Source organism: Lygodium microphyllum, chromosome 23 (genome assembly GCF_053477565.2).
Source record: "Lygodium microphyllum isolate KBCC chromosome 23, Lygodium_microphyllum_v1.1.10, whole genome shotgun sequence".
Classification (NCBI taxonomy): Eukaryota; Viridiplantae; Streptophyta; class Polypodiopsida; order Schizaeales; family Lygodiaceae; genus Lygodium; species Lygodium microphyllum.
The window spans coordinates 137,396,434-137,468,522 of NC_141157.1; the positions used below are offsets into that span (position 1 = coordinate 137,396,434).

At 41.3% G+C, this 72,089-nt stretch overlaps 1 protein-coding gene across 3 annotated transcripts; it reads left to right on the plus strand.

Moving 5' to 3' along the window:
* Window positions 1–9,615: 9,615 nt before the first annotated feature.
* Window positions 9,616–41,901, plus strand: LOC148016793 (polygalacturonate 4-alpha-galacturonosyltransferase-like). Of its 3 annotated transcripts, none has more exons than XM_087664444.1 (11): window positions 9,616–10,392; window positions 10,511–10,545; window positions 10,660–10,713; window positions 10,846–10,953; window positions 11,050–11,140; window positions 11,221–11,270; window positions 11,467–11,705; window positions 38,263–38,620; window positions 38,710–39,297; window positions 39,425–39,696; window positions 40,667–41,901. In XM_087664444.1, exons 1-11 carry the CDS (start codon window positions 10,206–10,208, stop codon window positions 40,830–40,832), a joined length of 2,148 nt encoding a protein of 715 aa, XP_087520570.1. In that variant the 5' UTR covers window positions 9,616–10,205; the 3' UTR covers window positions 40,833–41,901. The 3 variants fall into 3 exon arrangements, with proteins under 3 accessions (XP_087520570.1, XP_087520571.1, XP_087520572.1); XM_087664445.1 differs by having other exon boundaries at window positions 11,056–11,140; window positions 40,667–41,900; XM_087664446.1 differs by lacking the exon at window positions 40,667–41,901 and adding an exon at window positions 39,791–40,623.
* Window positions 41,902–72,089: the final 30,188 nt, after the last annotated feature.

Here is a 72,089-nt window from a genome sequence, read left to right on the forward strand (position 1 = left end):
GGAAAGAAGTGGATTGTTTGTGTCTGGCTACCCATATGGTGTAGGCTATTATGGAGTTGATTTAGTGTTGCTTTTGAGTGTGGAAATCCTAATTTTCTTGTGGGATAGAAGAGAGGTGGTTTTTACATGTATCTAAAGTGATTTTTCATGGGCTGTTGGGTTATTATTACAACAAAGAGTGAGTTCTCTTGTTTGTGGGTTTAGAGGATTTTTTTGTTGATATTGGAGAGGTGAAAGATTTTTTATCTATCTATTGGTTGTGATCATAAGGTAGTATTTTTCATCAAACTTGAAGGCTCAAAGATTCATAGAAGATGAGCTATTGGTTTGAACACTAAGTTGACCTACAAGTTGAGATGCACGGCTTCTTGAACTTCTCCTTGGGTTTTTGTGTATGTGCTTGAGGTCAACTTCAAGTCCCTCCAAACGTCGACATAATTCCCTCTTGTAATATCTATGTGTTGTTATTATCTTATTGAATCTCTTGACAGATGCTCCTTTAAATATTTGTGAGCCCTGGCTTAAGTGCAATTTGTCTATCAAGATTATAATGAAGGAGCTCCCTTTTGGAGGAGGAAGCTTCAGTTGTGTATAGTGGGATTGATGGCTTGATCTATGATGGATCTTACTCATGGAGTCAAAGGAATGACTTTCCTTAGGGAGTTGTAGCTATTATATACAGGCTTGCTCATATACATTGAGTCCCTTGTCCCTATATATTGAAAGAGCTATAGAAATGTAAGAGCAATACTTTGTATTAGGACATTGTAATATGGTCATCACCTAGATTTGTTCTTAGCATCTTGAGTTGTGTTGTTGTATACCATAGCCTTCATTACAATCTTGATAGACAAATTGCACTCGGTAAGCCATGGCTCACAAATATTTAAAAGGAGCATCTTCAAAGCATATGTCAAGAAATTCAATAAGATAAGAACAACACATAGATATTACAAGAGGGAATTATGTTGAACTTTGGAGGGACTTGAAGTTGACCTCAAGCACATACATGAAAACCCAAGGAGAAGTTCAGGAAGCCTTGCATCTCAACTTGTAAGTCAACTTAGTGTTCAAACCAATAGCTCATCTTCTATGAATCTTTGAGCCTTCAAGTTTGATGAAAAATACTACTTTATGATCACAACCAATAGATAGCTACAAAATCTTTCACCTCTCCAATATCAATCAATAGAACAATACTTTGTATTAGGAATTGTTATATGGTCATCACCTAGATTTGTTCTTAGCATGTTTTGGATCCCCCTTCTAAGGATCTTCTTTCATAGCTTGAGATGTCGAGCTCTACATGAGCTGGCATCCACTACGTACCTTAATGATGTGTTTGGATATTATTCACTGGCGTGTTAAGTGACAGGATACGCTAGTGATTTTGTAGTTGGGGACTACACCCACATAGTCCGTCCTTGGTTATGGCACATTCATTGTGCCACCTCTTCATTTCTTAGTGGGTTTGCGTTTGGTGACCACATGTACATATGTTGTGATACTTTTCATATTAGTCTTTTATCGTGTTGTAGACTTAGTTATGTTTTTTCTGTGAAGAAGAAGAACCAAATTCCAGTCCTATCTTTCTGTGTTCTCAAGTCTCCACCATCACTTTTGTGTGTGTGTGTGTGCTCTTGATTGCTTCACCTCTCTCCCCTCTTGTATATTTTCAAGGGCAATCTGATACGGGTGGAAGAAACTACTATGGCTTCTGTCAAGAGGGAAAGGAAGGAAGAAGAAGAATCTAGCCAAAGACCTCAAAGAGGTCAAGAAACTAAGGAAAGAAACCAATAAGGAAATTTGAGGTCCCAAGCTTTAAACTGCATGGAAAAGGTTGGTAAACTCTAGTAGATTTGAACCCAAAAGAGGTAAGGCATGGTTGCATAGCATTGATCAAATTTTGGATATTTTTCTTGTAGTGGATGCATGGCATCTATCTAATACTATGGGTGAAGATTATATACATAGTAGGGCCCAAGCTTTTGTAAAATCACACAAGCATGTGTCAAGAGTCTTGGACTTGAAATAACAAGCGTTTCCAGCTTTGGGATGTAATTTACAAATCAAGCAAAGATCCACTATCTTGGTATGCTATATAATTTGGTAATAAAAGTTTTTCTCCTTCTAGTATAAATTGTAATATTACGCTATAGGATTGGGAGCTTTTTTGGTAATACTTGGAAGACCCTAGTTAGAGATGGTAAAAGTCATCTGAGATTGGGTAAGAGGTACTATCACCCTTTATGATAAAAAGGGGATGCATCAAAGATTTGACATGACCACTAGAAGACCTTTGGAAGAAAGAAGTGAACAAGAAAAGGAGGAAAGCTTATGTGAGGTGTCCCAAGCTATAGGATAGGCACATGGGGTCTTAATGTGACCTTGGGTGAGAAAGACAGAAATCATTGTTATGACAACATGCTCAAGAGATGGGACCTGGTGGAAACCAATCCTAACCTAATAGAGTGTTCATGTTAAAGAGTCCATGACACTCAATCAAGGGGTGCCTTATATATATGTGCTTGTGGTGTTTAGTTACCAAGTCTCTTGGGTAACTCCTTTGCTTGGAGTTTTGGGACTAGGTAATTAGAAGAGAAGTATAGAAACATAGCAAATTCTAGTGTGCTTAAGAGAGTATTGAGAGAGTGAGTATCAATCACTCATGGCCATAGTGTCATGGTGTGTTGAGTCCTAATAGCACTTGATTATGAGAGAGCTACTATCGAGTCTAGTATAGGTCCCAACAGGTAATGTGTTTTTTGGGAGCCCATTAGGATTTCCATTTGGGCCTAGACTCGGATCTTGTATGCATACCCTTTGCTTGGAAGTGGAGAGATAATATTTCAACAAGAACGAGAGTGTAAATCCAAGATCTCTCTTATCTAGCAAGATAAGTGAGAGGATTTGCTATAATGAACTAAAGTATTCCATAAGTAATTCTTACATTGCAGTACTCCTATTACACTAAACATTAAGGGTCTTACTATCCCTTGTACCAATAAATATCCTAATATTCTTATCTCTATCACTGATAGCTAGGTGTACTACTCCTCCCAATCCCACTCTTAGTGGTGGATTGACTCCACCTAGCAATCCTTCAAGTTCTTGCAAACCTATTTCTATAGTGATGTTGCAACATCCTCCATTAATCCCTACCCAAGCAATTTAAATCACAAGAGGGACAATGGCTTTACCCACTTTAGGGTATCTCTTGTGCTAAATTTTAATGGTGGGCTTAATGAAGATGCTGAAATGTACATTTTACACTTTCGAAAACTAATGTTCAACTATTATATTAATGATGAGGAAGTGCATCGTATGATTTTCTTCAACATAACATCGAAAGGTAACACAACCAAGCAGTACTGTCCTCTTGTGGCAAAGTCAATCACTAATATGCAAGGTTTCTATGTTTCTATTTGTCCCAAATTTCCCCCTTAAAAGGACAAGAAATATTGGATATGTGTACTTAATGAGACACATCAAGGATTTAATGAAATCTTGAGGGAGTATGCTAAAAAGCTAAGACAAGTATTTTATTGTCTAGATGCATCCATCCTATTACCTCCTGCTGTGCTGCTAAGGTTTTTCTTGAGGGGGTTGGATTTTATGATCCAAATTCTCTTAACTAATATCACCCTAAGTGATCTAGATGATGATGCTATTACTACTGCAGAAGGAATGGAGTAAAAGTTTTAAGCAACTTATGCAATGAGAGATAAACCCTCTCAATTCGTGGTATAATGCATGATGCAATGTTGACACATTATAACTCGTTGCAAGTGTTATCTACTAGTAGTTGCAAGACATGGACCCTCAAATCAAGGGTTTTCCCAAGTACTTACTCATGGGATGCCTAAAGTGAAGAAATTCAACCAAGCGCGGGTAAACGGCGGGAGTAACTATGACTCTCTTAAGGTAGCCAAATGCCTCGTCATCTAATTAGTGACGTGCATGAATGGATTAACGAGATTCCCACTGTCCCTATCTACTATCTAACGAAACCATAGCTAAGGGAACAGGCTTGGAAGAATCAGCGGGGAAACAAGACCCTGTTGAGCTTGAGATTCACAAGTAATGGATAGGTTCCCATGCGGGGGCAATTGCTAAAGCAAGTGGAAATGTGTCTTTTACATTAAATATTGTAGAAGAAGTAAAAGACACGATGAAGTACGATGCCCATATGATCATAGAACAATAATGTCAAACCACAATGGATATGAATTTCCTTAAATGTCAATAGAACTCGACGGGAGCTAGAAAACCTGATGAAGGGGCCCCATCAAGATTTAGGCTCTGGCGTGGCACATATTGCCTTCATTCGATCATTGCGTTCACACGTGTGTTGGTGCTGACTTGGCTGGCTCAATGTTTAGACGTGTCGCCGCTGATCTGCCCTCTGACTGCGTTGACTTGCTGCGGCCATGCCAATGCCATGATCCATGTCAGAGGGCACCGTGCTAGCGATCTGACATGGCGACTTGTTGCGCATCACCTGTATAGCCACGTTGATCTGTGCCACAACGATTTTGTGGATTGCCTCGCATCCTTGTGTCCCGACGTTTTATTACGAGCTATTTTTGACTCTTTAAGCCTTTGTTCCCATGTGCAATGCCTTTTTGTGGTCGTTCATATGAGTATTACTGTACACTTTCAATGTTGCAATGCTAACCAATGCTTTTTAGTAAGCGTGTTGGATTGCTCCAGTCTTCGGAGGAATCTCTCCTTCTATCCCAATGTGGTGGAGTGGCAATCATGCATATGAAGGTGAAGACATAGCATGGTGTGGTGTAGTGTCACATTTGAAGAGAAGGAAGATACAAAAGACATGTTGCTACTTTGTGTCTTGAACTGGTGTGTCTAACACCAAGTTCATGCTAGGATGAGTGACATGATATGTTCATGTGGTCTCTCATGAGGCGACCCGAAGGGCATGTTGATGCTCTAGTGGAGCAATCTTGGTGTCATGGCGAGCTATCCATGGAGCTTGTGTGACTACAGGAGGTGCAAGGTGGCTAGCTTGACTACTTTACCTTCAGCAAGGGATTATGGCATTTGAACTTCTTCTTCAGGGTGCTTTCTTACCAAGGTGCATCCAACAGAGTGCACATTGCTAGAGTTTCCATGGTGCATCCTTGGCATTCTTCTTCATTGTTTGTCCACCTATGCTCTAAGAGAGGGTGTCAGAAGAAGTGGTCATATTACATGTTCATGTGCGCCCACAACCTTACTTATGGGCACTCTCTTTATTCTTTATTTGGTGATTGGCCAACCTATAATTTTATAGTAGGACAACTCCTTTATTTTTGTTTATAAAAGGAGGGAGTGTGGCCATAGTCCATTATCCATTCATGTACTTGTAAGTACATGTTGTGGAGAGAGGAAGCTTGTGGAGTGTGTGAGCTAATGCTTAACCATTATACTCTTGTCATAGTGGATTTCTATTCTCGGTCACGTTTTGCACCTTGTCTCACTCATCAATATTGAGTTTTTCGTTATTCCATTGAGTGTTTTGCTCTTCTAGCACTTTATTGTTTATCCCTCTTTCTCTCTCTATTTTTTGTGATAAATTAATTTATAACAAAACGTAGAGAGAGAAAGAGCGATAAACACGAAATCAATATTATCTCTCTATTTTTTGTTATAAATTAATATATATTGTATATTTAATCCTAACTCTTAAAGCAATATTTGATTTCATTTTTTACTACTTATATATGCTTTAACAATAAAAATTTATAATGACATATAGGTTGATGTACTTAGCATATGCTCAATGAAAAGATCAAAGTCTAAGGTCTATTAATATGGCCTATAAATGCATGTAATCTCCCTCCAATAGTTATGCTCTAGAAATAATAAATACAGTGATAAAGCTAATTGCTTTTTTACCTCAAGCATCTCTCTCTCTCTCTCTCTCTCTCTCTCTCTCTCTCTCTCTCTCTCAAAAACCAAGAATGCAAGTAAAAATGATAAAATCAACGTTAGCCATGGTTATTTTCTTTCTTATGTGTGAAGAGGGGGTGTGGAAAAGGATGTATTGCAAGAGAAGCAATAAAAGAATACACAAAATGTATGAAAATAGAGTGATGAAGCTCTTATCTCATATAAATTATGGCTTTGAGTTGCATGCATTGTAGTTCCAAAATGAGCAAAGAAATGGAAAGGTTCTTTGACCCGTAGGTATTTTTACTAATGTCGAAAATGCGTGTTAGAATTCTATTTAGTATCTGTGTTGAAATGTGTGTTAACATATATTGATGATCACTCTAATGTACATTCTAAAGTAAATATTAGAGTGAGGTTGTAGAACACAAATCAAGGAGCACATTGCAATTGGTGGTGAAACCCTTCCTCCTCCTGTGGCTTATGACCAAGGCATACTTGCTAGTGAGGCTACAAGGGCTTCATTAGAAGAGTTGGGCATATGCAAGAATCAACCATGTGCTTGAAGGATAAACTTCCCTCAAGGTCACCCATCCTAGTACTTTCTTCACCCAAGCTACTTGATTACAAGGTATTTGACCGCCAAGCTAAGCCTTGTTGTTGCTACCACAAAAAAAGTTTTCAAAAGCTAGTTTTGGACAACCTTAAACAAGATCCATAGCCATTGGAGTTATGCTACTCCAAGAGAGTAGAACTTTGGCTTTTGAAAGTACAAAGCTACATAGGGCTCAATGAAATCATTCTACTTATGAATGTGAGCTCTATGCAATTATCTATGCTTTGAAGAAGGGGCACCATTATTTGTTTAGTGCAATGGTTGAGATAGTATTTGATCAAGAGAGTATCAATGGTTTACTACCCATAAGGATTGGAAGGAAAGAAAGACTCAATGTTGTGAACTCCTCCACGATTTTGATTGCATGCTATGCTATCATAAGGGTTGATACAATGTTGTAGCTCGTGCTCTTCCTAGAATGGTTGAGATTCCATCTCTCTTATTTCAAGTGTTGCAAAGCGCTCTATTAGAATCTCTACAAGGAAATGTGAGCATGATTAGACTTATGCGAATGCATTGAACTTGATGAAAAGAAGGGATCTCTCACCAATCCATGCACAAGACATATATTTCAACACTACAACACATACAAAGGGTACTTTAGTGAAATCTTTGACAAAAATACACATAAAAATATTTAAAGCAACAAGCCCCACCATCAAAATGCTCCTTGAAGAAATCTTTAGAATCGGTATATTGATATACACAATGAAAATAGCATTAGAAAGCATGCTAATAAAGTCATTGGAATATACAAAGGACTTTATTGGCACATATATTGACATGTGTAGAAAATCATACCAATGCATAGATCCATTATTGCAAGAAAAAGTATTTTTAGCAGGGATTTAGCATCCGAAGAGGCTAGATCCCTACTATCCATGTATGCTATCTTATTAGACATGGAATGATATTCAAATTTGTATAAAAACCCTGCAAGACATGCAAATGAAAGTTGTACTTATTATAAAAATTCAAACAACTTAAAGTTTGTATAAACCAACTAATATAGTACTAAGTTTTGAATGAAAGTATGTATTATGAAGTGGTATAACAACACAATTTGAATATATATAAATGGGACAATATATATCTTTATATAGAGTACAAGCTATTGAGATTCTTGATCGGAGATCTTATCCTTCGATATTGGCTCCTTGCAACAATTCTATAACAAGAAAGAGACATGCATTTAGGATTTCTTGAATTGAACAAAAAATGCAAGCATATAGAAGTTTGCTGTGGTCCATTATCTCTCCTGCCCATTACCATAGCTACTACATGTAAGTTTAGTCCATGCCACCCCACATACTTCCTCTCTAGCCTCATCACTACAATGACCAATAGATCCATACTAAACAAAGAGTACACACATAAGAATAATACCTATAAAGTCCAAATTGGAAAATAGAAATCAAGCAAATTGGAGAATAGTATACTTAACAAATTCATCTTCAAGGAGGCCCAACCATTGCTCCCAAAATACGATATTGAGCCAGATATCCTAGCCCATTGAAGGCTTCACATCCTTAGAATAAAGGTGGGCTAGGTGTCTCTTAATACATGTCCACATGTAATCATTGAAAAATCTATTAATTGCAAATGGTCACGTGGAAACTTTGAACAAAGAGTGCTTATGATATTGTATCAGGGTCATGTTCTCTCCATCTCTTTGCTTTGTTGTGCTTATATGACTAGTATAACTAGCTTGTGCAACCTTGTGATGACTCTCTTTGTTGTTCATGACTACATGACATATATGATCATTGATCAAGTATGACATGTCGGGAGGAGTCATGGGTGTCATGAGCCTTTGGGGTGTAGAAGTCTTAGACTGGAAGGGGTGATTGCTAGTGGTTGGGCTCTCTAAGGTGCTAAATGCACTTGATTAGTGAACTGTGGTATCAATGGCTATGAGAGCAATGGCTTGGTTAGGAGTGGGGGAGTAAGAGGTTGATCGAGGGTAGTATCAAGACATCATCTTGGAAGAAGGTCCCCAATGGATGGAGGAACCAAATGATGCACAATGAGCTATCCTCTTTGAGATGATGGGGGAAGGGACTCCATTGAGGTTGCAATGGCAAGATAGCATTGTCACTTCACAAGGGTTGTAGCCACCATGACTGTGAGAACCTGAGGAGTGACAAGACCATGAGTGTGTAAGCTTTATTCAATATGAGTTGAGTGCTTTGACTTTGCACATGATGTCAATCATGACAAGAACCACTTCATTGTGTCGAGGAATTGTTGGGTGGCATCAATGTCCATGCCCTCCACGAAGCTCTATATCTCCTTTTTTATAAGTATAAATAGTCAATGGCTCATTATGGCAAGTGTAGTCACAACTTGTAAAAATAAATAATCAACATATTCACTGTACTTCCTCTTAGCCTCTCTATCTCTCTCCCCTCAGTCTCTTCCTCTTCATTAGGTTTGTTGAGAGCATTATTCCTTTATCCATATGACAAAGTTGGTCAATTGAGATGTTTGGGACATCTCTTCACTTTTTTCTTAATTCGATATGATAAAGTTGGCTAATTGAGATGTTTGGGACATCTCTTCACTTTTGTCTTAATTCGCCTCAACGAGTCTTCATCTCAAATTGCCTAGCTTACCAATGACAAAATTCTATTCATAGCTTGGGGACGAGAATTCACTATTTCAAAACTTCATTGTGCTAAAGGCTATTAATAGCTCGGGGACTAGAAGTTCACTAGTTCAAAACTTCATCTCACCATAGACTTGGATTGTCTGACTTGGGTGGGAATCAAGTTTTGGCTTTTCCCTAGATGTGCCGCATCCGTGATATATCCATGTACTCCTTGTCTAGCAAAGTGTGAATACAGCCATGAGAACCATGGACAAAGTGGGGCAGTGTTCATGAAAACTAAGGTTTAATGTATAATGAATTGTAAAATTTTTGAAAACTCCAAAATTTAAAGAAAGGTTTAAAACCTCAAACTTCCCAAAAAATTTAAGCATAAAAATAGCAAATAAATGTAAAAAATCCTCCATAATTTTTGAATTAAAGCTTTTTGAATTTGTTACCGAAAATGATTTTTGTGAATACTGGGGTGGGGTTTGATTCTGGAGATGTCCTCTTTGCCTCGTAGGTAGGTATGCCAAAGAGGAAAACAAAGATTCTGGAGACATGTAGCTGTTTGACTGTTGTCGTGCGAAACGGCACGTGAGCCTTTTCTGCTCGCCTAGTGCAGGCAGGCTCATACATATGGCAGAGATTACTGCCATTGCATGTGAAGCTCCAGCTTTCAGAAATTCTCATGGCGATCACACAAACCACAGTGTTTCTCTTACCGTCCGGCAAGATTAAGCGGTCGTATGGCCTCTGAAGAAGCAGGCTCTCACACGATCGTCTTGAGTCAACGAAGGCCATGCTCTGAGAGAGAGAGAGAGAGAGAGAGAGAGAGAGAGGGAGAGAGAGAGAACATCCAGTTCTATCCTTGGAGTGCTTAAGGTGTTATCTACCCTCGTATGAAGATGTCTCTCTGACACTGCAGCGAGAGGCAATATAGGCTTGGCCTATTAACGGCGAGGAGTGAGCTTTCTCTCCGTCATGTAATTGAAAAACACAAGCTGCAACTGAATTAGTATTGATCTCTTCATTGTGAGGAGGGAGGGATCTTTCTCTCAGTTATGTAGAGGGAAAAACAAGCTGCAAACTGGAATTATATAATTGATGTTGCGAGTCATCATGGGCACTAGCCTGCTAGCCTTCTTCCAGCAACAGCAAATGCCACGGTATAGACCCTCAAAGGCCCGGCCACCTGTTCTGCCTCCTTGGGCTCTCATTGGGCTTCTCATTGTTTCGAGTTTGACCCCTCTGCTCCTTCTTGTTGGGTGTTGCGCGCATATGGCGCCACCTTGTGAGTATTCTGCATGCAATAATGCATTGGTCTTGCATAGAGGATGTGAATGGGCAACTATAGTTGTTTGACCTGTTAGGTCGGAAGTGCTTATCGGTCATCTGCCTCTGCCTTGCAGGTCCAAAAGCGTTCATCGACAGCTCTGCCAACATTGTAAGCCTGTCATTTGCTTGGGGGTTTTATCCTTTTGAACGAGCTCCATGCAGTGAACTAGATATTCTGTGAACCGTGTTAGGTGGTTCTGATGCATCTCTTGTGAATGCACAGAGTGGGGACTATATGAAGCTGGCTTTCTTACAAGACAGGTTGTTTTCCAAGGAGGTATTTTTTGTTCATTATACACGTTGGCAAGCACACATTCTGCATATGGTCAAAACTTACGGAATTTAAAGTTTTTGGATGCGAACCTAAGTCTGATCACACGACTTCACTTGGACGAGTTTGTGGTGCTAGGTGCTTGATGTTACTGGAGTTCGCCCAGACAAAATTAAAGGCATATCATCATCACAGGTTTTGGAGAATCGAGATGCAGCCTTCATTAAAAGTATTGATCCATTTCAGGTGGTTAAAATGGTTTTACAAAACTGGAAGTAATTGTGGTTGAGCTTTTGAAAGCTTTGAAATATCTGACAAGTTCATGACAAACCATTGCCAAAGAATCAGTTTCAGAAAAGGAAAGCATTGGAAGCTCTTGATCATTCTATTTTTGGAAAAGTGGACGTGTTGAATCAAGATCAAAGTCTAACAGGTAAGTTGTGCTGGTGGTGGTTGCAATGCCAATGTGTGCACAACTTCAATATGACACTGATATTTGCTTGTCTGTTTCAGATAGTGAGGCTTGTAGAGCTGGTGCTGATGCTTCTGCATTTTCTAGGCGTGTGGGTGCTTCAATGTTCTGAGTATTGTTGTTATGAATTCTGATTTTGCGTTCTGTGCTGTAGTTTCTGACTCCCAATCAATACTTTTGGGTTGATTGCCAGTTGAAATTCTTTGATAAGCGATCATTGTCTAAACATTGTCAGTCAATGTGGGATAGGAGGATAGCATTTCATGTACTGCTGTTTCATTTTGCAGCAAGTTAGGATACACATTGGTAGATCTGCTTTCAAGAAATACAACCTATGGAGAAAGGAAAAACATGAACAAGATGCTTTGGTTAAACTCCTGCATGATCAGATAATCATGGGAAGAGTTTATATGACTTTAGCTAGTTCCCAGGATGATATTGATCTTCTCCATGACTTGAATTCACGGATAAAAGAGAATCAGCGTGTTTTGGGAGAGTCAAGCATTGATGCAGACCTGCCACGTAGGTAAGGCTTTGTTTTCTCCTTGCTATGTTTCTATGGTTGTTCTTTTGTTACTTGGGGGGGGTTTGTGAAAAGGGTGGACCACATCTTTTTGGTTGGGTTGCCTTAATCTTTCAACATAGAAGCCTAATATACAAGTTTTCGTGTAATTTTTGGTGGGCTGCCAAAGCTGGTTGGAGCTATTGACATCTAAAAATTAAATTGTGTGCATGGTAGGTGTTAATCCACTATTCTAGTCAGTCTTAAGTGTCAAAATAGTGTGACGGGATGGTATGCACTAATACCATATTAGAGAGACAATAGGGTTTGTGGGGAGAGAATGATGTGTATGGAAAACACTAAAAGAACAAGAAACTTAGAGAAAACACAAAGGAGGGAGAAGATGAATGATGAATCACTGAATCATGCTAAGTGAATCAAGCTGATATAGCAGAGCCGAAGCTTTGAAGATGACTGCATTGTTTTGTGTGATCAGATGGCAGCACCTGAAGGGAGTTTGCATAGTGAAGGGAGCGAAACATAGTCCTGAAACATAGTCCTTGACTCCTTTGATAGTAGGAAATTGAAGTAAATACTAAAGATGAAAGACATCTATTGAGGGAGCGAACCATAGTCCTCTAAGGCCATTAGAGTCAAGGAAGAAGATCACCGGCTACTTACATGTACTTTGGAGGGTAAAGAAGGATAGGATGGCCTGCCAAATGCTTAAACACATCCTTAGAAGGGCTAGATGCTGCAAAACACAGCCTATAAAGATTGTCAAGTGCTTGCCGCGGAGCTGTCCCAGATGCTAGGAAGGATACTAGACTGCCAAACACAGCTTGACGGCTGACGCTTGGATGGAGAGGAAAATTTCCAGATGAAGGAGGAGTCACTAGACTGCGAAATGCAGCAGTGATGATGATGCCAGGTAGAGAGAGACTAATTGCAAACACAACCTTGAAGATGATGCAAGGTGGAGAGAGATTGACGCGTGATGGAGAAGAGCCTCCTTGACTACAAACTGTTAGCGAGATCAGGCAGTCTTCTACACTTCTGTACGCAGGTTCCAGGCTGGAGATACGTGCAGATTCCCTCTCTGTTCGCAGATTTCAGGTAGGAGATCGTGCAGACTGCAGCGGACTTCGAGGTGAACAGCAGGTTGCATCGTTGAGGTGGAGACGCGCAGTCCAGCGCACTGCGCCCGTGTATATATTTGCATATCTTTGTATACAGCACACTTATACAGTAGATCTTCATCTTCCACTGTCTCTCTCCTCTCTCTGCGATCTCTCTCTTTCAGCCTTACGCTTCCGCACCGCTGCACTCTGACATGGTATCAGAGCAGTGTAGAAGGGCTGGTTGAGTGAAGAACCAACTTGAAGAAGAGTTTCCATCGCGACACAAGGCTGCGTTTTCAGCGTTTGAGGGCGAGCGGGAGGGTTGCACCTCGAAACAGGGCTGAAGCGAGTGTGGGCGCGCGGGAAAGGAGTCTAGTTGGTGGATTTGCTGCTGTTTGCTGCTGTTTGAAGAGGAGGAAGGTTGAGTTTTCAGTCTTCAAGTGCAGGTTTTGCTTTTTCATCGCCTCCGGCGGGTGAAGAAGGTTCGGGACGCGGAAGAAAGAGCCCTAGTAGGCTGAGTTTTCACAGTCAGAGGGGGATGCTTTTGCGTTTGTGAATGCATTACAGGTGAAGATGTCTACAGAGATTGACTTGGAGTTCCAGACGATAATGGACCGGAAGGTGCCTGTCTTACTGGCTCTTCCCGCAGATCAAAAGCTCAATGGCGACAACTACCGCATCTGGCGCGTGATGATGTTGGCCATTCTTGAGTCCTACGATTTGGCGAAGCTTGTACAGGAGATCGACCGGCCCTCGGTGAGAGATGAGTTCAAACTCTCTTCCGATACTCGTGCGGAGTTGGCCAAGGCACAGTCTCACTGGGACAAACTGAATGCCCGGATTCATTCTTTTCTTTTTCTGTCTTGTACTACAGCCGTGATAGCCCATATTGAGCACTTGACGGTGGCTTGGGAGATATGGCTGGAGCTTGATCAGATGTATAACCGGATGACCCTTATGAAGCGGGTTTCTTTGGAGGTGCAGATGCAGACCTTGTCGGTGAACAAGTCTTCTTCGTTGCGGGAGCACATCAACAAGCTTCGACAACTTCAGATGCAGGTTCAAAATGCGGGGAAGCCGATTTTCTCCGAAGACATGGCAATCACACTTTTGTCCCAGTTGCCGCTACGATTCGGTGCTTTCTACTCCACCCTTATTGCTTTGGGGCGTGAGTCTGCTTTTTTGTGGGAAGAGCTGGTTCCTATGGTCTTGGACCAAGAGGAACAATTGAAGGGATAGCATGCTTCCAAGTCGGAAGCCTTGATAGGTCAAGCCTCTCAGAAGAAGGGGAAGGACCAAAAGAATTAGGAGGACAACAAGTCAAAGAATGACAAGGACAAAGAATCCATATGCCATCTTTGTGGAAAGACTGGCCATTGGAAGAAGGATTGCCTTGACAAAGACAAGAAGGACACCAACAAGGACACGAAAGATTTTGGAGCGGTGGCTGCACCCTCATCAGCTGCGTTTCTTCATCTAGCTGTCATTGAGGACTCTACACTGAATGCTTCTGATGCTGCGATGACAGCTCCCCAGGCTCGAGAGTGGATCGGTGACAGTGGTGCCTCTCGGCACACGACTCCTTCACCAGTTGGTGTTGTCTAGTTGCGACCGTCGCGTAGGCAGATTCTCATTGGAGATAGCTCTTCGGTGTCTATTGCAGGACGGGGTGAGATGCTGTCTACCAGTTGGATGTGAAGTCGGCCTTCCTCAATGGGGATTTGAAGGAGGAGATCTATGTAGAGCAGCCTCTCGGTTTTGGATCTTCAGATGGGAAAGTCTACAGGTTGAAGAAGGCCTTATATGGCCTCAAGCAGGCTCCGCGTGCATGGAACGAGAAGATTGATTCGTTCCTTCAGTCACAGCTGGGATATCGGCGTTCCAAGGCCGATCCGCAGCTTTATGTCCACACTTCCGAGGCTGGTTGTGTGCTTTTTGTGTTGTATGTTGATGATTTGATTGTCACACGTGATCATGCATAGAAGGTCAAAGAGACGAAGGTAGCCTTACATCAGACGTTCGAGATGATGGATTTGGGTCTACTCCATTTCTTTTTGGGCCATGAGATTTATCAGTCTCAGAGGGGGATTTTCATCTCTCAGCAGAGATATGTACAGGAGCTCTTGGTTTCTTTTGCGATGGAGGATTGTCGGACCATTTCTACTCTTATGGATCCGAACTGGAAGGCCACTTCCCATTCAGCTTCTCCCATGGCGGATGCTTCCCGTTATCGTCAGTTGATTGGATCATTGATTTGGCTTCTCAACACTCGTGTTGATCTTTGTTTTGCTGTTGGTCTCTTGGCGGGGTTCATGAGTGAACCTCAGACGGTGCATTGGCAGGCTGCCCAGAGGATACTTCGGTATTTGATATGGACATCTGATTTAGGGATTCATTATCTAGCAGGCATAGGTGGTTCAGATCTTGTACTTGCAGGTTGGAGCGACTCCGATTGGGCCGGTGATGTGGACCACAGGCGGTCTACAGCAGGTTACTGTTTTACCTTGGGTGCAGGTGTTATCTCATGGAGTAGCAAGAAGCAGCCCACGGTAGCCCTTTCGTCTACTGAGGCGGAGTATCGGGCCGCATCTTCCATCACATGTGAGGCTATGTGGCTTCGGAGATTGTTGGAGGAGCTTGGCTGCCCCCAGACTCGTCCTACTTTGCTGCAATGCGACAATGAGAGTTGCATTGCCTTGGCACGAAATCCTGTTTTCCATGCCCGGATGAAGCACATAGAAATCCAGTACCACTTCATTAGAGAGAAGCTTCTGGATGAGACCATCACTCTGGAGTACTGCAAGACGGAGGACAATCTTGCAGATTTGTTTATGAAGGCACTTCCCCAGGCTCTCCTTCGGAGACATGCCAGATCCCTCAGGCTTCTGCCCCGCCCAGGCTCTGAGAGGGGGTGTTAGCGAGATTAGGTCCTGGTCGGGCAGCCAGTCAGACTGCCCAGTCAGACTGCCACGTGGCAGTCCGACTTGATTCAGGACAGTTGGCTGCATTTAATGCAGCCGACCTGCATTTATTGGGCGACTGGTTTTTGGCTATTTATAGCCGATTTTTCCAGCAGTCTTCTACACTTCTGTACGTAGGTTCCAGGCTGGAGATATGTGCAGATTTCGTCTCTGTTCGCAGATTTCAGGCAGGAGATCGTGCAGACTACAGCGGACTTCGAGGTGAATAGCAGGTTGCATCGTCGAGGTGGAGACACGTAGTCTAGCGCACTGCGCCCGTGTATATATCTGCATATCTTTGTATACAACACACTTATACAGTAGATCTTCATCTTCCACTGTCTCTCTCTCTCCTCTCTCTGCGTTCTCTCTTTCAGTCTTACGCTTCCGCACCGCTGCACTTTGACACAAACATAGCCTTGAAGATGATTCCAGATGATGATGATGGATGCCAAGTAGAGATGGAAGCCAACCATGAACTGTAATGTCCTCTTGAGGGATGTGAACAATAGTGGAGAGGATGGAGAGAGGAGAGAAGAATGTGGGAGAGAACGATTGAGAGTGTTAGAATGAATGACTAATGATGTGTGGAATGAGGAGAGAGAGTGTCTATTTATAGGCATTAGTGAGTCTAAGGTGGCATCCTAGAATGTGGACGCCCAACCCTTTTTGAGACCGTCCATATGAAACCCTAATGTAGAAAATGCAATGGATAAAGGGTTTCTCAATACCTCCTCTCAAGCCCAAAAAGGAGTGAAAAAGAGGAGCAAGTTGAAGATCAACCTTGGAATCCCAAAGTTCCACATGTATAGTAGCCATAGTGAAGAACAATAGACATGATGAGTTGATAGTACCCGAAACTCAACCTCGGGAGAGAAGCCACGAGCTCCATTACTCCATGATGCTGGAAGGTATACAAAGGCCTAGCCACCAGGCCAAAGCTGAAACATCCAGAGCCTTGAACTAGAAAGAACTTGTGGATCCTAGGTATGAATGGAAATCAATGGGTAAGATGACATGGAGATGTCCACCACCCCAAGAAGGTAAAGGGTTGTTGATAAGGGGTGTGAAGAACCGTAGGATGGAGAAAGGACCCCCTCTGAAGTGGATGGGATCCCCCTCGGAAGTAGAAGAAAGATGAGCCCCCTTTGAATCCCCCCTTAGTGTGAGATAGGGAATCAAGAAACTCATAGATCACAGCCTCCGGAGAGTTAGGAAGTGCCACCGACATTGCTGAAGAAAGTATTGGGGGCTCTAATGTTTCAAAAGCCAGGTAGCTCCTAGAGGCGGTCTCTCAAACCTGAGGAGAAGAGGGAGTGGAGGGAGGGGTTTTGAAGAAATACCCTAACACAGAAACATAAATGAAAGCGTGTGAAGCAATTACTCAAAAGAGCACAATTAGGGTTAGGGTAACTTAGAGACAATGAACATAGTGGAAATTTGACTGAATGACTAAATGCTGAATATACAACGCTCATGTAGCAAACAAACTGTGTAGGAATGAAAAGTGTACCCTGAACTCTTGTGTCTTGAGGACTTAGGCAAATGTGCTGATTGGGAGAGTGTGTCGTACTCCTGACGGATCCTAAAATGTAGCAAAGCAGCCTCTAGATGTTAGACAACAACAAATGTAGCAGTGTGTGGTATTGGACAGGCATAGGAGAGAGAGAACTACAAACACAGATTTTGCCGATGACATGGTATGTCATAACTCTATAGAAACAGAATTTGTATCCTTTTTCATTAATTTGTCTATATAATGATTTATTAAATTTGTTTCCTTTGCACTAATTAGATATAAAGAAAAGTGCATTGGAGCTGGCCCCACTGATGAGTGGTCACAGGTTATGGTTGACCCATGTGGTGGGTTAGAGAAAAGATAGTTCACACTTCCACCTATATGGCCGATTGGGTGCCTGTGACTAGAACTCACGCATATCAGGATTAGACTTGCACACAGAAAGGATTGATGCCTTGAAGTGTGGGCTAGATCCCCTAGAACAGACAGTTACAATCAACAAGATGGCATGATCATGAAATGCTTGTACAATGTGCATGTGTGGGCTGAAAGCTTGAAATGCACATTTCTTTGCATAGGAAAGTCATATGAAGATTCTGATACCGTTTTTGCAATGTAAACGGAAAAAACTTTCATATGACACCCATGTTGGGGGGTCCCTAAATTTTAGGAGCCTCGAATTAGCCTAAAAATGCTAGTCCTAAAAAATAGGAATGTCATTCTAAAAATAGTAAATTCTGTACTCTGACTGTGCTTACTAAATTTGGTTGTTTCTATTCTTGACAGTATTCAGCCCAAAAAGGAAGGCCATAGAGAAGAGACAAGTGTCAAGACACTTGTCACACAAGCTTCCAAGTGTCCCACCACTTGTCACATCTCATGACATGTGGCGGGACACTTGTCTTGTGCTACTCCACTTTCCCCTTTTGTACTAGCTCTTCCCTCTCCTATAAATAAGAGCTCGTTTTTCTTCATTTAGCATCATTTTTCTTTGCTGTAAACTCATGTACATCACCCACAGAGAGCTAGAAACTGGCCCCATCCATCCCCATCATCATCCCCCACTTCTCCATTATTAAATTCCTCCATGTTCTATCACTGCTGTTTTACAGGACAGCAAGCCTGTAAATTCATAACAACACCTCCTTCTCGAGCTCTTTTTTCCATTTTAGCAACAAAAAGCAAGCCCTATCCATGTACTGCTGATCAACGATGGAGAAAGGCTGATTTTCCCTCTTTCTTCTCTCATACGGTAAAGAAATCAGTTCTTATCATTGCATAATAGATAATGCATGTGTGTTTGTACCTCTTTGCATGATCTTGTGAGAGTGAGAAATTACTTCTCCTCACTCTCAGGTTGATTGTAACTGAGCTTTTCCCTAAGGGACTTGGGTTGAGCAGAAATACATTCCTTCGGGGGGGGGGGGGGGGACCATCTTCAACCCTCAATCTTGTCTCCATTACTTTCACATTTTCATGGCTGTAATTTTGTGAGTAATTTTCATTTTCAGCTTTAAGTATTCATTCTCTTTTATATTAAATCTCGAAAACAAGCGAATATCATAATTGTTAAGCATACTACGTCGTTTGGGGCGTTTACATGGAAGCAGCCTGCACAGTAAATGCAGATAGCAGATGATGTGGTAGCCGAAGAAGACTGATGGAGACAGCTGGAAAGTGGTAGCTGATGGCTGGGCAGCAGTTGGGTCCTGCAAATGTAGCAATATGCTGATGTGGACAGGTTGTGTGACAGCAATGCAGCAATTAGCAGTAGTCGCCTAGTTGGAAACAGTGTAAATCAGCAAGGAGCAGGTTGAAAATAGGTGCCAGACTGATGTAGATAGCAATGGACAGCTCTAGTTGAGATGTCCTCCGCAAACGGGGTGTGGGTATTGAAGCTAGAGGGCTTGAAACCTGCAAAAACGATATTGGACTGAATGGAGGGCAATATTTTTATTTATAGAAAGTTTTGGACCTGGTAGCGTGCATCATTTTAAAACTCTCTCGAATTGCGAACCATTTTAGGGTTTTCATTAATTAAACATTTCAATGGCCAATTTAGTATGTAATGCTTATGTCAGCTTAACAACCCCTCTTAGGCCCAAAAACTGAGCTAGATAGGAAGGCCAACCCAAAGTTTTGAGTGGTTTTGTGTCTATTTATTTTCACCCTAAGGCCTCCCACCCCAAAGTAGCAAGAGCATTAGACAAAGGGTGCACAATGGTTGCCCAATGGTCTACTAAGACTACAGAGATGATGGTTATCTTACCAAGGGAGTCCAAGTGGTTGCCCTAGAGAGACCAAGGCATTGGACAAAGGGTGCACGTTGGTTGCCTAGTGGCCTACCAAGTCTTGCAAAGGCAGATGGAACTACAACAAACTTTTTTTTTTTGGTTTTGTCTTTTGTTTTTTGTTTTTTTTTTTTAGGTGGCTTGATAATGATTGTTTCAAAGAGATGACAAGAAATTAAGTAACGGACGGGAGATTAGTAGCCAGATCCAAAGGCTTTCACAAAATAAAGAGGCTATCGCTACCACTACTAGATGTCGATAACGAAGAAAGAGGCTAGTGGTGTATAAAGTAAATATGGGGGGTATGTAGAGAGGCAAAAAAGATGTGTGAAAACAAGCTAGTGAAGCTAAGTAGGGGAGACTGCCTTGGAGATTGCCATGTACAGTGCCGCGAATATGGTGGATTCAAAGGCAACACTCAAAAAGACCGAAAATGGATAAATGCAGAGAGATGCATGGAGATTGCCATGTGCAATGCTATGAATATGGAGGATCCAAAGTCGATCACTCAGAAAGACCAAAAAGAGATAAATGCACACAGATGCATGTTTACAAAACAGAATGCCAATGCACTGGAGGTATGCAAGAGGCAATGTAGATATGATTATGCTCATGCAAAATGCTATGCAACAGTGCCACTTGGACAGGGCCCTTGCAGGGGAATTGTTCACTTGCCCAAGTGCCCTTTTACAATCATGTCATCCTGATGATGTGGATGAAGATATAAAGTATAATGTGCAGCTCCACAAGATAACTCCCAATCCAAGGGAGAATGCATAACGTGTAGTGGATTGTTAAGAATCCACATCACTTGCCCTTCTACAGAGGTAGAGTATCGTGCATTATGTTCTATAGCTATGGAGGTGGTTTGGCTTCGCCGCATGTTGGCAGAGATTGACTTTCCTTAGCATGGACCTACAAAGCTGTGTGTGGACAACCCGAGTGCTTTAGTGCCAACAAAGTACCTTGTGTTTCATGCTCGCACAAAGCACGTCGAGGTTCAATATCACTATGTTCAAGAGTGAATCGTGGATTCCAAGTTAGTGATGGCCCATTGTTCCACGGAGGACAATGCAATAGATCTCTTTATGAAGCCTTTGCCCAAGGCTTCTATGCTTCATCACATGAGGTTGTTGGATCTTTAGACACTCCCAAGATCTGAGAGGGAGTGTTAGCTTGCTCATGTTAGTCATGTCAGTTTGTCATCTCTTGGTTGTGAGCTCTTGTCAGAGTCTCTAATGGAGAAATAGGAGCTCTGGTAGTTTAGTTGCATTTTCTTCAGTCGTCGCCTTCTTGTGTGCATTTCTAGGCTAGTTCTTGCTTTCCACAAATTGCCTACACTTGCGGGACATTGCTGGTCATCCAACATTTATGGCTCCTATAGGTGCAAGTTGGCTAGTTTTTTGGTCTTTTGGCTATTTATAGCCACACCTGCCAGTTGGCAGACACACACTCTTAAGTCTTCAGTCTTTCTTTTGCAAACACACACTTTGACACTCCATGCTTGGTGTTGCCATTGTCATTAGCCTAATTTGGTGCCCTTATTGATGCTTTGGGCTGCATGCAAGGACTAATCAGTCCATCTCCATTGTATCAACATTCTTCTTCAGTCAGTGTAGTATTCTTCCTTCATCTTTTGCTTTCTCTCTTTCTCTCTCTCTCTCTGTGCTTCTCTTTGTATTCATGTCTCTTTCATTGCGCACTCTAACAACACCAACCACTTCAACATAGTTCAAGACTACTCAATCTTTACTTTCTCATCAGAAAGTGCATCATTCACATGTGTATTAGGAATAGGCTAATCTATATTATCATAAGAAACTTGCGTAAGCTGAAAAACTACCTCATATGGTACTGCATGTACACCACTAAAAAGAGGTAACAAAATATCATAGATATCTTATGAGTGTACATCTATCTCTTTTGTAATGAAAGTAAAAGTTGAACAATATCTTCCACAAAGTCAACATCACGGCTAACCAAGACATGCTTACTTTGTGGAGGTATAATTTATAATGTTTGCTTTTATTACTGTCCCTAGCAAAAATGCATTTACAGCCTTGTCATCCAACTTCTTGGATTGTTGCATTGGTACCGAAGCATAAGCCAAGCAACTAAAAATATGGAAGTGGGCCACAGATGGCTTTTTAATATGCCAAGCCTCATATAGAGTGATAGACTACAAAGCCTTAGTGGAACATGTGTTAAGTGCATAGGTTGTAGATAAATAGCTTCAAGTTAGAAACTATGTGGCAAAGCTTGACTATTAATCATGCATCGTGCCCTCTTTATTAGCGATTTTTTTTTTCTCAGCTACACCATTTTGTTGTGGTGCATACGATATTGCACATTGGTGTTTTATTATATGTTTACTTTCTTTCTTGATTAGAATGGAGAGTACCCACTTTAGATTCTGATAAATTTTCAGCCATGCTAACGAATAGCTTGAAGCACAAAAATACTTCAGACTTGGCTTTTAAACCATATACCCATGCATGCTTGGAGTAGCCATCAATGAAAGTCAAGAAGTACGAGTAGTTGCCAAAAGAGGATGCTTGCATGGGATTGCAAATATCAAATGTGTATATGCTATAGTTTATGAATAGCTCTCATTGAATCATCTTTTGGAAATGAAGCACATTGTATTTTGCCCAATACACAACCATCACAAATGTATTTTCGAGGTGCCTCAAGCGTAGGTAACAAATACCATATCGGAATTTGGTAGGCATAGCAAACTAGCAAAATTCAGATGACCAAAACGTGAATGCCTTTACATGTTATATGAAAGTGTTTGCAAATCTGCAAATGCATATGCCATGTCTTGTCAAAAAAATGACTAAAAGAAGAAGGCCCTGATACCATTTCAAAAAATGACTAAGAGATCAGAGAGAGAGTAAGGTTTGTGGGGAGAAACACAGAGTGTGTACAGCAAAGATTGAAGAGAAACTCAGAAACACAAGAAAAATACGATGATGATGCATTGAATCATGCTTATGAGAAGAAAAGCTAGCACAATAGAGTTGAAGCTTAGAAGATGAGTGCATTGTCTTATCTAAATGAGGCGGTTGCATCAGTGGAAATTTGCACAATAAAGGGAGTGAAATGCAGTCCTTCAGGCAGTGGGCTATTAGAGGAATCATTGGAAGGTGAAGGACAACTAACAAGGGAGTAAACCGCAATCCTCTCATGCTGTTGGAGATGAGGAAGACGATCACTAGCTATCAAGGGAGTGAACCACAGTCCTCAGATGTGGGAAGATGGCTTGGATGCAAAACACAAATGCTAGAGATGTGTGAACTGCCAAACATAGATGATAACAGCTTAGATGTTGACCCTAGGTGGAATATAATGATGCTAAATGATGGAGAAGTCCTTAGGTTGCAAAACGCAAATGCTTGGGCAATGAGTAGTCGATGCCAGGGGAGAAAATTGACGCTTGATGATGAGGATGCTATTGCCAGGTGGTGAGAGCTGACGCCAGGCTTTTATTGCTCCCTCTCTCTACCTAGCATTGTGCATTCCCTTCGGCATTAGGTATTTCCTATCTACCTTGCCCTAGTGTATTGTGGTTCGATGGACCCTGATTATCTGGAGGACACCTCTTATTGGTCACTTGTAACTTCTTTGTTTTCTTTGCAGGTATTTCTTGAAGGACAGATATGGCCGATGTGTATGCTATGGGGGATTGTGTGGTTCGGGATCATTCAGACTAACAACCATCTTATTGCTCTTTCTTGTTATATTCTTCTAGGGCTTCTAGTCCTCGATTGGCATTGATGGCATCTCTTGAGCAAGTGCCAGTTCTACCCTCTCTCTTTGCATTTGACAAGCTGAGAGGAACAAACTACTCTTTATGGTTATACTGCATGGAGTGTCTCCTCAATGATTGTGACCTTTAGGATTTTGTTACAGTCCCTATACCTTGACCTACTGTGGATCTTCATGATAGTGTGACGGTGGATTTGGCAGCTCTATGGGATCGATTGAATGCCAAAGCCCGCTCTTATCTCCTTTTGAGTTGTATAGATTTTGTGCTTGTGCATGCTAGATATATCCGCACCGCTATAGAGATTTGGAGGAGATTGGTATCTCTCTTCCAAGTCTAGACATTTGGGCATTACTTATCTCTTGAGTTGAAGCTACAACAACTTTCCCGCTCTTCTCTTTGTTTGAGTTGAATAGATTTTATGCTCGTGCATGCTAGACATGACTGCACCACTACAGAGATTTGGAGGAGATTGGTATCTGTCCTTTGGATCTAGACATTTGGGCATCACTTATCTCTTGAGTTGAAGCTACGATAACTTTCTGTCGTAGATTTCCCGATGACGAGGGATCACATCCACAAGATGGAGGAGATTCAGGATGAGCTTTCATTCCTTGGTACGTATATTTCTTTGGAGGACCTAGGTGTGGTACTTGTCTCACATTTTCCGTCATTGACATATGATGTATTCTAGACTAGTCTTCTCACTTGTCATAGTTGGGAGACTCTCACTTGGGAGGAGCTAGTTCCATTGGTGCTTGAGCAGGATGCGCATCACAGTGAGAGTTTCTTGTGGCCGTGCTTATGTGTATTTATCTACAAGTATAGGACAAGCCAAGCAAAAGAAAGGGAAGAGGAAGAAGTTGGAGTCATCTTTCGAATCTGATATAGATTTTGTGGGGAAGCATAGAGGATATCCCACGTGTTCTCATTGTGGGAAGATCTCACACGTTGAGGAGAAGTGCTGGAGGATGTACCCTCACCTTTATCTGGGAGTGAAGTGTGGATTGGCCTTCATCTACCTCTACTTCATCGCCTGCTATTACCACCGAGTCTGTGTTTCTATACATTTATCAGGTGGGGCAGCCTTTTTTACCTGTTTTCTCTTCTGAGTAGCCTTGGCTCTTTGATAGTGGTCCATTGACTTCTATGACTTCCCAAGGTGATTTGTTATAGGTTCTTTGTCCGTTTGAGGATATCGTCACTGTTGGCGACATTTCTTTGATGCCTATTAGTGGTGTTGGCACATTGCCTCTATTGTTTGATCATCCATCGAGGTCCGTTTCTGAGGTCCTATATGTTCTTGACTTGGGCTTGCCTCTCCTCTTAGTTTATGGCCTTCCTAGACTTGGGAGTTGCATTGTCTTCAACGAGTAGGTCGTCTTTGTTGGGGATTCTTCTACAATAGCCACTTTTGTGTGATAGGTTGGTTGGAGGGGGAGTTGTCTATGCTCCATTCTCCTTCCATTGTGTAGGGTCCTCTGAGGCAATTTTCTATTATCTCACATGTTCCCAATTTTGTGCCATCTATTCCATAGGTTCCATTCCATCCCCCACCATGTCCTTTGGTTGTTCTCTTGTTCCTCCCATCCCTTTTAGAAGGGGACAATATTGGTGATGCGGTTGTGGATTTCTTGGCCCTCTGTGTTTCAAAGGGGGACTTCCTAGGATCATGAGGAGTTTCTTCAAGGTTTCCAGTCTACTTTGGGCCTTTCTTTTATGCAGCCACCCCTTTTCTTTGTCATTGAGTCACCATTTTCTACCAAGCAGTAGCTGATGTTTCTATGGAGCTTATGACGCCTCCAATAGTTTCTCACTATCGTTTCATAGTTGGGCTAGAGGCTTGGCTCACCCATCCCTGACTAGAGTTTTCTGGAGTGATCCATTTGAGGCCTCTCCATTTCCATTGCGCTTTGGTGGCCTTCCATTTGATTGGCTATTTATATGGAGAGGGGGTCTTGCTCCTTTGCTGGCTTTCTTTATTGATGGACTACATTAGCATTCCATTTATATGGAGAGGGGGTCTTGCTCCTTTGCTGGCTTTCTTTATTGATGGACTCCTTTGGTGGCCTTCCATTTGATTGGCTATTTATATGGAGAGGGGGTCTTGCTCCTTTGCTGGCTTTCTTTATTGATGGACTACATTAGCATTGGCACTCTTTCTGCCACCCTCGGATCCGCCTCTCCTTTGGCCTTCCACCGTATCCAAGATCTGAGAGGGGGTGTTGGCAGTTGTGTGTCTTGTGTGGTCATCTTCTACCTGTGAGCCTCTGTTTGAGTTAGATGAGGACATTAGTGTTGAGCTAAAACATTCTTTACTACTGATCAGCATATTTAAAACAGCCCCAAATCATGCTTAATCAATGAAAAACACAAATTTGTTGCGCGGTTTGAGAGAATTGCAGTGATCCTCCAAAACCCTAATTTTTGGGGCACCCTTCAACATCTATAAATGTTTGGGTTGCCCACCATTCCAGCCTTATCCTTTTGTGCAGGTTTCTCACTCTATTGTGCAGATTTCAGCCATCAGACTCCTACCATATGCTGTCTAGCCACCATTAACTGCAGCCCATCACTAATCAGCCCTAGGCGGCTTGTTTTCAGCCATCGCCCAGTTGTTTGGAGGTCTCCATTTGTTGCATCATCATAACACCTAATTAGCTTGCGTTTTCAGCATCTGGTGCTAGGCGATAGGTTGCTGCCATCTCTGCGATTGGGTGACTGTTACAGTACTTGCGTTTTTGTTGTCTAGTAGGCCGTCTACATTAGCAAACACCTCTCTTGTTGTTGCCTGATAGTTCTTTGTCCTGGCACTCTTTTATCTCCGACTGGTGGTTACTGCACTTGGGATCTGTCTCCTGTGGATGTCACTCTTCGACACAGCATTGCTTTGCCGTTGGGCATTTTGTACATGCTTACATTCATTCACTTCAGAGTTTCTTCTCTCAGTGTTTGAGTTTTGAGTTTTTTTGCATTTAGGATTTGAGTTTTGCTTGTCTATGCTTAAGTCTTTGTGTTTTAGTCTTGTTCGTACATGCTGTGTTTCCTCAATGCAAACCCTAGCATATGTTCATATGATATGAGAGTAAGTGCTATCCATCTCCTTTATCTTAGCTAGGTCTTATGTTAAGTTCGTACAACGCTTTTAAGTCATATGAGCCAAACCCTCTCTTGTTTCTTTTTTTGTTGTGTAGAATCTGGATGTTTTTCAATATGTTAATTTTAATAGAGGAGACTCTCATAGCAAATACCCTTGATCATGTATATCTTTACCTTTTGTTTCATTTGAGCAAGTAAACCACACTTCTCAACTCCCTCCCATACCACCATTATCTTCTCCACATTTTGATCTACTCACATCTTCATTTCAAAATCTGGGATTACATTCCTCTTTCACTCCTAGCTTTTTTTCTTTCTCCATCCCACAATCTATCTACACTTCATTCAATAAACCTCTTGGTGCATTGTTAGGGGAAATACCATCCTTTAACACTGTACCTTTCACATAACCTCACTTTACCACATACTTCAACTTTGGGATGGTTGTGATGGGCATTTCCCTGACTACCCACAAATACTCACAAATCCCCCACATGACCTTTTAGACGCAAGGATATCCATTCTTTGTTTATGGACTGTTGTCACACATCCCTTGGGTCACTCCTACACATGGATTTCTATCCTTTGCTTCTCGTGTCCCTATCCCTCCACCTTGGGCTCCATAGGCAGTTACCGTGCCTATACCTAGTCCGCCCTTGACTACATTTGGATTTGCTATGCCTATTCTTGTATGCATGGTGGACACTTTGGGATTGCTTTACAAGTGTACTCCCCTTCCCCACCTTATCCTCCCTATTCACCCTATTCCCATTACATACCTTCTCCATCTCCTAGCACTATTACTCTTGTTGCAATAGCCAAGAATGCCTTTATAAAGACTCATTTTAACGGGTTGAATTTCACCACTTGTTTGAACTTCATGCAACAAGTGCTTGAATCTCAGGGACTTTGGGACCTTGTCATTGGTATCGAGCCTATGTTGGGACCCTTGGTTAGCTCACCCTAATCATATTTGTCAATGGAGAGCCCGCAATGCCATAGCCAATGTTGAGTCAATGCAAGGGTTGCTTCTTGAGTTCCACTCTCAATTACAATATTTTTCCCTCACGTCTGAGCGTTGGAGTCATCTCATTGACCGCTATGTAGCTGGAGATCACACTCGACATATCAATCTTGATTTTGAGCTTTAAGAGTTTTTCATAAAGGAAGGGGATGATTTGAAATTCAAGTCGGCTGAATATTGGCGGTTACTCGTCGAGTTTACCACTACTGGCTCCTGGAAGTTAGATGACGACTAGGTTACATTCTTCTTGAACAAGTTGCTCTACAAATACGTTCATTTTATCCAGCATATTATCTTATTACCTAGATTGCCAATATTCTACAAGTTGGAGTGCCAATTCTTGTGTTCTGTGAGGCTACACGATCAAGTCCACAAGAAGTTCTCCACACACATCCATTCAGAGGCATGAGGGTTGGTTGCCTCTTCTTGGGAAGGGAAAACCAATAGTGGCAAGATCTCACTAAATGCGAAGGCAAGCCAAAACAAGGGTTATATTGTTAGAGGTTGATGCCTACGTTCACATCCTGAAGACATAGTGTGACAAATTTGAAGCAGCTTCCAAAAGACAGGTGTTTGTGGGCTGTAGCTCGGAGTCTCAAGGCTACCGATTGTACGATCTTGTTAAGAGGAATGTCTATATGGGTCGTGACGTTCGCATGGAGGTTTTAGCCCTAGAGGGGGGCGAGGACCACCCCGTTCTTGGAGATCCCGGTGATAGCTCGGTCCCATTGACTGTTCCTGTCAAGCTTGTCTCTTGAGAACTTTTCTTTGGATGCGGAACCTAGTTTCCAGTCACCGGATTTACCGATTGCTCCTACGCTGTCGGTGGACCTTCCAAAAACTTCAACAGATGGAGAGAGCCAAGGTGAGATCCGTTCTCCTCCTCGTTGGGCCCGTGATACACTCCGAGATTCAAGGATCGAGAGAGTTCTTGAGGAGTGGCAACCGTAGGATAGACCCCGGAGGTCATGGAGGCACCAGGCACAGTCTATGGAGCTTGTTTGCTGTAACTATTGTTTGATGTCCCGTGTTATGCAAGATAGAGAGCCTATCTCCGTGAAGGAGGCTTTACAGTTTGATCATTGGTGGAAAGTGATGGAAGCCAAGTTGGAGGCTATTGAGTGGAATGGCACTTGGTCCCTTGTGCCTCCTCCCTCTCATAAGAAGGTGATTGGTGTCAAATGAGTCTTTAAGACCAAGTACCATAGTGATGGCTCTTTGGACAAGCACAAGGCTCTCCTTGTTACTAAAGGTATTATTCAATGCCCAGGTATTGATTTCCATGATACTTTTGCCCCCACTGCTCGTATGGTGATGATCCGTGTTGTTTTTGCCTTGGCTGGTCATAGGAGATGGCCCATCTTTCAGTTGGATGTGAAGTTGGCCTTCTTGAACGGTGATTTGAAGGAGGAGATCTATGTAGAGTAGTCTCCAGGCTTTGGATCCTCAAATGGGAAGGTTTACAGGTTGAAGAAGGGTATGGTCTGAAGCAAGCTCCACGTGCTTGGAACGAGAAGATTGATTTGTTTCTCTAGTCAAAGTTGGGATATCGGTGCTCTAGGGCCGATTCATAACTTTATGTTCACACTTTCGAGGGTGGTGGCATGTTGTTTGTTTTGTATGTTGATGACTTGATTGTTACAGGTGACCATGCCCAGAAGGTCGAAGAGACGAAGGTAGCTCTACATCAGAAGTTCGAGATGAGGGATTTAGGACTTCTCCATTTTTTTTTGGGTCATGAGATTTATCAGACTCAGAGGGGGATTTTCATCTCTCAGCAGAGATATGTATAGGAGCTCTTGGTGACTTTTGAGATGGAGGATTGTCGGTCCATTTCTACTCTTATGGATCCGAATTGGGAGGCCACTTCACACTCATATTCTCCTTTGGTGGATATTACCCGCTACCATTAGTTGATTGGATCATTGATTTGGCTCCTCAACACACGGGTTGATCTATGTTTTGTTGTAGATCTCTTGGCTAGGTTCATGAGTGCACCTCCGCAGGTGCATTAGTAGGCTGCCCAGAGGATACTACGGTTTTTGAGGGGGACCTCCAACCTAGGGATTTACTATCCGGCAGGTACCGGTGCTTCCGATCTTGTCCTTGCCAGTTGGAGTGATTCGGATTGGGTTGGTGATGTGGACCATAGGCGGTCTACTACAAGCTATTGTTTTACCTTGGGTGTAGGTGTTATCTCTTGGAGTAGTAAGAAGCAGCCCACGGTAGCCCTATCTTTGACTGAGGCGGAGTATCAGGCCGCGCCTTCTACCACATGTGAGACTGTGTGGCTTCAGAGATTGTTGGAGGAGCTTGGCTGCCCCCAGACTCGTCCTACTATTCTGCGGTGCAACAATGAGAGTTGCATTGCCTTGGCACAAAATCCCATATTCCATGCCTGAACGGGGCACATAGAGATCCAATACCACTTCATTAGGGAGAAGCTTTTGGATGAGACCATCGATGTGGAGTACTTTAAGATAGAGGACAATCTTGCAGATCTGTTTACGAAGGCGATTGCCTAGGCTCTACTTCATCGACATTCCAGATTCCTCAGCCTTATGCCTCGTCCAAAATTTGAGAGGGGGTGTCAGAGATTGTTAACCCGTAGACATGCATTTTTCTTAGTTAGGCTGTGTACATATGCAGTTTTCCATCCGGGAGTCATATGAGAGAGTTTCGGTGTGCGGAGCAAGTTTGCTACGTCAGCAACAGCCACGCAGGATGCAGTTGGACTGCCACGTGGCAGTCCAATCAGACTGCTGTACAGTTGGCCAGTTTTTCTGCACAGTCGGCTGCATTAAATGCAGCTGACCTGATTATTTCTTGGCATTTTATTCAGGCTATAAATAGCCTGTCACTAGTACACTCTCTCATTCTTGCAGTTGCAGATTTCAGGGCAGAGATCGGGCAGATTGCAGCAGACTTCGAGGTGTCCAACAGGGAGACATTGTCGAGGTTGAGATACACAGACATACAGACTGCACCCGTGTACATATGTGCATTCCTTTGTATTCAGCATACTTTATACAGCTGATCTTCATGTTCTTTTGTCTCTTTCTCTCTCTCCCTTCTCTCGGTGTCCACTCTACTCTCTCAGTCTTGGTCCCATGCTTCCGCACCGCTGCACTCTGACAGATACCACTTCCTTTGTCGGAACCAAAGAAACAAGACCCCTTTGGCAGCAAATTCCTAAGAAAAATAGCTTTTGTACACATTGCGAGAGTCGGGCCATGTGAACGAGGAGTGTCATACTAAGGCCTAGGGTCTTTCTCCTAGAAAACCACATCAGACTATTGTGACTGCCTTCACTCCGACTGGCTAGTCCAGTGGGGCTACGCCTCCCGCTGTTGCATCATCAACTCCATTTGTCCCAACGGCTATTGGATATGTGGCATGTGGATAGTCTCAGCAACCTATCTCCTTCACTACTTTTGAAGGATTGGTTGATTGGTTTGCCAATGACTCGCCTATTGCACTTTACACATCCATTCCAAGGGCATCCACTGCACCTTCTAAGACCCCTTTTCTACCTTGCCATATGCAATGGTGGCCACATACTTAGCCTTTTCCTTTTTAGACTTTCGCTACATACTTACATACTCATTGCATTGCACTTTCAATAAGCTTTGCTTTCGTTATTTTTCAGTTTTGCTATTCGTTTTTTGAAGCATCTCACTACTCACCTCTATGCTTGTAGATTTTGATATCTTTTTCAAGGCTACGTATTTCAGTGTATGGCTAATATGCAAGTTTGCACTAGTCCTTCTTGAGCTGGAGACAGGAGATGCATGCCGTTCCTTTCATGGTTTTATCTACTTGGAGTTTTGCTGTTCTACCAACATGGCGACTTCCCCTCCCACGATTGATTGTGCAGCATCTCTCTTGATGCTATCATGGCGGTGACTTCTATCCTTGCTCTTCGAGTAGGGATGCTTCATCATTTTCATCCACATGATTCTTGGCACCGCACGAAGACCGACATCCTTCGGCTCCTTTCCTTCTTTGGTCTCGCCATCATCTAGATTGAGAGGGGGTTCCTACCCTTCTTCGTATCTACAAGTTTCAGCGCTTGCCTTTGACATCAACCTTCCCTCCCCTATGCATTGCATGATTTCATTATCTTTGTACTAGGGCACTTGGATAAGTGAACAATTTTTCCATGAGGGACGTTGTCCAAGTGGCGCTTGCTGCATGAGCATTCTTTAGCATGTAGCATCCTATGTATCCCATCGTGCAGAGCACCACTAGACGGATTCTAAGTTGTTTCCATAAGCAAATTACACCATTATCATTCTTCACACAATACTTCATTTAACATTACCTTTTTTTCGTCATCAACATTCTCAAGTGGTTGGGTATGCTTGTATTGTTTTGTGATGTGTTGGATGTATCATCTCTACTCCCGTCTACTGTGTCATTGTTACTTAACTGGTCGCTATCCCTAAAAGTAACTTTCTACCAAAAAAAAAAAAACGTTCAATGTGGTTCCATTCGCCTTTGCAGGGCTTGGTAGGCCATTGGCCAGCCGGCTGACGAGCACCGTTTGTTCGATCCCCTATCCTCTTTGGGGTGACTAGTTGGACTCTTTGGTAAGATAACTATCACCTCTATAGTCTTGGTAGGCTACTGGGCAGCCAATGTGTACCTTTTGTCTGATGCCCTGGTTGCTTTGGGGTGGGACGCCTTGGGATAAACATTGCAAGCCTTCCCTTTTAGGCTCCGTTTTGGACCTAAGAGGGGGTGTTGGAGCCAAAAGACTCTCTACAATTGATTAGCATCTTTAAAACAACCCCAAAACACGCTTAATGAAAAACACAAAATTTGATGCACTGTTTGAGAGAGTTGCAGTGGTCCCCTAAAACTTTAAGTCTTGGGGTACCCTTCAACATTGATAAATAAACGAGCTGCGAGACTCAAGAGATCTTCTTCTTCTTTATCTTCATTCTTCTCTTCTCATCGTCAACTAAGCATAGACAAAGTATCTCCAAAAGTTATAGATACCTTTCAAACCTTAAGTTACTTCACACACAATTTTTACTTTATTTATGCATATATAGGATATAGACTTAGCCTATGTCTATTTCTTAACATTTCCCCTCATACTCAAAATGAGCTTGTAAATACAATATCCCAAGTGCACTTCTAAAGTACTCAAACTTATCTTTACCTAAAGCTTTGGTAAAGATATTTGTGACTTGGTTTGCTGTCCAGCCATCACTGAGTACAACCCATCACTATCCAACCCTAGGCAGCTTGTTTTTAGCTCCATCTATTCTGTCATTATAGAACCTGATCAACTTGCTTTTTCAACATCTGATGTTGAGCTAAGAAATGCCATTAGCCACTTCAACAACCCCAAAATAGCTTATTTTATGCCTATTTTAGGCTTATTTTACTTAAAATCCTAAAATGGGGTGCAGTTCAAGAGAGTTAAGTGGCGCTCCCAAACTTTCTATAAATAGGCAATTCACCCTCCACTCTTCCTATCTTGTTTTTGCAAAATTTAGGTCTTTCAGCTTGCTGCCCACAGTCCGAACACGGAAGACATCGTGGTCCAAGTTGATCATTGCTATCTACATCAGTTTGGTGCCTATTTCCAGCCTTCTTCACATTGTTTGGAGCTGATCTCAGCCAAGTGACTGTTGCTGAGGTGTATCCTTGTTGCTGCGTGCCTATCACGTCATCGTCTTGCCTGCGTTTTGCTGTTGGAGTTGTTGCTGGTCATATTTTCTCTCTTCTCTAGCTGTCGCCTAGCCCTCATAGGTTGCGTTTTTCTTTTTTCTCTCTCCTCACTCTGCATTTATTGCATATTCTCTCTTCTCTTTGCTATCTGCATTAGATCCAGCACTTACACTAATGCGTTTGCTGGTGTTTAACATCCGGAGGTTGCCTTGCTGCGTTTCGGGATCCATTCAGAGTACAACACACTCTTCAGCTCATTACCTTTGCCCTAATCCTCCAGATACAGGAGTTTGTGGTACAATATTCACTCACTGCATAGTGTGATTGCTGCATAAGCATTGTATATTCAGTTGTCATTCACTTCATTATTCTGTGCTCATTGTCTCTGAGTTATCCTAACCCTAATTGTGTTCTGTGTTATTAGTTTGTGCTTTGTCGTACGATTGGTATTGTGTTTTTGTGTTTAGAGCATCTCATCACATGGTATCAGAGCCAAGTTCTCTTTGAGAAACCTTGGACTTGATCGAAGAGTTCATCTGCAGAAGCAAGAACAATAGAAGGTTCAAATGACTTCGAACACCGACACATTGCTCCAGACTCCACAGTCAAGCATGTGAAGAAACGAGCAGGAGTGGGCCTCCTAGCTTGCCCTTGCTAGATCTGGCATGGGTGGAGAAACTTTGGATTCTTCCGCTCCTAGGCCTCATCCATGAGACCCATTACCTTGCTAGTACGAGTAGGCTATGCAACGTTTGGGGATTCTTCCACTGGATTGCTCTTCGGAAGGCCCTAGAAGATTTGCTCGGCTTGCCCCTCAGGCTTCATGTACTTCAGTCTTTACGGCTGATTACATTGCACATTCCGAGCCGGACAGTTGGCATGAGGCTCTCTAGGACCATTTGTGGCATGAGGCCATAGAGAAGGAACTGGATAGTATTGACCCGAATGAGACTTGGACCTTGGTGGATTGTCCTAGTCCCTTTGATACCAATTGTTGGATTTAGGGTTGCAAGGACACAGCTTGGAGGAGAAGAAGCTTGAGAGAGCACAACTTAAAGTGAGTTGAGGGGTATCAATAGAGAAGATTTACAAGACTAAGTATGCCCTAAAAGCGAATAGGCATATGTATAAGGCCAAGGAGAAAAACCTCCCAAAGAGAGAAAAAAGTGCCCTAGTGGTCCCAAATGTTTTCACACACATCAGTACCTAAATATGGTGACACACTCATCATGAGAGCATTGTTAAAACCCAGCTTACTATTGTAATTAGGTTTGTAACAGTAAACTAGAGTTGAAATCCTTCAAAACGAGAGAGAGAGAGAGAGAGAGAGAGAGAGAGAGAGAGAGAGAGAGAGAGAGCGTTGAGAGAAACTTTGATGATGAATGCTGAATACTTAATAATGAAGGCAAAATATGTTCAGGAGTGTGTGTGTCACTCGCTTAAAGAACCTCACATTGACCAACTGAATATCTCATAGATTGTCTAAACAGATGAACCACACAAGTGCAATCACTAAGTACAGCTATCCAGCAGCCATGTTGGACCTGAAAATGGTTCAACCTGCTAATAAAACTATGGAAATAAAATAATCATGAAATGATGCATGCAAAACTGTCCACCCTGCTGTACATTGGCTGATTACTGAAAATGTTGATGGATTGTGCCAAACAAATGCAAACAAGAGCTGAATCTCTAACTGTTAACAGAACCCTCAGGTTTCTTGATCATGTTTGACCAGTGAATGATTGTAAGTATATGATTATAAGTCTCTCTCTCTCTCTCTCTCACACACACACACACACACACACTGCCCCCATCCCAAGCCTCTCGCCTTGCCTTGTAACCCTTGCCCTCATCCCCGGCACTCATGCCTTCTCTCTCTTCGACCCCACCTCCACCTCACCTTTAACCCATGTCCCCTCTCTCTCTCTCTCCCAAAAAAAAAAAACACTTCATCCGTTGTTGGAGGGGTTTTAGTCGAAAGGTTGTATCCATCAGGGATCAAAGAGAGAAGGAAGTAGAGAATAGGAGATTGAAAAGAAGAAAAAGAATAGACAAGAGGTATACAAGATAAATATAAATCTCAATGAATCAAAGCACTATGTATTGATAGAACGTGAGAAGATAAACAAAATCCTTATTTGGGACTACTCGGAAGGAATCTCTGAGCACCAAATCACTCATTCTTCTTCCTGTTTGGAGTGCTATTTGTTGCATGTAAACTGCGATCGCACACCGCGCGAATTCGGAAGTCCTTTATTTTTGTATGAGATTTTCCAAAATTGACTAAAAAGCTACGTGCTTTTTGCATGTCACTCTATTCTAGAAGTTTTCTACACCTTTTTAGGATATTTACAAGAAAGAATATCCAAAAGATAAAAAATAGACTAAACTTGTCCAAAAATCCTGTATTTTGGAACTAACCATACTATGGACACTACCACTAATGACTAAGATGACATTGACTCTTTAGATTCATAAGAAAGCCGGATGATGATGCACTCCAGGTTTTTTCACATAGTGTCTGCATAGCGACATGACACTGCCTTGCCTTGTAGTTGTCTCGTCTCTTGTAGGGTCACTATAAGATAGACCCAAGGGGGGAAGGGGAACCCCTTGGGAACTGTTTAGACAACTTCTCCTTTGGGTCTTAGTAATCAATGGAGAAAAAGGCGACCTTTGTTGCAATAGTCACCCTTTAGACACCTTCGGTTCCCGTGCCAATAGCAAAGTCTTTGTCATGGGAGTCCTACTTGCTGTAGGAGTTCAAGAAAGTTCAAGGAGAGTTGGTGATAGTGAAGTAAGAAATGATTAAGAAGGAAGAACACATTAAAGAATTGCAGGACCAGTCGCAAGTCATGAAGAAGGAACAACAAAAAGCAAAGGAGGAGCCTATGAAAGAGTCATTGCAAGCAGATTTGGCCAACCAGATGCGGGAAGTGAACTCATGTGATTCAACACACTTTTAATAGAGGTTATGTTAGTAATCAAGGAGACTTTCTATGAGAATGTGCAACAAAAGAGAATCACAAACAGAGAGAGAGAGAGAGAGAGAGAGAGAGAGAGAGAGAGAGAGGAAATTTACGAAAAAAAAGAGAGAGAGAGGAAATAAATCTCTATTGATTGAAGAAGAATGCCGAATACAAAGGAGAGGACTGACTAGTCCTTGCACATAGTCCAAGACGTCAGTGAGCACACCGGATCAGGCTGCAATGATGACAACAACATGGATGGTGACGCAAACAGTGATGGTGATGGAGATGGAGAGTATGCAGCCCGCTGTCCACAGGAGAGATGGAGACTGCAGCCACTTGATGGAGCACTAGCTGTTTGGGGGCCTAAAAAATCTGATTGACCTGCATTAAATGCAGTCGGCAGCAGCTGATCAATGCATAAATGCTGACATGGCAGTGATCAGGCTGACATGGCACTCTTGGGGCAGTCAGAAGGTGGCAGGGGCTGGAAACTGACATGTAGAGGCTGCCGAAATTCAAAATTGCATGACAAACATAGGAAAAACATAGTTAGAGCTCCTATGTGTCCATTAGACTCTAATGAAGCTCACAACTAGGAGATGATAGATTGACAGACCAAAATAGGCGGGCTAACAATTTCATCCTAGAAACAAATGTCCTATGAGGACATTTAAGCAAGGTGGTCCCTTTCATAGATTTGGGAGAGCCCATCAGCATTATCCCAAAAGACACACAAGCAAGGGTTAGCTACATGGATATAACAGAGAAGATAGTGGTGGTGAAGTAGGCTAGGACAAAGGTGTGGATAGCAGATGAGTTGACCCCACTCCAGCTCAAAAATCAATCAACAAAATTAGCCAAAGTCAAAGAAGTATGAAGAAATGGTAAGTGGGCAGTATGTTGAGGAGGAAAAGCAGTCACCAGGGAATTCTGCAACCCACTTCCCTAGAAGTAAATATAACTTGCAGTGGAATTTTGCCACCCTCTATATTTGTGATGGAACTTTATGCTGTAATTAAAGCTCTTATGAGTCTAAGAGTTTAGAGTTTATTCCACCTAATTTTCTTTTCCTTTTTCATTCTATGTGTCTTCATCGCACCGATACCCGAAGTGGAATGTAATGAACTATCTGATTTTTCCTATAGGTCAATTTTGGCCTCCAATGGATGTTAATAGATCTTTTTTAGTCTCTCTCTCTCTCTCTCTCTCTCTCTATGCCATTGTTTCATTCTCTCTCCACATGGCAGGTGAAAGTTCTCTCTGTCTTTGCACCTCTCTCCCAATTCTCTATTGTGCCAAGATAGTTGCCATGTTCTACCAGGCTGGCATAATAAACATTGTAATTAATCTTGCAATTGACATATCTGTAATAATCTTAATGCAGAGGAAATTGGAGCTAATCAACACACTTACTGTGCCCAAGGCTGTGAGCTCCTATGCCTTGGATGTAACAAAGGGGCGGTTTGTTTCTCTAAGTTGGATACAAAGATTGTTGAGTTGGGCACAAACATTGTTAAGTTGGCCAGAAATATTTTGCTCGGATTTGAAAATCATACATCTACTGGTCTTACAAGTTTGTTCAATGTCAGTTACAAGTTTCTTGAACGTCAGTAGCAGCAGGCTGAGCACAGGCTCTCCATTTCACAAACAAAATGTACTTTGGAGATTGGCACAATCTTTTTACTTGGGGGATTCCTCACATGGTATGGCATTACGGACCACTAGACTGGTTGTTCTATTAGCCTTGACATACTCCCTCATTAGATTTTCTTTAATGTATCTAGAGGGATCTTCTAGCATTTACTTTGGTGGTGATTATCACTGAGGTGCCTTTAATAGAATTTCACCTCTTGGAAAGAACGTTATGGTAGATTGTAAACTTCTAGAAATTCGTGTTTTTGGATCTACATTTGTTTCTATTGAAGGACAGGTTGTCTGTAGTCTGTGGCAGTAATAATAGATTTAACATAATTTAAGGACACATCTTACAGATTGTTGTTTTATTGAGGTCTTAAAGCAATTATTTTAGACACAAATTGTTACGATGCTGATTCAACACTACAGGATGACTTTGTCAAGGGTCAAAAAGTGAGGATGTGAGGTTTCAATGCAAGTTTCTTTGCTTTATGCTGTAACAGTGCTTCAGAAAAGATCAAGGCAATGGGACAGGTCCTATCAAAAGCAAGGGGGCAGCTTTACGATTGCAAATTGATCACCAGGAAGTTAAGAGCAATGTTGCAGGGTACAGAAGATCAAACTCGAGTGTTGAATAAACAGAGTGCTGTTCTGAAGCATCTTGTAGCTAAGACCCTTCCTAAAAGTCTCCACTGTTTATCAATGTTATTGATGACCGAGTACAATTCATTACCGGATGATCAGAGAGAGTTTGGAGGACAAGAGAATCTGGAGGATCCAAGCCTTTTCCATTATGCTTTGTTTTCAGACAATGTAATTGCAGTTGCAGTGGTGGTTAACTCCACTATCTCCAATGCCAAGGTATGTGTCGCAACTTTCGGCGTGTGTTTACAATTCTATTAAAAACCAAGCTCCATTTTGAAAGAGGATATGAATGCTAATTTTTATAGGAACCAGAGAAGCATGTATTCCACCTCGTCACAGACAAGCTAAACTACCCAGCCATGAAAATGTGGTTTCTATTAAATCCGCCTGGTAATGCCACCATCACAGTGCAGAGTATTGATGATTTCAAATGGTTGAATGCTTCCTACTGTCCAGTGTTGCGTCAGTTTCAGACACCAAGCATGCGAGGGTATTATTTCAAAGCTGACCAGCCAAACACACATGCGGATGCTGTCATCAATCTGAAGTATCGGAACCCAAAGTATTTGTCGGTGTTGAACCATCTGCGATTTTATTTGCCAGAGATCTATCCAAAATTGGACAAGATTGTGTTTTTGGATGATGATGTGGTTGTGCAGAAAGACTTGACTCCCCTATGGTCGATACATCTTGGTGGGAATGTTAATGGAGCAGTGGAGACATGCGGGGAGACTTTCCATCGTTTTGATAATTACCTTAACTTCTCAAACCCTCTCATTTCTGCGAGCTTTGATCCTAATGATTGTGGTTGGGCTTTTGGGATGAATATCTTTGATCTTCAACAATGGAGGGTACGTGATGCTACTGGCATTTATCACAAGTGGCAGATTTTGGTAAGGCTTCTATGTCAAATTTCATATTTTGGAACAGTATTTTCCAACTCTTAAGAGTAAACCTCGGTTCACGGCTGTCTAGCACTGATATCTTTGTTTATGTCCTGTTTTAATATTCATTTGTTAGAATGAACGAAGAGAGCTTTGGAAGCTAGGGACACTACCTCCTGGCCTAATAACCTTCTACAATATGACCTATCCATTAGAGCAGGAATGGCACGTCTTGGGCCTGGGATATGACCCCAATGTTGATCTTGATGACATCACCAAAGCTGCTGTGGTACATTACAATGGAAATATGAAGCCCTGGTTGGAGCTGGCCATGGTGAAGTACAAGATGTTATGGGCAAAATATTTGGATTACAATCATCCATTCTTGCAACAATGTAACGTGAACATGTAAGTTGCAATTTATTCTTGAAGAAAAACTTGGTTGTTTGGCCCAGCTAGCAACAAACAGATAATTAGAAATAGCATTATTGCCATGAAACAGATAATTAATTTGGCAGAATACAAAAAGAGATTCAGGAATGGAGGAGTACCAAGAATCTACTAGTAGTAGGTCATATCTGTCGTCAAGTTCATCTTAATCGGCTTTGAGGTGATCAGGACGGGTAACATACTATTGTGAATTTCATAGTGGATAACTTTAAGATCTGCTGTAAATAAAGTAATGAGCCTTCCAAAATTTGGCTTTCGTATCTACCATAGATGACAAGAAGATAACAGAAATCAACCTACTGAAAGCGATCAATCCAAAAAATAGCTTACAGTATACTCTAGAGACGGTCATTCCCGTGCATCCTGCTATAATCCATGAGAGTGCGTTCCTTTAGCGTTTATCTGTATGTACTTTGGAATTTCTTTTGCAAACTGCATAAAGAGGATTTTTGATCAGCACCTTATGGAACAGTAGCCGAGCTCCTTTTCATCCATGCAAATGGACCTTCACCAATGGATCTAGGCTACACATGGCAAGGATGGGTGATATAATTGTTTATCTTTCTGTGACAGGAGTGACAATTTGCAAGGGAATGATTGTTTTGTTTGCCTATGACATGTTTTAGTTTCGTATGTCTGAAGAATCTAGGTCGACTTCAATAGGGATATGCTCTAGAAGTCCTGATTTCTACACCAATGATGGTGAGCACATCACATTAAAACTTATTTGGTGTGAGCTCATTGAGTCTATTACTTTGTCTCAAAATTTGGCTTCCTATTGAGTTCGCCTAATTCAGGGTTGCACTAGAGGAAAACAGATTGTGGAAAGAGGAAAATACTAGACCAAATTGCAGGATGATGGTGATTTTGAGAGAGAGAGAGAGAGAGAGAGAGAGAGAGAGAGAGAGAGAGAGAGATGGATATGCAGGAACACCATCCTCCCCACTCACTTCAGCGGCCTCAAGCTGATTCTGAGATGCTTCCCCAACATGCCCTTTGATGCACAGGGGAGGCTTTTGCCTCCTAGGGATGTTTTTCGTCGCAGCAACAGCAATTCCCTTCTCGTGCTCCCATTGTTGGTTTGCAAAGGATAGACCTTGTCTATGTAATCCGAAGCGAGATGGAAAGGTTCCAAGCAGCTAAAGCTATAGATGTAAACGGGAAAGGAAAAGCAGTGGTTCGGTAGTTTTCTCTTTTCCGATGTATTATGAGAATTGCTTTGTGGAATGTGAAAGGTATCTCTTCGGGCAGCAAGCGGTATCGGTTGTGGAAGGTTGTGTTTGCTGGAAAGTGGGATGTATTTTGTGCGGTGGAGCATAAACAACATGCTTTGGCCGGCGGATCCTCTTATGTTTATAAGGATTACGTTGTGTTCTTCAGTGGTTGAGCTCCGTATAAATCTGGTGTTATGTTGGCCGTCAAATCCTGCCTGTAACCATCGCTGGTTTCTCAAGACCCTTGAGGCCGATTTGTGATTCTGGAGATTCTCTATGAGGGAGAGGTTTTGTGGTGGTGGGCATGTATGCTCCTTCTACGGCAAGGGAACGTTGTCAACCTTGGGATGACCTGCATTGCCTTTTCCTGGCTCGTCAAGGTTTTGTTATGGGCGACTTTAATACATGTCTATCTGGGGATCATGCTACTTCTCTGCATTTGGTTATGGATGGTCCTGAGTGACAGGCTTGGGATGCCCTTGCAGCTGGATCTTTGAAGTAGGACATGTGGTCCTGGATGTATCCATCACAATCTGGTTATAACTATCAATCTTTGCAGCATCCTAACACTTGGGCTAGACTGAATCGGATATATATTTGTCAGAGTGATTCCTTTCTTCCGGCAGTTATTGACATGTGGGTGGAACGACAACATATCTTATCAGATCACTACCCTTTGGTCTTGGAAATGATCCACAGACCTGTTTATGTATTTAAGGCTCTTCTTACTCAGTTGCCACTTCGTTTTAATCAATATTTTTTGCAGCAAAATCAGTTTTTGGAATATGTTCAACAACTGATCGCTTCTTTTAGCTTGAAGGTCCTATCTGGAGGGAGGGACGTATGGGCCATTTTTAGGGATAATGCCAGACAGTTATCTCGTGAGTCAGTATGGTATTCAACAAGCTTCCTCCTTAGGAGCTGAATTGCAGAATGCCCAAGCTTTATTGGTCCACTCCTTGTCTCTATTGCCCAAGCTTCCTCCTTGTCTCTAAGTCAGAATGACCTGCTCACATGCATTGAATGGTTGAAAGGCATGGTTCATTCTCTTCTAGAACATGAATATACAAAATACAAACTGTTGGCCAAAGTTGAAGCTTTATATGATAATAACTGTCAATTCCATTAATTCTTTGCTCGCCTGCACTAGAAATATGCTCAGGAGAATATTGTGTGCTTAATGGATGAACAAGGTGTTATGGTGACTGACCTGGCCTCCATCATTAGTATGTGTGTCGACTTTTTAAAGTCCTTGTTGGGTCCGCAAGAGGATTTTTTTGATGCTGTACTTGCCGCTTGCCGATATATTTGCGAGTTGGTAAGCAACAAGGTCAAACCAGAATGGGTGGACTTAATAGAGGCGGATATTTCTGAAAATGAAGTGGAAGAAGTGCTGTCAGATGGCTTTGAAGAAGACTGTAAAAGCCAGAGGAAAAACAGTCCAAAAAAATGAGCACGAGCAATCCTTTCACCTCCTAGCCTTGCCTAGTTTATTGCTGGCCAGACCCATCGTGATCCGATTGCCAGCCGTCAAACCTTGGTGAGTCCTACTATTCTTGGACTCTCTTTGGTTCTAGGCTCCCCTAAACCCCGTTCGGGCGCCCAAGACCCCGGACGGTCATCCTCGTGCATGTTTCCCTTGATTTACCTTAATATCACATTTAATGTCACATTAATGTCACATTTCCTTCCCCTTAAGAATCGGTTTCGTCCTCGAAAACGATACTTGGAAGGTCTAACTGTAAATTGGGAAACCTTTTCTTTAAAGTACTTACTTGCTCCCATGTTGAGCTTTCTTCTGAACAATCTTTCCACTTAACCAAACATTCTTGATAAATAGTATTCCTTGTTCGTCTATTACGAACATTTAATATTCTTTCTAGTTCATGTGGATTAGATTGGTCATTTAATAGCTCCTCAATGTCATCATTTAAAATTAGATTATCCAAATCACCCAGCTTCTTCCTTAATTTACTTACATGAAAAACTGGATGTATTTTACTACCAGTAGGTAGTTGGAGCTTGTAAGCCAATTCTCCCACCTTTTTAAGTACTATGAAAGGACCACAATACCTCGGTGAAAGCTTTGGACATTGTTCCTTTTTCATAGTTTTAGTTTGTTCAGGCACCTTAAGATAGACCAATTCTCCTTCTTTAAAGGAGATGTGTCTCCATTGAGGATCTGCATATGCTCTAGCTCGATTTTGAGTCTTTTTAATATTTTCTTGAGCAAATTTTAACATACTATTCATATCCTCTAAAAAGTCTTTAGCTGCCTAAACCTTTTCCTGTTGGATTGCATAAGGAGCTCTGGGCTGAAACCCATACATTAACATAAATGGACTATATCCAGTGGAAGAGTGCTTGGCACTATTATATGCAAACTCTGCTATCGGTAAATACTCTTCCCAATTAGTTTGCCTTTTACTTACATATGCCCTAAGCATATCTTCAAGGATTTGGTTTCTTCAAGGATTTGGTTAACCCTTTCAGTTTACCCATCAGTTTGCGGGTGATCCGCCGTACTCATGCTAAGTTTAGTATCCAATTTCCTAAATACCACACGCCAAAATTGACTATCAAATTTTCTATCCCGATCAGAAACTATATTTGCCGGAAGGCCATAGAATCGGTATATGTTCTCTACGAACAATCTAGCCAATTCTGGTGTTTTAACATCAATTGAAGTTGGAATGCCTAGCCATTTTGGTTAACCTATCCACAATCACCCACACAGAGTCGTGCCCCCTCTGTGTTCTGGGTAAAGCAAAAATAAAATCCATGGAGATACTCTCCCATTTTCCCGAAGGAATCTCTAGTGGATGGAGAAGTCCTCCCATTTTCAATCTTTCAGCTTTATTAACCTGGCATTTATTACATTTGACCACATAGTCAAGGACGTCCTTATTCATTCCAGGCCAATAGAACTGTCTTTTAATAAGACTATAAGTCTTATTAACTCCTGGATGTCCCGTGCTAGGGGTATATGACACTCAAAGAGTATCTGGCGCCTTATTTCTGTATTATTCGGGACACATACCCTACCCTTGTAGAGTAAATAACCATTATCAATGGTAAAATTCTTCCACTTGAATCCGGTTTGAGCAACCCCTGATGCTCCATTTTCTTGTTGAACTTCCTCAGATATTCCTTCCTCAGTAGAAGCACTTTCATTTGGATCCCCATTTTTTACTGCTTCCCATATGTTGGAATATGCCGGATCAACCTGGCATTTCCCTTGTAAAGATTTAAGCAAGTTGGAAGTGAACTGAGTAAAACTCAATTCATTAATGATGGGCATTCTGCTGAGTGCATCAGCTACTATATTATACTTTCCTTTTCTATATCTTATCTCATAGTCGAACTCTTGGAGGAGTTCGGCCCATCTGGCTTTACGCACGTGTAAATCCGGTTGATCATTAAGCCACTTAATGCTTTCATGATCCGATAAAATCAAAAGTTTGGCACCATACAAATAGTGCCTCCATTTCTTCATTGCATGTACTATTGCATATAGCTCCCTCTCATAAACATAATAATTTTGTTTTGCACGGTCTAATTTCTTACTTTCAAAAGTAACTGGTCGACCTTCTTGTAATAAGACCGCGCCTATCACCTTATCACTGGCATCAGCTTCAACCACAAATTAATAATACTGGAGCTGTAGCAATAGCTACCTTAAGTTTTTGAAAACTTTCATTTTGGTCTGTTTCCCAATTAAAACTCTTTCCTTTCCCTTTAAGTTGGTCTGTCATTGGAATAACTATGTTGGCATAATCTCGAATGAATGTACGATAAAATCCAGATAAACCTAGGAAGATCTGCAGCTCTTCCAGGTTCCTTGGAGATGGCCATTCAATAATTGCCCTTACTTTTTCTGGATCCATGTTGATTGCCTCTTTCGAGATAATATGCCCCAAATATTTGACCTCTTGTGCAAAGAATTCACATTTAGTTTTCTTCGCATAAAGGGAATGTGTTCTTAACAGTTGGAATACTAATCGTAAGTGTTCCAAATGTTCTTCTCTTGATTTACTAAAGATCAAGATATCATCCAAGAAGACTACTACAAAATGTCCTAGATAGGGCCGTAAAATACTATTCATCAGCTTCATAAAGGTAGCTGGTGCGTTAGTGAGGCCAAAAGGCATCACCAAAAAATCATAATGCCCATATCTAGTACGAAATGCTGTCTTGGGAACATCTTGTGCCTTAATTCTTACTTGGTAATAGCCTGATCTTAAATCTATCTTTGTGAAGAATTTTACCCCTTGTAATTGATCAAAAAGATCTTCCATTCTGGGCATAGGGAATTTATTCTTCACCGTTATTTTATTAAGTTCTCTATAGTCAACACAAAGTCGCATAGAACCATCTTTTTTCTTTACTAATAAAATTGGTGAAGCCCAAGGTGAATTACTGGGTTGTATAAACCCTTTATCAAGGTAATCCTTAATTTGTCTTTCAACTTCTTGATGCTGTGTTTCACTTAACCTATACAGTGGTTTAGAAATAGGATGTGTATCTTTATTTGTGTCAATTGGGCAATCTATATTACCCCTATCTGGTGGAAGGCCACTTGGTAAATCAGAAGGAAACACATCTTTAAAATCATCTAACAAACTACTTAATTCATTATTTATATTCAACTCACAAACATAAGAAAATTGTTGCTTTATATTATAGAAAGTGAAAGTGTTCTGTACAGGAAGAGACCATAACATATATACCTCATAAACTTCCTTCTTTATCAGCTTCTGAACTTCAGTAGAACACAGCAAAGGATTATCAGATACTTCATGTTCACCTTGAATGACAAAAGTCTTACCATCCCTTTCAAATTCCAGTGTATTATGGTGATAACTACGTTTTAAGGATGGTTCCAATCCCCATAGCCACTCCCTCCCTAGAGCAATATTTGCTCTTTCCATGTTCATAATTTGGAAATCAAGTATATCTTTATATCCTTGAATCTCAATTTTCAAATTGGATACCATTGTATCCCATATTTTATTATCTTGGCCTTGCATCATACGAACAACATATTGATGCCCACTCTTTTGTTGGGGAAGTTTCAATTTTTTGACAAGTGCATAATTTATAAAATTATGTGTAGCAGAGTCATCAATCATGACTCTAACCCTCTTTCCAGCTATCAATCCATATACTCTAACTAAATCATGTGGCCCAAAAGTAGGTTGCTACATAGAAGTTGACATCAGTTAGGCACGGAGATCGAGACATGCTGTCATTAGGTGCAGTAAGAGAGAGAGAGAGAGAGAGAGAGAGAGAGAGAGAGAGAGAGAGAGAGAGAGAGAGAGAGAGAGAGAGAGAGAGAGAGAGAGAGAGAGAGAGAGAGAGAGAGAGAGAGAGAGAGAGAGAGAGAGAGAGAGAGAGAGAGCAGAGTCAGGTACAATGACGAGAGTGTACCTTTAGGTTTTTAGATAGATATATATGTGTAAGTACAAGTGTTAAGGGGGTATGTTCACACCCGAGCACGTTTAAAAGGCACGAGGCCTTTATTCCCAACAACTTTCCACATAAAGGCAATGTGCCTTAAGAGGAGAAAAGAATCAGCTAAATCTAGGTATGTACAAAGTTGAAATACATATATCTATCCAACTCCCATCATCTATCAGTAATGAGCAAACCGCTCTGCTGGAAGACCCTTCGTGAGAAGGTCTGCAGGGTTATCATCTATATGTACTTTGACAAGCTCAATGCTCTTGGTATCAAGTACATCTCTAATGAAGTGACACTTCACCTGTATATGCTTTGTCTTTGCATGAAAGACAGGATTCCATGCTAGCATGATAGCACTTTGACTATCACAATGGAGAACATGTAACTTTGTGATGCTAAGCTCTCCCACCAGATGTGAAAGCCATAAACCCTCCTTGCATGCCTTAGTGGTAGTTAGATACTCTGTCTCTGTAGTAGACAATGCAACACACTTTTGTAGCATGGAGATTTAAGAGATTTCTCCTTCTGTGAAAGTAAACACATACCTAGAGGTGGACTTCCTGCAATTCGTATGACCAACATAGTTTGCATTCGTAAAGCCAACAACAGATGCCTTTTGCTTTCCAAAGCAGGTGCACAACTCCTTTGTGCCTTTGAGGTATCTCATAATACCTTTCACTGCATCCCAATGCTTCTTGCCAGGGGTTGCCATGTATCTGCTAACTACTCCCATTGCAAAGGCAATGTCAGGACATGTAGCAACCATAGCATATATCAAATTGCCAACATGTGAAGCATATGGTATCTTGGCCATTTCAACCTTCTCATCATCAGATGTAGGGCTGTTCTCTGGACTAAGTTTCACATATGGAGGCAATGGAACCCCAATTGTTTCCCCCTCTCCATATTGAAACACTGCAAAACTTTGGAGATATACTCTTGCTAAGATAGATAGAGTAAGCCTTTCAATCTATCTCTGAGTATTTGCATGCCAAGAATGTGATTTGTATCACCAAGATCCTTCATATCAAAGCTACCATGAAGACTTTACTTCAATGAATCCAAGGCATGAGTATCCTTGCTAGCAATCAGCATGTCATCAACATACAAAACCAAGATAATCAGGCTGCCATCTGTTGCCTTCTTGGTGTACAAGCAGTGATCCACTTGACTTCTATGAAAGCCTTGGGACTATATGAATGTATCGAACTTATGATATCATTCTCTTGGTGCTTGTTTCAGCCCATACAAACTTCTTTTGAGTTTACATACCATTTTTTTCTTCCCTTGTTCAATGAATACTTCAGGCTGCTGCATATATATGTCTCTATGCAGATCACCATGTAAAAACAGTCTTTACATCCATCTGTATGAGCTCCATATCCTCATCTGCAACCAAGCCCAAAATGGTTCTCAATGTAGTCATCTTGACTACAAGAGAGAAAATCTCATCAAAGTCAATTCCATGCTCCTGCTTGTACCCCTTCGTAACCAAACTTGCTTTGTACTTTGGTGAGGAACCAGAAGTGACATTCATCTTGTAAACCCATTTGCATGGAAGGGTTTTCTGCGCTTTAGGCAATTGCACCAAGTCTCAAGTACCATTTTTTTCAAGAGATTCCATCTCTGATAGCATGGCTTTATACCATTTCTTGCTGTCCTATTTATCCATTCCTTCCTTGAAGCAAGACGGTTAACCACAGTATGTCAACATGACATAATCAGCCACATTAATTGCGCCAGGAATAAACATGTCAGGTTGTCTAGTAGACCTAGGCGATCTTCTAACCCAATGGTCATTGTTTGCTGGTTGTTCCTGCAAATTTCCATTTTTAGCATGCTGTTGTGGCATTTCAGCTTGCAAAAAAGCATTAACAGCTTGCTGTCCTGGCTGTTCTTGCACATGTAATGGCTCATTTTCATGGGCAATAGCTGGCTAATCATTTCTAGCATCAATTTTTACATTTATAGGTTCATTTACAACATGTATTTGCTGTTGTACAATGGGCACATTTTGTTGTCCAAAAGGTATTTCTTCCCAGAATACAACCCTACGGACCTCCTCAGTCTTTTCGAGCTGTTTGTGCATGTGATCTTCCTGGAAGATAACGTCATTGTTGCGTACTACTTTCCTTTTCTTGGGATCCCACAATCTATACCCCATTTCACCCTTGTCACCATATCCTAGGAAAATGCATTTACAAGACTTTGGCTTAAGTTTGCTGCATTTTTCTTTACGAATGTGCACAAAAGCCTCACAGCCAAACACTTTCAAATGAGCATATGAAGGTGGCTTGCCCAACCACGCTTCTTGGGGAACTCCTGTTTGGTGACCAATTAATTAAGTGAACGGCTATCATAACAGCCTTTGCCCAAAAACCATGGGGTAATGCAGCATGAGATAACATCATACGAACCTTATCCTATATGGTCAGATTCATACGCTCTGCAACTCCATTTTGGGGCGGATTATGAGGGGCAGTGAGCTCCCTTTGCTGTCACAAAATGCATTCTTGCCACAATGATGGCATTCAACATCTTTGCCTCGTGATTTACTACGTCCCTTGCCATCATATTTGCCCTTTTGTTGTGACTTACCCCTAGTATGCAAAGCACTGGAAGACTTACTGGATGCATTGTTCTGCCAATTCATTTCTTCCATGAGTAGAGCACTCTCTACATCAGCATACAAAAGGATCACATTAGAATTACTCATAGCAGTCCTGAATGTATCCCAACTCTTTGGTAGAGTGCGAAGCAAGAAAGTAGCCTTAAATTCCTCATCAATCATGAACTTCAAGGCAACCAACTGGCTGAAAATTGAGTTAAACTCACTCAAGTGGCTAGACATTGCTGTACCCTCTTTCATATGCAAATCCCTAAGCTTTTTAAGCCAATACACTTTGCTTACAGTACTCTTTTGTGTATACAGTTCTTCGAGTTTAGTCCATATAGCATATGCAGAATCCAAACCTTCAATGTTGAATAGCAAGGCATCAGAAATCGATAGCCCTATGGTTGAGCGTGCAAGCTCATTTAACTCATCCCAATCGTCCTGTTCCATGTCCGCGGCCTTTGCCCCTTTGGTTTTGATTGGCTTTGCTTGCTTCTTTTGCAATAGGATATTGTAGCACTGCTTTTGCCATACTGCAAAGTGATGTGCGCCTTCAAGCTTCTTTATGTGCATCAGATTACTGCTATCATTGTTGCCAGCCATAATTTTCAGCCCAAATGTGACAAAAAAATAGCAAATGCAAGCCCAAACTGTCACCCAAGTGACCAAGGTACAAACAAATACCAATCAACAATAAATGACCACGCAAAAGCACAGATTTCAGATTTGTAATTATATTTTCAAAAGTACCAAACCATGTGCTACAGCATTATCCAACTGATTACAGTTGTTGCAAGGACATATGCATCACATTATATGAGAAATCCCAAAATTTCAGTTGCAATTTTTGTTGTACATGTATCCACGTGTATAAAGTTTGACACAAAACGGTTAAAAGCCCCAAAATTTTGTGCTCAAAGCATCAAACACACATTTACATTTTCTCTGTTATGAATAGAATAGTCTAAATTTGCCAAAATAGAGCAATTTCATTAAAACCCCCAAATTTTACTAAGTGTTGATGTCCAAATTGCGTGGAATTCAACCTGCGTGTACACAAAATGACCAAATGTTGCACAAATTTTGCCCAACCTGTAAAAGCCCCAAATTGCAGGAGGTCCAATGTGCATAAATGTCGAGACATTGGGTAAATTTCAGCCCAATTTGCGCATGTACATTAAAAGCCCCAAATGTCGGGGAAAAAATGTCACAAATTCTTGCAATTTTTGAGACAGATATCATTGTTGCATCTTGCTCGCACCAAATTTGGACAAATCCCCAAATTTTCTAAGTCCTCGTGCACTACTTTCAGTGAAATTGAAAGAATTTCACAAAAATGTGAAAAGCCCCAAAATTCTTGGGCATTATGTGCATCGACTTTGCAATTTTTGAGTCAGATTGTCCGATTCTATGTTGAGATCCCCAACTTCGGGAAAAGCCCCAAATTTCTGGCTCAATTTTGCGCAGATCTGCACACTGTGCTTGCGCGTGCGAACACCCGGAGGAGAGGAGGCAAAAGTAATCTCAAATATTTTTGGAAAAACAAGATGAGAAAAAATTGTGGGTCAACGGGCCGTTTAGGTCCGTGACTTGTCGTGCCTGCCAAATTGCCGCCCGTTGGTCGCCCATTGAAGTCATTCGGTCCGCTGCAATCGCCGTCAACTGGTCGCCTGTCACACCATTCGTTAGTCCTGGTTGTTGCGATGTTGTAGGCCTTCTCCTTGCTCGATTGATTATTGCTCGTATCAGGCCGTTGCCTACTCGCCCAGCCTGTCACACACTTGCTATCACCGTGGTCCACGCTGGACCTTCTGCAGCTCACGACTTGCTCGCCTGTCCTGTTCGAACTTCGAGAGGTACAATGCCTCAACCACAGCTCTGATACCAGTTTGTAGGGACCGGTTAGGCACGGAGATTGAGACAGACTGTCATTAGGCGCAGTGAGAGATAGAGAGAGTGAGAGAGCAGAGTAGAGTAGAGTGAGCACGTATGTAGGTACAATGACGAGTGTGTACCTTTAGGTTTTTAGATAGATATATATGTGTAAGTACAAGTGCTATGGGGTGTACGTTTTGGTTTATATATATATATATATATATATATATATATATATATATATATATATATATATATATCTATGTGTGTGTGTGTGTGTGTGTGTGTGTGTGTGTGTGTGTGTAAGTACAAGTGCTAAGGGTGTGTTCACACCCAAGCACATTTAAAAGGCACTAGGCCTTTATTCCCAACAATCACTCAAGGGTTGCTCAACAATATATGCATATATCTTAGCTAGCATATGGCTTATCATAATTGTCATGTAGTAACTAGTACCATAAGGTCTCCACTCTTAAAGAGCAATATGATCGTATGGTCTAGTTGGAATTTCCTCACAAACTACTCTATTGAAAATATGAGCCCGTATTGGTGCCAAGATATCAAAAGCACGTGCAAAGTGTTCAACCATTAAGCCATAATTATCATGACCTGTCCCATTCTTTAACTTCCATATAGGATGTTTCACTCTCTTTTTTGTGAAAAAACTACAATATGTCAACCTAGAGATCAAGGGGAGGGGCACAAGGTCTTGACCTGGAACATCATAAAGCTTGCAAGTATAACTATGCCAATTCTTAAGTCTAGTTATTTGTATCCATGACGGACTCTTATGAAGCCTTTTCCATGCTCTTTGCTCTCTTCCAAAAACACAGAGTACATCTCTCACTCCAATCTAGCCAAGTATCTCGTTTCTTTTTTCGCACTAGGTATCTAAAAAGTGTAGGAGCATGCCCTTGTGTATATGCACTAAATTCCACTTCTTGCTAGGGACATGCGCATGTTTCTCTACAATAATAATCATATGAGCCATTTTGTGGGGTTGAACATCTTGGTGGTGTAGTAGATGGTATTGTGTGTGGGAAGGCATGAGCTGTTGAAATATGTAATATTGTAGCCAAATGTCTTGTAAAATTCTCCAATTTGGAATCTACAAATCTAAGATCATCAATGAGTTTCGAACTAGGTGTTGTACACATGTGAGGTTGCCACCTAAATTCATAATGTGGGAATCTAGGTACATACAAGTGTGCCTCTTGTGAACTTCCATATGTCATTGTGAAGGTCAAGACATCATTGTTTGCCAATCATTTTGCTCGAGGCCTCAAAACTCTTAATATGCGATGTAAGCTCAATGAACCAATCTAGTAATTCACATCACTCACTTCCTCCTTATTCCAACATGTGAAACCATTTGATCCAGGCCACTTTGATAATCCATTGAAAGTATCCTCAACGTGCCCTACATCAAGTCTCAAAGCTCCATTACAATTCCAAATTGTCATGTAGACGAGTGCTCCATAATAACTAGTTGCCCATCATGATATACAACATACTTTCCTTCTTTTGTTGCCTCAAGTATGCATGGTATATACTCTCTCTTGTGTGCCACTTGGGTAGGAATGAGATCCGCATCCAAGAATATTTTTGCACCTTTGAGTGCTTTCTTGTGTTTTAAGAAATCTTTGTTTTTATCTACGAGTCTACAAATTTCAAGACTAGTATCTTCCTTGGACTATCCTCATCTTTACCAATGTACCATGTATCTAGGATGGGAACCTCTTTGCCTCCATTTTACTCCTGATTGACTTTGCATCCTCATGTGCCTTCTCAACCCATCTTACAACCTGTACTTGAAGTGTGCATATATTTCTTTTTGCCTCCTCAAGTGTGTCATCTATTATTTCCACTTTATTCCTTGACATTTCCACGAGAGAGAACCTTGAACGATGGTATATTGTGCCAAATGTACTGAAAAATATATATTGCAAAGTAGAGTGCAAAGTGATGTATAATACATAGTTTATATAGGGATGCAAAAGTGGAATGGGTGGATGAAGTGCTACATGGCTAGCTATGTGACTGAATGATTGGTTGCTATGCATGTTAAGGATATAGTGATACCACCATTGGCGCAATCTTGTCTAGTTCCATCTAGTTAGGATCCTTGGGCATAATATGTCATATATTCTTAGTGGGAGGTAGAGATAGCATCTAGATGGTATCTCAGCTTTGCCAGCATTGCTTGTGCTCCAAAGGGATCTCTAGTATCTCTCTCTGGTGTAGTCTCTATGTCTAGTATCCTTATACTAGACATTTGAGATCAATGTGTGTGGTCATTGTCTAGAAAGATCAGTGAGCTATGATTGTCTGCTCCTCTGCATGTTGTGTGATGAGAATAATGATGTGGGCAACTTCTAGATCTCAAGGAGGAATGAATCTATGCATTGTTAATTTGGGGGCTTCGTGACTAATTCAAGGGGGGTGGCTTGATGACTAGTTTGAGGGAGGTGTTCATTAGTGTGGGGTACCTTGTCATTGCATATGGATAGTAGTGCTCCTTATCACACTCCACCTCTTCCTAGTAGAGTTTGCAAATATTCTCACATTGCCCTCAGTGCTCAATAATAGGACATTGGATAAAGCTGTTATTCTTTCTAAGAGCTTCATCCTCCTTGTAGTATTAACGACCTTTCATTTAGCTCCCACACACTTTTAACTCAAAAGTGACCATGCATCCTTTCTTCCTACCCTAAGAAAGCAAATAACATAAGAGTAGCTTCGAAGTGTAGTGAATTCTTAAACTTATCTTTGTGTGTTGTTGTAAGCTTCAAGGCTCCAAGATGGTTTCATGATCCAAGTGATACACTCCCTACAGGCAAAAAGGGTCAACTCCTTCTCATCCACATCAAGCACACACACAGTTGAGAGAACAATATAGAGGAGGAGGAGGAGGAGAAAGTAGAAAGCTTTACCTCTTTGGGTCTCTCATTTTCTCACAAACTCTCTTTCACATGACTCCAAACTAGACCTCTAATGGGAAGAAGATAAGAGAAGTAAAAGATGGTATAAAGCTTCACTTCGTCGAGTTGCTTACTCATGCTCTTACACGTGCATGCTTGCACGTACACACATTCTCTCCCTCACTTTTTTATACATGTAACTTAGGGTTAGGGTTTCGACTGAAATCAAGGCTACGATTAGGGTTTATATCCCTCACAATTAGGGTTAGAGTTTGCCCTACCCAATCTTGTGGCTCATGACCGATCCTTCTCTTGATTAATGCATCCACCTTAAGTTAATTGCACCTAGTTTAGACTAAAAGTAAATAGAGTGCATGGCTGCAATCCTCATATCCATTGTGGGTTGTCCAATCCATCTATTAAAAATATTACAACTTGCATGGTAGTGAGTCGACTCTCACAAAATCTTAGAAAACTAAAAATGTCTCATATGAAATGAATCAGGAGTTCTAAATAATATAATGAAGCTACAAAACCTTAATTCTTCTTTTGAAAATGATTTTTGATACCTTTATTTTGATTTGCTTTAACTTTGTCTTTCACATTTGCAGTTAACATTATCTCCCTCCTAGATGAGTGCCACTCCCTTAGCACTCATCATCAAAGGTAGCAAGCTTACTAAGAGCCTTGGGTTGATTAGAAGTCCTCTTGGTCTTAGAACATTTAGATGTGCTTGTGATGATACTCTTAGTGGGAGGTTGTTGGTTCTTCACTCCTTCCTTCGCTATCCTTTAAGGATTCATTTTCTTAGGTTAGGAAGCAACGTGAGATTGTTATTGTTGTGTTTTTTTTTTCTACTTGACTGACAAAGATTTCTTAGATATATGAGACTTCAAACGTTGGCAAGCGCTAGCAATTGCCTTGGGCTATTGCTTGTTTACATTGTATGTTTCTTTCATTTCTCTTTTTGGACTCTCTTTTGAATGGAGCAATGCCATAGAAATGTTATTGTTTTGTTTTTGCCTCTCTCTCTCTCTCTCTCTCTCTCTCATGGATTAGTAACTGCTATGTGCTATCGCCTTTTAATACTTGTCAAATTTGGTACTTGCTTTTGATTGGCAAGAATAGGCTTTTTGGCCTTCAATTTATTTGGTATTGTCTTTTCCATTGGATGGACTCTTGGTTTAGATTTGTACTTAGCTATCGTTTTCATTTTCCTTGATTTTGGTGAAACTTGGGCCATAATGAGTGGAGGTGGTTCTTGGGTGCTTTAGCTAACCATATCCATAGATTTGTCACATAGTACCCTTGAGCATGCAAGAGAGCTTTAGGAACCCCACATTGTCAAGAATCGCGTGGTGGGGAGACTTGCTTGAGTTGCTGCACCAAACACACACTGTATACACAAGATGAAGCTCACTCAAGAACACAAGAAGAGAGATGGAGGCCAAAACTTTTTCTTGTTGGTTTTTTCTTCTTCTTCCACACACTATACAATGTACGCAAAGTATAGATAAGATACAACATAAAGGAAAGTGGCCTATTAAGTCAAATAGTGCATAATTGACTACACTAATTGACTGGCGCTATGTCTTTGCCAGCTGTAGGTAGGTGTAACAAACTAAATATAATAAGTGATAAGTCAGTGGCCATGTGAGTATCATAATGACCACCAACGTGCTAAGTGTAGACGTGCGGACCCATCTAGCCAGGCGGTCCATCATCAATGTTCGCATGTGTTGAGCTTGCCATCCCAACACACATGACTATGTGCTAACTTTTCGTTCACACTTATAGACGTAAGTCCTTGGATGCTTTTTTCTTCTTGATGGAGATATTTTCTTAATAGTCTTTGGAACTGTTTTGTTTCTTGTAGTATTTTTGGTTTTATATCTTGGACCATGATTCCTATTGAGTGGTTCCCTTTTCTCCTCTTGGGTGTTAAGCATCTCTTTAAGCACTTTCTTGTTGTCCTTAGTAGGGTTTGTGATTGACTTGAAGACTAGTTTCTTGCCTTTCCCTTGAGAAGAGGTAAGATGGCCTTTACAAAAAGTTGTGACTATCTCGATACTTAGTAAGCTCAAGTGTATCCCTTGTGCATTGTAAACAACATCACTTTATTAGGCACAAGGGATACACTTGAGCTTACTAAGTCTTGTTAGGAAGAATTTTCAAGCATGGGATCCCTTGTGCATAGTAAGCTCAAGTTTAAATATTAGGCCATTTGGGCCCAAATGGGATGCTACTAGGTGCCTTGTGTGTAGAACAATCATGATACATGTGAGTGATGTTGCACTTAATCCATCTTAGGTCGGTCTTTGTGAATTTGTGTCTCCATTGGTTTCGCTAGCCCTTGGTTTTCTTGGTTTGCTAGCTTTTTAAATTGTTAATGAATTGTTGGATGATGGAAATGTTCTTACGTCCTTGTTGCCTCTTAAGTATTTAGGACTTGTAGACCTTGGATTTTAGTCCACTATGTAGGGGTATTAACAAAAGTGTCGTGCTTTGAATAGCTAGTCGAAACTCCTTGACTCTTCCTGCAATGTCAAGTGCTTTGTGTGTCCTAAACTTTTAATTGTTGCATTCTTGTAAATTGGCTTCACACATGTTGTGTTGTGTGTGTGGTCTTATGTGTGTGTTTTTTGTTTCTCGAAGCTTGAGGGCTTGTCAATGCTTCTTCCCTTGGTCTTCAAAGTTGTTGTTTAGTGTGTTTCCTTATGAATCTTCATTTTGCCTCTCTAGTACGTGCAATTTTCCTTGGCCTTTCCAAAGCACGTTGGGCAAATATGCATACCCCATTGCATGGTGTAGGATTTGTTTTGGATTTAAAGTTTCAAGTCTTCCATAGTCTCAAAATAGAGAGATTATGATAAACTTTAGAAAGATCTATGATCACTTGCTACTAGGTGACCAAGACAATGATCCATATTTGTAACGAGTAAAGTATGCACACACAGAAGGGATGTTTGGAGATTCATGGCAGATTGATGCAAGAAAGAGATTGTTAGATCCAAATTGGTGGATGAAGTTTGGTTCTATGGCTTCAAGCTTCAATACGTAGCTATATGGGTGTTATCTATTTGTATTCCATTTGGTTGCTATGAATAAAATTGGTCAATATTTGATTTTGTGCACTCAAAGCATGGGAGTAGAATGAAAGTGTCTAGAGCTAATGACTTGGTGTATTGCTTTTCTAATTTATGCAACTTGGAAAATCCATTTGTTGTGGCACCTTGTGTAGTGACTTGTATCAGGTTAAAAAGAATGTACGACAAACCCATGAGGTCCTAGTAGAGGGAATAGGAAGTGAATATGAAAATGAAATAGAACCAAATCAAGGCCAGGTTGACATTGAGGAAGTAGATGATTTGGTACTTGTAGTTGTTGAAGAATAACTCATTTGAATATTCAAGCACACCACTTTTTTGTTGGCTACTTTCTTCATACTTGACTTTTTCTACACATTGAAATGGTAGTGTTGAGTTTATTCACTCATAAAATTTCAATCCAACTAGCTCGTATTATGACTGGACAACACAAAGCTTACATTTGATTTCAAACTATTAGATTGTAAAACACATGATTACAACACAATGCATACGTTTAATTTCAAACCTTTTTTCATACAAAAATGTTCTACTCTTATTAGTGTTAGATAGACCACTCTCATTGATATTTGAAGGGCCTTTTTCATTATTTACAGTTTCTTGACTTGTGACCTATGTGAGATCTCCAATGATATGTTCAAGCTCCCACACATCATTGCATTGTTTTCTTTGTTATTTTCACTTGATGGCATTGAGCTCTTCCAGTCGTTGGCGACAAACTATTGAACCTTGTCTTTCTCCATGTACCACATTGACTTCTTTAGTGAGGTTCTTCACTAGTTCTTTTAATGCTTTTCTCTTCTTTCTTTGGTTTGCTAGCTCTTCCTAAGCCAGTCTTAGTGTTGATGGGCTTCTTTGCTATAGTAGACTTTTATTCTCAAAATGCCATGGATGTAGATTTGTTCCGTGAGGAAGATATTTGTTTATTATGAGGCATTGACTTTTTTATTTTGACAAAGTGCTTCAAAGAACCTTTGTGAAACCATCATATTGGCAATCAATAAACTTCAATGGGATAGTGTCTTTGTATCTGCCTAATTTGTGTAAAAGTTTTTCTCTTAGGAAGCACTTTAGATAACTCTTTGAGCTCTTTGAAAGACTATGGAGGTAAATCCTCACATGTGCTATCATTTGGGGCATGTAGTTGGTAAAAGTGTTTAGCTCATCCAAGTGTCATAAAACTATTGTCAATAATTTGTCGTGCTTCAATCAGATAAATGTAGTTGTCTTCGTGAGCAATGAGTTTAATAAAGTGTAACAATTAATGTTGAGACTTAGAAAGAATCAATGTTTAAATCATGATTTATATTAATATGTATTTTCAAAAACTCATGTTTAAAAACACCCGCACAAGGCATCATGGTTTTGTACATGGTGCAAGGTGCAAACACACTACACCCATCTAAGATCTTTCATCTCACCTTAGGATATATTCCTTCTAATCCTAAACATAGTGTATGATCCATGCACCTTGATATTAAGGTGTTTCTATCCTAACATATATTTGACCCTATAAATACATTGGCACAGAATGGATGCAAATTTGCACAATTTGCACTAAGGTGTTACTAAAATCTATTTTTTCTTCATTCTGAATATATATTTATTCCTAATCCTAAGTACGTTGGTGCATGCAAATGGACTCCAAGGTGTTACTAGTAACTAGTGTTCTCATTTACATTATTTTGATATTTATTTGTTTTAAGAAGATATCTACATTGTTACATGGTTTGGAGGAGACCCCTCCTCCTCTTTTTTCCATTCTCAGTGGGTTTGCGTATATGCGAGTCTAACAGAAATAGAAAAGGACATCCATTCACCCTTCTAGCTATGTCTATGTGTTGCACTACACACAAGTAGCTCATCAAGAGCACACTAGATCAACCAATCAATTCAACACCACAATAATCACTTAGATCCCTAGTAATAAATACTAACACTTCTCTAATAACACCTTGAATGAAGCAGATGGGCATGCACAATCTCAATGCCTCAACAATCCTCTTTTATCTCAACAAAATCTACACATGCACAATACCACTTGCATTAAGAGAATTGATATAATATACCATGAAGAGTACAAGCAATCAACCTTAAACATGTTCTTTTTAACAAAAAGCTTCAATGGCTTCAAAGATCATCAAACAACTAAATTTTATTGTCAAAATGCTCCACAAATAAGTCCCTTGTATTTCTTAAGATTGTTTGTAAGGTAATTTATGTTTCCAAATGCACCTAGGTAAGAATCCTTAGTGATGGTTTTTAATAAGAAATAAAACCTTTACCTTTGAAAAAGAAACTAAATGTGTTACCTTGACTTATAGTTAATCTAGCTATCGCTTGCCTCGAACTTGAAGTATACTCATGTCATCGCTCTCGTGAGCACACTGCCAAGATCCACGGACCACTTATTGCTTTAAGTGTTTTAAGGTGAGAGCTATGGCTACATTTCACATAGCTGTGTGTATTCTCCCATACACAAATGTAGTAAAACTTATCTTTGGATTCAATCGGGTTGTCTCCTCCCATGAATCCATTGGTAGCTCCATGATCCATTATGCACTTTCAAGTAAGCTTCATCTTCAAGCTCCATAGCCTTACGTGAGAAAGGAGAACAGAACAAGGGAAAGATGAAGAGAGAAGAAGAAGAGCTTGTCCATGGTCCCTCACTCTCCCACATACATACTCTCCCTCTCTTATACACTCTCTCGCTCTCTCATACATAAGAATGAAGCAAGAACGAGAAGCAAGAAGAGAGCAAGTTTGGCCACACACTAAGAATGAATTTTTTCATTCACTTTTTGACTTTTATACATGCCCTATCTTCTCTTTGGGAGGCCATCCCCTTTTTGGTTGGGCCATTCCTCTCCTCTTTACCTTTTCCTTTCCTATTAGCTTGGCCTTAACCCGTGCCTCTTATTCTTTACAACTTGCACAGGAGAGAGCCCGACACTCTTTTATAAAATAAATTACAACGCGCATGGTGCTTTTTCTATAAAAATATTAAGGTGAAATTAGTCTTGTGTGCCTTCCTCTTACATTTAGAATTTTTTTTTTTGTGCTTTTTGTCTTCAAACTTTCCTTAGTGCACTTTTGTCCTTTATCTTTCTCTTGCCTTGGGACTATCTTCCACTTTTAATTTTTTAATTTTTCATATTGATCTTTCAAGGGTTAACATTACTTCCCTCCTAGCTGAGTGCCAATCCCATGGCACTTGATGGTACGGAGTGAAAATAGTGAGGGTTGGTGTGGAATGGTTCTTGGAGCCTTTGGGGAGGTATGTCATATTGGAGATGCTCTATGAAGCATGTTTTAAGGTTGTTGATTTCAAAGATAGATTGGTGGTTAAAGAAGGCCTCTGTAGTTGTGGACTTGTCGCACTATTACACAATGTACTTGAAAAGAAGAAGAGTGCACTTCCTAGGGGGGTGTGTCTATCTTATTGTGCAGTGCACAATGTAAGTGATGGTGGAATTGGGAGATGGGTTGAGAAGCCTAAGGTATTGTCCCATGCTTGAGGACCTAGTCCAATGAGCTTTGTTAGCAAATAACTCAGTAATACGAAAATGAACTATTCCACAATAGAGAGAGAAGGGTTAGCCATGGTTTTTACCATAAAGAAGTTTAGACATTATCTTCTAGCGACACCCTTTGCCTTCTTTGTGGAGCATCAAGCATTGCTCTACCTTGTGAACAAATCTTACACAACAAGATACATTACTCGATGGTTACTTTTGATGTTGGAATTTGACTTCTTTGTGATAGTATGTAAAGAAAAACAACACTATATGGCAAATCATATGTCTCGCATACCCACAAGTGAAGCAGCTGGACAAGGCATCATTGATGACCTATCAGATGCACATCTTTTTAGAGTGTCCAATGAACAAGACTTGTTTAGAGCAGACCTCACATCATATTGGGTGGATGATATAGTCCACATCCTAGAGAATGGATTGCCTAAATGACCAATAAAAAAAGCCAGGTTGAAGAGACTAATGTTGAAGATCCAACCCTATCAGCTGATTGCTAATCAATTATATTGGTTAGGACATGATGACCTTTTAAGATGTGTCTGCAAACACAAAATGCATGATGTGCTTACGAAAGCACATGGGGAGATTGTTGGAGGATATTTCAATGAAGACACCATAGTACGCAAGGTGCTCCAATCTTAGTTGTGGTGGCCTATGCTATTCCATGATGCAGCTAAGTTTGTAACACATTGTGATGAGTGCCAATAGACCAAAGTTCCTATTCATAATGATAAAATGGAATTGACTCCAGTGATCACATGCCAACCATTTAAGAAATGAGAAATTGACTTCATTGGTCCAATCAGCCCTGCGGCATAGTACTCACAAGCCAAGTACATCATTGTTACAACATACTATCTCACCAAGTGGGTGGAAGCTTGGGCAACTCGCAAAAATGATGCTAAGACCATAGCCAAGTTCATTTGGGAGTGAGTAATCTCACCATTTGATTGTCCCATAGAGTTGGTTAGTGACCAAGGCACACACTTCATCAATGAAGTGATTGCTGTGGCCCCAACTTCATTTAGGGTATTAGTAGTGACAAGAAATTGGCCATTAGAAGACAATATCATTCTACATCCATACTTGGATAGGATCCTAATAAAGGAGAAACTCCATATTGTAAGTCGAATCAACTCAAGTGACCTCTTGACTGATGTATTGACTTATATCACACAAGTGGACATTCGTCCACCACACGATATGGACTCTCATGTGACACTAGAGTATAACCCAAAGTTTTACGATTGACTCTTAAAATGGTATGGCACACCAAGGATGCAGTGAAGCCCATACACCTTTACTTCCACAATCCTAGAAATGAATTTCATCATTTCCAAGGGGGAGGGGGTAAAGTGGAAGGTGAATGAAAAATTGAAATAGGAGTTGAACTTCAAAAGAAAAGGATGAATTGAACTTTCTTCCTCTTTTAGTAAAAGAATTCACCATGGAATTCTTGCGTGGAATGTATGGATTGATTGATATGGGAATTCTTGTTTCATGATTTATACATTTCATCATTTGATAGTGTTTCTTCCTAATCACTTTACCTTCTATGCAAGAAATGTCCCTCAAGGAGAACTCATTGTGGATTGTTGTGCAGTGACAGGAACCCAAATGGTAGGACAGTAGGATAAAACCAACAAGCTCCTAGGAGGAATAAAGAAAATATGGCTTAGCCATGGAGACACACACCTACAACCGGCTGAAATATCTTAGCATCCATAACTTGGGGGGAGTTGGTGACATCAGAAGAGACAGTCAGCCAAATAATAAAATAATGCAATGTTCCAACTACCTAGAGAAGGTGGGACACAATATAGATCATGGCAAATGCATTGTTCTTGAAAATCTTTGACATCCAGAAAAATAATGGCACAGTGACAATCAAACAGGGAGATTCCACTAGAAGGGTGAAAGTCGAACTTAGCCCCAAAATTATGAAAAAGGCCTTGGGCCTAGTGGACAAGCCGAAGAAGAGACCAAAGAGAGATATCTACGGGGTGTTGGGAATGGACAAGAAGAAAGTCTACACGAATGATAGAATCGGCTTGGTTAATATTCTTGAGTCAACCATCAAACTGCAAAGTGAAGATGGTCCACACCCTCTTCTCAAGTCAAAGATATAATGCCCTCATGAACAAAATAGGAGTGTCCTTGCTTGAGAGCCTTGCCACAAATGCACTGGACGATGTGAACTAGAATGCCTACGCTCGAAAAACAATCTAAGCATTGACAAAGATACTAGCAATAGCGCCAAGCTAGTAGGGGGAGAGTTAGTTACTACAACAACAGAGTCAAAGAAGAAAAAACCAGTGTCCAAAGGCATTGATTGTAGGGTTCGGAGTGGTGCTGATGGCCCTAATCTAAAAAGACTTAGGGGAGGTGGAAAGAGAAGAGGTAGTGGAGAAAACCCTTGAACAATCATCGATGCAAGAAGAGCAGTGCTCCCCCACTCCAATGAGCCCTCTTGCTTCATTCTCAATAGGGAATTTAGGAGAGGAATTCAACAAATTTCAGCAAGAGGAGGCAAAACAAACCGCTAAGGAGAAAGAAATCGACTTCCCCAATCAACAATAAGAAACCTCTAGTGAAAGGATGGTTAGTGAACAACGGGGCTCAGATTCATCAAGTCAAGGGAAAAGAAGAAGAATCATGCTGAAGATTCCTATAAGAAGAACTAGGTCCATCACCAAAGAAATAGAGAATTGAAAAGGATGGAAGAAGAATCCAGGAAACTCGAAGAGGAGTGCAAAAAGAGACAAGAGGAAGAGGGAGAGAGACTGAGACAAGAGGAGGACGAGCAGATGGCTCCATTAGAAGATTGATGGAGCAACCATCCCAATCTCAAGAGTTAGCAATGATGAGCCCCACACGAGAGGACGTGCCAAGAACAAGTATTGTTTTGCAGAAGAGAAATAACAAAGACCAATAGTGGTGAAAGGCAAGGAAAAGGCTCCTCTACATGCAATCCTACAAGTTATTGTCACCCCAACAATCACCCTAATCCAAGGAACCACTGAAGGGGTGGTCAATGAAATAAATGTCATGGCTAGGGTGCAATAGCTTGTAAGAAAAGTACAAGAACTTGCACTTGCACCAAGCAAAGGAACTCCACGCGCAAGAATCAAAAGGCCAACAATAGTAGCTGATGCCAAATCGCACCAAGGGCCGAAGGTATTCCACCTAAAAATATCAACTACTTTGGTGGCCTCAACCATGCACAACACACGAGTATGACAAACTGGTGAAAGAGCTTCAAAGCCAACATGACGAGATGAATGAATAAAGAAAGGCTGTGCTTGCTGAGCTAGACAAAGAAAGGAATGCCTTTGCAACCTACCTCCTAGAGAAAACAAGGCACATTACCATAGTAACTAGAGAGGTGATGGAATTAAAAGAAGCCTCAAGGAAAGGAAGGGTGAAGAGAGTCTAGAAGACATGTATGATTAACAAAAGGAGAGCCACATTGACTTGGAGGCACAATGCACTCTCATATCTCAAGACATGCAACGCCTTGAGGAAGAAATCACTAGCTTGAAGCAATGAAGATAACATATATCCAAGGAGCTACAATAGGCAAAGGCACAAAGCGAGCAGGATGCAAGGAGAAAGATGGAAGACCTGCATAATCAACTTCGCACAACACTCCACCAGCAAGCCATACTAAGGGAATAGGTAGAGTGCCAAAACCAAGAAAAGGAACAAATGAATATATTATGGTGAGAGCAAGAGTGGGTAATCGCTACCCTAGCCCAATACCAGAACCAAGGTTTGGAGCAGATGAAAGGGAAGGCGAAAGAATTGGTAGCCAGGAATGAGGACATGATTAAAGATAGTGTGTATCGGCTAGTCCATTCAGAGAGTGAATGCGTTATAGCAGAAGAAAGCAAAGCTGTAGCGATGGAGACAAGGATGCTAGAGTAGCAAAAAGTATTCTTAAACAATGTAGTGAAGGTCACCCAATCAAAAGAAGAAGACACAATTGAGGAGGAAATTGAAGCCGGCAAGAATAGCACTTTAAGTATGACTCCATACCAAGGCACCCAAACCTAGCACTAACTTAGGAGTGGAGGAATAAAGAGCCCATTTGATCACGGTTGTATTAACTATGCAAGAACTTGAAATGCTAGGGATTGTGGAGCCAGAGCAATGAGTATAGCCTCTCCCTAAAAAGCCAAGAGAGCCAATGCAAGAAGAGGGGTTTGACTTTGAGCTTGACCACATTGAGGAAGAGTAGCTGCATGAACCTGGCCCCCCTCTGCAAACACAAGCATAACTAGATGAGCAAGGGGCGGAAACCATACCACCCTTGAGAGAATGGTAGAACTGAGGCACAAGTGGAGAAAACAGGTAGAGCTTGTACGAAGAAAACTCCAAGCTAAGCCACTGCAAGTTCCTCATGTGGCCATCCCTTGAGGAGAGGAGTGTGATCCTGTGAATTGGAGCCAAGAACTTTTAGTATGGGAGTAGTGGCAGACTCATAGCCAACCATTTGAATTCAAATTCACTTTTCCTCAAACACTAGAAAGAGTAGTATCTACAAGGGTAGTGGAGGAAGTTATAAAGCTCTCGGTTGGGTTGGGGAAGAGATGGTCGGAGGAGAGAATTAGACACCCCACAAAATTACAATAGGAGCCAGCAGATTACTGGGAGGACAAGGTGGTGGAGGTGCCCAGGAAAGTGGAGGGATATGAAGCACAATCTAAGTGGTGCAAAAACATATGGGACTCTAACCTAGAATGCATGGATGGCATTTTGTAGCACACTACCCTACAAGTGTAATGATCCTACCTACATGCCCTACCCATGAAGAATTGGAGTTGATTTCAACTAGGAGGTGCATGGTAGGTATGAATTTCCTAAGATTTAAATGGTGGTTATGCTCACCAGGTTGCACAACACTACCCCCATAGTAAACTTTGATACATTAATGTGCACATGGAAGGTAATGGACTAATATGGGACTCTTAAGATAGGAGTTGAAGTTAGAGCCTGTTTAAGCCTTTCTTAGGCTTGCTGGCATTCTTTCGTCCACTCAAACACTACCAATAGCTTGTATAAAGGTCTAGCAATCAATGCATAGTTTAGCACAAATTGCCGATAGTAGTAGTATCTTGTGTGGTCTAAGAAGCATTGAAGTCCCTTGAAGTTTGTTGGAGGGGGAGGTCTATAATTACCCTAGCTTTTGAGGAGTCTGTGTCTATCCCATTCCTCGACACAACGTGCCCTAAAATACAACCCTGCTTCATCCAAAACTGACACTTTAAGGGGTTCAGTGAGAGAGCGTATTACCTACATCATTCAAGGACTATTCATAGCTTTTCAAAGTGCTCTTACCAGTTGGTGTGGATGCACAAGTCATTGACCAATACTTCCAATCATTTTTTAAGCATGTTCTTAAAGATGGAACACATGAGATGCTGGAAGGTAGCAAAGGCATTGGTTAGGCCAAATGGTAGTGCTTGTCATTCGGATGGACTTGCACTTAGTTATAGCCTGAGAATCCGTCCAAGAAATTGTAGGCTTCCTTTCTTGCCACTCTCTCTAGCATGTGCTTAGTGTAGAGTAATGGGTAGTTGTCTCTCTTTGTAACTGCATTGACCTTTTTATAGTTCACGCACACTCGAATCTTTCCATTCCTTTTCATGACTATCACTATAGGTGATACCCAATCCGTGTGTTCTATCTTGTAAATGAATCCTACATTTAGTAGCTTATCAATCTCTTCCTTCACTGTATGTGCATGCTTAGGATTCATTGTGTATGATTCTTGCTTAACTGGTACTGCATTGAGGGTCATGGGAATTTTATGAGTTATGATACTCGGATTTATTTCCTTTAGCTTGTCTAAGGACCATGCAAATATGTCAGAGAATTCTCTTAAGAGTCTTATAAGATTAGTCTCTTCCTCCTTAATTAGGTTGTCTCCTATGTACATGGGTTGAGGCTTTTTCCCTTCCCTTGCCAAGTTGACCTCCTTAACCTTTGTTGGTCCTTTGATGGGTTCACTTGCATGCCCTTTCCACTTGGCTCCTACTAATACCACTATTTGATCACCCTTCTTTAACTTCGTGAAGCTCTTGGGCAAATCCAGGGGGTTTCTTCTATCAGTCAGCTTTCTACACTCGATTTTTTCCTTCTCTCTTCCTTTAGCCTCTTGTGCCTTAGGTGGATTAGAAGGTCCCCCTTGGTTCATTTGGTCCTAGGTGGTTGAGGCATTTCAGAGTCACTATCAAAGCTTACCTCTGACTCGGAGTTGTACTCACAATCCTCACTGGAAGAGGTTGTCTCCTCCCCTAGTGGTCATAGCTTTGAGGCTAACTCCACTCCAAACAATGACGTGGTGCCAACTTGGACTAATTTCACTTGCTCATAATCTACTACCTCTAGGTATTCTAGCCAAGTTTAGTTGCAATCTACCTTGGAAACTTCTTCATTCACTCTAAAAGTGTTGATTTTTCAGCGTTTATAGTCTACTCTGATTTGCTCAATTACTATTCCATTGGTGTCATATCTATGGTCTCCACTTTCTCTTCGCTTTCCTCACTGATGGAGCAACAATCTTTGTACTCATCATCAGAATCCTCAGACTTAGAAGACTGTGCATTGTTTTCAGGGTTATTGTCATCAAGGTTTTTTCTCACTCGTAATGAGAGTCCAATTGTATAACACATTTAAGTCATGTAGCTTAGTCCATCGCCACTACTTACTCTCTATGAGATCCTTGAGGGGCTTTAGGTTTACAGCTGGGCTGCCAGCTAGCTCACTCTCGACAGGTACTCTAGGATTCTATGGAGTTCCAATTTGTTAGTAGTGGGACATGATAGGTGATTGATGCTGCACTACTGATGGAGCTCCTTACCATCATACATAGGGGTATTGTGGGTAGGTTAGAAGTTATGGCTTTGTTGGGTTTGTGAGTTGAGTCTATAAATGGCCTATATTCATCCTCATCATTTGAGAATGGGAGATCAATGTTTGCCAATACATGCATATAATCACGCTCATCCTCATGACAAGGAATGTACTTAGTTAGAGGTCCACAATCACTTCTAGATTTTGCATCACCCTTTAACTTGGCAAAGATGGCATCTAGGTGCATTAGTGAGGTTTTCCAAGTATCCATCTCTATTCGCACTGCTTTTGATCTATTACCTAAGGATATCGGGTCATTACTCTAATCCTCTTTCACTTGGTCATTCCTCATCCAAGGTCTACCTTTATCAGGATATCATAATTCACTCCCTTCATAACTATGAAGTCCATGGAGAATTGAATTCTCACTATCTTTAAAGGCCAAACCTTCAGGACTCCAAAGGGTCTAACCTTCATCCTGTTTGCTAGAGTGATATTGAACTGTGCAGTTTCTACCGGTGGGGTTTTTCAATCTTGTAGGACTGCATGGCTAAGTATACTAAATCCTACTCATGTGTCTACTATCCCTTCTGCATTGTATCTCCTAGGGCAATGACAGGTAAGGCTGTGTGCATCTCAATGCCTTCCCAAAAGGCATTCACTTGTGGGGACTTAGACATTGGATTCAGTGTGAGGCTTGGTATATATACATCATAGCATCATGGTCGGGCAAGTCTTGCGTTCATGTAGATCGATTCATTCTACCCATTGCTTCAACACTTGCAACAGTGGGGAGTTTTACCTAAGCAATTTTCACAGTGGTAATGTTACAAGAGTTGATATAAGTGTGGTGAGAAAATTGCTAACTATCCTTCTCTCCTTTGCTTCATGAACTTCTTGCTAATGCTCTTGGGTAGTTCGTCTATTCATGGCATTCATGTTCTACCTATGCAGCTATGCATGCAGTGATATTGCCTCTCTTGCTCTCAAGTACGTGGGAGAGACTGGGTGGCTCATGGTTGAGAGTTCATTGATCTTGTCCTCAATGATAGGCTCAGCATCTTGCAAGTGAGCTTGCACTTCTTTGATCCATTCTTTGACCTTATCCACAACCTTTAGTTGGCTGGTTGGGGTTAGGGTACTCTCCCTTAGCCTAAAGCCATGACCAACATAGGCCTAAAGTCCATCAATATGGGTTTACCCTCCTTGTCATAAGAGACATAAGGGTTCATGTATGAGTCTTCCTCCAGTGGTTCCTCTACAACATTGCTTGGTGGATGGGTCACTATAGGTCCTGGTGGCCTAGGGATTTGTATTGGGTTTATATCCCTCCTTGGAGAGGGTGGCTTTGAATCATTAGGTGTAGGTAGAGCCAGAGGGGCTCCCCTTCCAAGGTAAGGTTGCCTAACTCTTGTATACTGTGGCTATGCATAGGGTTGCTGGTATGGCAACTGTCTTGGCAATCAATAGTGCATAGCATCATGCCCAAATCTTTTGTAGTTTTGGCACAATGTTGGGATCTAAGATTGAGACACTCAAATGGTAGGTGGTTCCAACCACAATGCACACACTACATGCGAGGTCTCATTTGCCTTCGTAATGACTCCTATAGTTTGGTTAGCTCGAATCAGCTATCACTTGGGTTTGGTTGACATTCTTTCCTTTATCTTTCTTGCTAGGGATTGATCGTTCACTAAGTGCTGTGGTTCTCTCATCATTTCTAAATGTGTTGTTCCCTTGCTGCGTAGCCCTATAGCTTCTCTCTCTAAGCAAGTCATCCACTTGTATAGCCTCCTCAAAGACTCTTGCCAACACATCCCTCTGTAGGTTCGAGTCACTCGTAAGGCCTTATAGAGTTCTTCATGCGGATTCGTTGATGAATATGGTGGAGATCACACTCTCATTGGGTTGCTCAGCTGTAGGTATCCTCTTGTGGAGGCTTCTCATGTGAGTGACGTAGTCTCGCATATCCTCTTTGTCTTTTTGGCTGAGATTCATTAGCTTAATGATAAGGTTGTCGGAGTATCCTACCTTTGAGAATCTCTTGATGAAGAGATCCTTTAGATGGGTAAAGTTATTGCATTTAGCATTATCTAGATTGGTAAACCAAGTCCATGTCCCTTGTCTCCCAAAGCAAATATTAAACGATTGTGCTCGTTGAGTGGGGTCCATGAGGTTATTAGCCTCACACACTTGCTCAAATTACTCGACAAAGCTGTAGGGGTCATTGCTTGCTTGATATTTGTTGAGTTGCTTGGCAACTATGTGTATCTTTGTTTGGCTCATGGCATATGGGGTGACTGCCAGTCTGCTAGCAATGATGCTGCCAAGGCTGCCCCACTTTGCTCGGCATTGGTGTTGTTTAGCAAGTGCTTCGTGAGTAGCTCACTCATTGTAAGATCTACTTCTAAGGCTCTCCTCCTATCGACATTTCCTCCCGTTTTATTTATACTTGAGTCTTTGTTTGGCTCCTGGAATTTGGGGCGACGCCTAGCCCAGCTAGCAATGATGCTGCCAAGGATGCCTCACTTTGCTCATTGTTGGTGTTGTCTAGCAATTGCTTCGTGAGTAGCTCACTTACTATAAGATTTGCTTCTAAGGCTCTCTCCCTATTGTTTCTACTTGAGATGGCTAGGATCCTGTGAATCTTGTTGATCTCTCTCTCTTGGCATAACCTCTAAGCCCATTGCTCCTAGCTATAGCTCGCGATGCACTACAATGCTATTCTTTCTAGCCTCCTCTCCTCAAGATCGGCCATGATATTGGCCACAGGTCTTCCATGATGTATTATCCTTGTCTATTAGTCATACTGTGTGATAAGTCATTGGATATCATCCAAGTATCCTACCACATTAAGGTCAAGGTCAAGGTCATTCTCATTTGAGCGTGTACCTGCCATGATGGTTGTCTCTTGATCCACTAGAATTTCTATGAGGTCGGCTAGACTGACTAAAGGTGTGTCTCTAACCTTGGCTAGTCCTTCGTTCCCTTAGTGGTATGATGGTTCTATCTTCCCTAGATTTTTGTTTTTGGTATATTGGGTCACTCGTCTAGTTTCCAGGGGTGCACTCCTATTTGGTGGCTTCATTTCTTAGTTTAATCTTCTTTAGTGTGTTCCTTGTTTACCCAGTCTGCGAATGTACACAAACTTATATGCTTGAGCGGTGTGACTCGATGTAAATTGTGCGAAATCAAACTTTCCAATTTTCACATGCACTTAATTGTCTAGATGCAGGGTGCAATATTTAATGGAGTCAATCACATTCAATCAGTTTCATGCAGTTGCAGCTCTTTTGCATGAATCGTGATTACTCCTAATGGTCGATTTTGGGTCCCCAGTGGGTTGTGATAAGTGGTTTGATGGGTGATTAGCCAAGGTGGTCAAATTAGGTCTCTACTAGGGATAAGGGGCTGGTGGTTGGTCATTTCAATTTCCCCTAGACTATTAGGTTAAAATTCTACGGACAATAAGCTCTATGGTCTCATTTGCAGGTCTGGGTTCCAACTTGGAGGAATAGGCAGCTAGGTGTTGGCCTTAGCAGGTGTCCTAGAGTGGTTAAAAATGGTCTAAAAACTATATCTTGGACAACCCATCCGAGTCCTAGATTCGATTGTCTGATCGGGCATTGAGCCCATCTAGGTGGTCGAACGAGGGTGTCCATCCAAGTGTTTGAGTTAGCCATCCGAGGCCTGAAAAGTGGTTCAAGTTTAACTGGCCCGAGTCAGACGTCCAAGTCCGAGTGGACTATCTGAGTCTAAGTGAATTATGTGAGTCTGAGTGGACTGAAGTGACTTAGACATCTGAGTTTGATGGGAATTTGGCCATTCGCTAAGGCCTGTGGGTCGCCGTCTGAGCGATGTAGAAAAAAATTCCAAATGACAAGAAAAGGATAAAACCAATTCCATGCAACAGTTATTGATGCACCTAGGGTTCTGCCTTCATGCAATTAACATCAGGGAAGACTTAGAGCATACATGGAGCATTCGAATGCAATGATACCAAGGATTACTATTGCTATTTATCTCTTTAGCTTTAGCTCTCTGTCTCTCTCTCAATCTCTTAGTGTGCAAATGAGCTCTCTCTCTCTCCCCTTTCTCACCTTTTGTTTCTCTCGTTTTCTTCTCAATTTCTATTCTTTTCCCTAGACATTAAATATATTTTTTTCTTTTTCTCTTTGTTTTCCTGTTTCTTGGTTATTATAGAAACTTATCTTTTCTTTTTCATTTTTCTCTTTGTTTTCCTATTTCTTGGTTATTATAGAAACTTATGTTTTCCTTATTTTTTCATTATTCACCAACAATAATGCATCCTACTAATGAAAAATAACATACCACTGATCTGACTAATGCTTCTAAATCTTCCGACATCTAAACTATCAAACAAAGGAGATCTAACACCCTTAGACTCCCTTGCTTCTTATCTAAACCAAGCATTGTTTCGAAGGCTCCTACTCCATTGCTCGATTTGGAGTACACAAGCACTCAAGCTTGAATTGGTTTGTTCTGGCAATGAAACCAAAATATCATTGCTCTTGTGAGCATACCACCAAGACCCACGGACCACTTATTCCTTCAAGCATTTCAAGCTGAGAGCGATGGCTACCTCTCACATAGCCGTGCCCACTCTTCCACATACAAATGTAGCGAACTTACCTTTGAATCCGATCAAGTTGTCTCCTCCCACGAATCCATCTTGTTAGCACCACAATCCACGATGCACTTTCAAGGAAGCTTCGTCTCCAAGCTCAAAGCTTCAAGCTCCA

Bases quoted from the DNA above. Each gene is read 5' to 3' on its own strand.
- LOC148016793 (XM_087664444.1), top strand. From the start codon at position 10,206: ATGTTGCGAGTCATCATGGGCACTAGCCTGCTAGCCTTCTTCCAGCAA. The intron at 10,954-11,049 runs GTGGTTAAAATG...CCATTGCCAAAG, and splicing joins AAAGTATTGATCCATTTCAG to AATCAGTTTCAGAAAAGGAA. The intron at 11,271-11,466 runs GTGGGTGCTTCA...TTCATTTTGCAG, and splicing joins CTTCTGCATTTTCTAGGCGT to CAAGTTAGGATACACATTGG.